The following is a 71,287-nucleotide window of genomic DNA, read 5'->3' on the forward strand; positions in this document are numbered from 1 at the left end:
GGACTGACTGGCTGAATTGCAAGCCTCCCCTGTGCAACAGCACCCCAGAGGGCATCGGCATCCAACGCTTCTGCCTGTACCCAGATGGTTCTTACTGAGTGGGCTTTTCCTTAGCTCCTCTTCCCCGGAGCTCTGCCCACATCGAGTAGTTCTGGCGATTCTGTCGCGTGCACAGCTTCCCGGTGCTGTCCTGCCGCCTCAGAAGCTACTTCAGGGACGCCGCCGGTCACGGGACGGCACGAAGGTTGCTGACTTACCCCCAGAACAGAGACCGCGAACCACGCCCCGCGCACTTCCCGGGCGGGACCTAAATAGAAGCCGTCCCAAGTTCCTACTTCCGCCCCTTCACAAAACGGGTTCACGGTCCACTTCCGGGATCGAGTTGCGTCAGAGGGCTGGACCTTCCTCCCCTCCCCCACCCCGTGTCCGCCAGCCGGCACGTGTACAGCCAAACGAGCGCGAAACTCCGCACGACGGCACCGCCCACCCGGCCGGAACTTCCGGAACTCCTCCCTTTCCCCCCCACCCCCGCCCTCCCGCTCCACCCACGCCGGACTTGCCCAAACCTAAGATGGCGGAGGGGCGGAGTGGGCGCGCCTACCTGTGGGCGTGGCCTCGGTAACGGGACGTGGCCGGAGGCGGCGCCGGGATGGGGGCGGCGCCGACGCCGGAGTCTCGCCCCTCCTCGCCCGGCCGCGGCCTGGGGGCCTTGGATGCCTCGCTCCTCTCGGAGGAGTCTCCGGCGCCGGCGCTCTCGGAAGGCGAGATGAGGCCCTCGGTGCGGCGTCCGGCGGTGGCTGAGGAGGATGAGGAGAGCTCCGATAGCACGCCTCTCCTGCAGGCCGTCGGCCACGCCGAAGCCGGTGAGCGGCGGGACGGCCGGGGGCTTCGGACCGGTCGAGCCTGTCGGGGCGGGCGGCGGGCGGTGGGAGCCGGGCAGGTGTGTCCCGGGAAACGGGCGCCGGCGCGGGCGGCCGGGGCTGTCAGGCGCGAGGGGCCCCGGGCGGGGAGGGGAGGGACGCCCACCCGGGCTCCGGCCCGACGCCCCCGGGTGGCTTGTGCGGAGCCCCGGCGGGTGCAGCCCTGCGGGGCCGAGCGGGCGGCCGCTGGTGGGGGCCGGCCTGCGGGCCGCGGGCGCGGGGGCTCCCTCGACCCCCGGAGCTCCGCACCTGCGACTGCTCCTCAGCGGGCGGAGACTCGCACAGGATCGAGAGCGTACAAAAGATTTTTTTAAATTTCTTTTGTCTTTAAGGAGTTGTACAAAGAGGTTGGCATCCAACAAATCCGTTTATAAGTCCAGAGCATCCTCATCGATGTCACTCCTTCCATCACCTTGTCGCCCCTTCCATCATTCTCCCCATCGCTCCGGGAATAGTTCTTGCGTAACCTTGACATTGTGCTGTGTGAGACTAAAATTATTGCAGACATTTCCTCCCCCTACCCTACCCTATCTAACAGACTACAATTTAAGTTAGGAAACAGTTGGGTTATCTTCAAGATAGATTGTAGAAGATAGACAGCTCGAAGGTTAATTTGCTTGAGGAAAGACCTTGAAGCTAATTTTAAAAGCTAAAAAAAAAAAAAATTACAATATGTTGCTGTGAGACCTTTATGTGATGGAGCTTCTTTAAAAAAAAATGAAAGCTAAAAATCAAATTTTACTGCCTGAGTTCACAGCTTCAAAGATATGTGTATGCAAAAAACTGGAAATGTGACTAAGGTCCACCTAAGTGTTGCTGAAGACCATTGTGTTTTTCTGTGGCTATCTTTTTTATTTGTTTTTAACACTACCAGATGGTGGCAGTAAAGGTGGCAACATCATTTGTTTACCTGACCTGTGAGAACTCAGGTTACTGAAGGTTAAATGTAAATGCTATACCAAACTGACATTTTACCCGGAAATTGGACATAATCCCATAAACCCACCTTTCTCTGTGACTTATAGTATTAGTATTATATAACTTCCCTATGGAAAATAACCCAAATGCCATAACGGAAATGGTCTCTAAAAGACTATTGTATTCTGTTGCAATTGAAATGAATTTGCATGTAAATAAATATAAGCAAATTTTGGCCCAAGTATCAAACGTAATAGTCAAAATCACAGATTGAGACCACAGTGGGCCATTATACATTTACTAGAATGGCCAAAATTCAAATAAAATGTTGACAAAGATATGAAATATTTAAATTCTTGCACAACATAATAACTGTGCAAATTAGTATAGCTATTGTGGAAAATTATTGGGGAATTTTTTTAGGGTTAACATATACTGTCAGAAACTACACAGTGTTTATAGTGGTGTGGTTTTTTTTTAAATAGCCAAAAACCAGAAGCAAAGCTAGGTACTGGTGGCTCAAACCTGTAATTCTAGCTACACAGGAAGCTAAAATCCATGCCAACTTAGTGAGAAATGTCCATGATCTTTTTTTAATTATATTTTATTATATATAAGTAGTGGTACAAAAGGTTACCATTCAAGAAATTAATTTATAAGTAATACAATGTGTCTTGATTGACATTACCCCTTTCATTGTTCTACTTCATCCACAAGACTCTTAACCACCAAAAAAATGACTGGAAGTAGAGCTGTAGCTTAAGTAGTAGTGTTCTAGCCCTGAACAAAACAGCTAAGGGATAATGCCCCAGCCCTGAGTTAAAGCCCCAGGAAGGCCAGGGGATAGAGGTGACCCAGAAACAATTTAGATCAATTGGCAAATGGATAAACAAATTGCATGTCCATTCAGTGGAATGTTGATAATAAAATGGGACAACCAGTGGTATCTATAAACATAGGTAAATCTCAAGTACATCCTGAGCAGAAGCAGCCACCAAACTCATGTGAGATCTCATCAAGATAAAGTGTAGGACACTAAAAACTAATATATAATAACAATACAGAGAGAAAGAGTGTGTGCACATAGGGATTTTAGAATTACCACCTGATCATAAGCAGTCTTATATTTATCATGTAGATATTGCCATGGAAAACAGTACATTTAGTTTCACTCAATAAAACATGAAGATGGACAGACCAAAAGCAATGTAAGGATCCAGAGGCATGACTCAGGTGATAGAGTGTCAGCCGAAAAGTGCAAGTATCAGATCAAGAGTTCAAATCCAATCTCGGACAAAGAAAGGAAAGGAAAGGGAAAAGGACTAGTGTAAAATAACAAATTGTCTTCCAGGCAATCCTTTTGATCTTGAATGTATTGGACAGATGTTTACAGTTTGGGTTTTTGGTTTTGTTTTGTTCTGTTTTGTCTTTTTTCTTTATACTGAGACTCATACTCTGTACCTGATGTTCTTGCTCAGTGACTAGTGCTCTCCCAACTGAGCCACAGCTCCAATCCCAGATGTTTACACTTGTCCTGTGAGTTTTACTTGGATAAAGATTATTGGGGGTGGAGGGGAGGAGCTGGGTGTGCTGGCACCTGTGGTTCACACCTATAATCCTAGCTACTAAGAAGGCTGAGACCTGAGGATTGCAGTTCTAAGCCAGCCCAGGCAGCAAAGTCCATGAGACTCCTATCTCCAAATAACCAACAGAAAACTGGAAGTCACACTGTGGCTCAAGTGGTAGAGCACTAGCCTTGAGTTGAAGAGCTCAGGGACAGTGCCCAGTCCCATAGTTCAAGCCCTATGGCTGATAGAAAAAAGAGAAAAAATGCTAGATGTGATAGATCTGCCTGTCATCTCTACCGGGGAAACTTAAGACTTTTGGGAGACTCAGACTCAAACTCTATGCCACCTTCCCTTTCCTTATTTTCAGATACATTTTACCTATTATTTTATTTTTGTCAGTCATGGACTCTGGGCCTGGCCACTGTCCCTGAGCTCTTCAACTCAAGGCTACTGCCCTACCCCTTGAGCCACAGCACCACTTCCAGTTTTCTAGTGGTTAATTGAAGATAAGAGTCTCACAGTCTTTAGTGCCCGGACTGGCTTTGAACCTTGATCCTCAGATCTCAGCCTCCTGAGGAGCCAGTTACCTTTTTTTTTTCATATATTTTTATTGTAATTAATAGGGTTACATTATATTCACCAGGTAGAAGGTGCATTACTTCACATTGATACCCTTCCTCATATTTTGGTCCCCATTTCCCTTCCCCTTACCTTTTACATTTATGTTTCTGTAATCTACCAGTAGATAGTATTTATCCCCCAAATAGATTTTTTTGTTTGTTTTTCATGGGGGAAAAAGACTGACAAAATGCCCTTATCATAAAATTTTACTGCTGTTAAAGGGCTTGAGACTACTATTAATAGAATAACTATATTTATGTGTATGCGTGTGTGTTGGACAGGAGGCCTGGGTTCTGTCCCTTAGCTTTTTTTGCTCTACTACTTGAGTCACAGTTCCACTTCCAGGTTTTTTCTGGTTAATTGGAGATAAGAGACTCTTGGAAGCCAGGCACTGGTAGCTTACTCCTGGAGTAAGCTACTCTGGAGGCTGAGATCTGCCAGCTCGGCAGAAAAGTCCCAAGACTCTTATCTCCAGTTAACTACTTGGGTCTTTTGCTTTCTGGGAGACCTGGGGAATTCAGAGAAGATATCAGAGTAATGGAGGAAGGGTGGCCTGACAGTGATAAATACCACTGAGTTTAGATAAGGAGAGGCGGAGCTTTGTACAAGGAATAATAGAGCCCAACAATCCTTCATTTATCAGTTTCCACCAACTGAAAGGATAAGATACATATTGTATTTCATTTGTGATTGATTAATTTTATTGATTCACAATATTGTTGTACCAAAGATATGCTTACTTGTGGTAGGAGAAAATCAACTTTAGCACTTCTTGAGTTTTTTGTCTGTCTGTTTTGTCAGTCATGGGGCTTGAACTCAGTGCCTAGATGTTGTCCCTGAGCTGCTTTTGCTCCAGGCTAGCACTCTACCTTTTGAACCACAGTTCCACTTTCTGGCTTTTTCTGTAGTTCAGTGTAGATAAGAGTCTCACTGACTTTTCTACCTAGACTGGCTTCGAACCACAAACCACAATTCTTAGAGAAGCTAGGATTACAGTCATGAGCCACTGACAATGGGATTAGGTTTTTTTTTTTTAAACGTGATACTGAGGCTAAAGGTTTTTGCTAGTCAGTTCCTGCTCTCCTGTAGAGAGTTGTCCCTTTTTGAGGGTCAGCCCCTCTGAGTATGTACTGTCGGCCTGTCCCTACAGAGGACTCCACATATCCTTGCCTTCTGTGTGTGTGCGTGCGTGCGTGCGTGCGTGCGTGCGTGCGTGCGTGCGTGCGTGCGTGCACGTGTGCCCTGATACTGGAGTTTACTATGTAGATAGGTCTAGGATGGTCTGAATGCCTTCTAACTTCCTTCTTATCATTACTTCCTATACAATACAGCAGAATAATTTTACTCATGTAATATTGATCATGTATTAGGTAGTTGAAGCAATACAGAGACAATTTAAAGCAAAGGGAGAGTGAGGCTCTGGCAGGACTTCTTCCGGCTGGCCCAGGCCCCTCCCAACCGCCACAGTGAATACATGCTAAAAAAATACTAAGGCTACTCAGGAGGCTGAGTTCAGAGGATTGGGGTTTGAGGCAGCCTAGTCATCAGACTCTTGAGACTCTTCCAGTGAACCAACAGAATGCTGGAATGGATGTGGCTTAAATAATGCAACACCCGAAATAAGCAGGAAACGCCAAGCAAGAGCTCACAGCTCTTAGTTCAAGCTCTGGTACAAGCCCTTAAAAAAACGCAAAGACATTTCAGATTTTCCCAGCTTCATTGTTTATCTCAGAATCCTGTGTTCAGTTGTGCCAATGATATGTGCCCAGGAGTTCCAGACCTGTGTGGTCCACAGAGTGAGAGCCTCCCACCGGCATGTCCATGCTACATGCTCTCTTTTCCTGCCATATTTCTTTTCTAGTAAACCTTCACATCTTTGTTTCTTTGAAATAGAGTGTCAAAGAGGGGGGGAAGAGACTTTGGGAGGGGATACCACCCCTATTTCCCACGATTCTCTCGAGAGATAATAAGGTTGCAAGGTGTAAATGCCTCACATTGCAAGGAGGAATGGCTCCTTCCAAACTGATACTTCCATAGACTTGTCCTCTGCCCTCAGAGTGTGTGAACTGAGCCACCTTTGTAATCATTGCTTCACCATCAGAGTCCTGACACTATCCAAACTGACTTCCCATCTAAAACCATACCCATCACTTCTCTGACACCTACATGTCTGATAACTCTTTTCCTCCTCTGGTCAGCCTTGTCCCATGCCATCTCTCTTAGTTGCTCTAACTGTTGTGCCAAGATTGTCCCATGTTCTGGGAATGACCCCCTCACCCCTTGCTTAGGGCCCATGTACTTGAACCCCAGGCGGTAACAGCTTGGTGCTCAGTGGTTAGACACCTGAGCTCTTATTCAACTAGTGGTTTGAGTTACCAAATAGCCAATCAGGTAATTGTAATTCCGCTATAAAAGCTGTGTAAAATCCTTGCTCAGGGCCTTTCAGTGTTGCTGGCTACAGGTACGCGGAGGCCCGAGTCTAGACTCATAAATAAATGACCCTTGGGGCCGGGAGTTTGGCCTAGTGGTTAAAGTGCTTGCCTAGCATGCATGAAGACCCGGGTTCAATTCCTCGGTACCACATACATAGAAAAAAGCCGGAAGTGGTTCTGAGGCTCAAGTGGTAGAGCTCTAGCCTTGAGAAAGTCCAAGGACAGTGCTCAGGCCCTGAGCTCAAGCCCAGGACTGGCCAAAAATAAATAAATAAATAAAATAAAATGATTATTTAAAAAAAAAATAAACGACCCTTGCTTTTTAGCTTTGACTGTGGCCTCTGGTGGTCTTTTCGGGGTTCTAGGAATTCGGGTACAACATAACCATAGTGAGGCCTCCTTCCTACATGCCTCTGTGACTGCCTTCTTTCACATTGATTTCATCTGGACCTTCAGTTTTTTTGTGTTTTGGTTTCCTATTAGCTTTTTTGGTTTCAGTACTGGAGATTGAACTTGGTCTGGGTGCTGTCCCTTAGCTCTTTCACTCAAGGCTAGTGCTGTACCATTTGAGTCCACCTTCACTTTCAGCTTTTTAGTGGTTAATTAGCAATAAGAATCTAATAGGACTTTCTTTCTCAGACTGGTTTTGAACTGATCGTAGGTATCAGCCTCCTGCATAGCATTATAGGAGTGAGCTGTTGCACTTGCCTTGGACCTTCAATTTTTATGGAAAAGTTTATTTTTTTAATGGAAAGAAGTGTAAAATGAGCCTCCAGCTAACCAGTACTCAACTTAAATAAGCTATGATTTCATGGCCAGCCAGTCTTGTCATAAGCATGATTACTGTGTAGCAAATCACAGATAGCATATAATTTCAGGAATAATATTTCTATGTGTATCTCTAAAAGATAGACATTTTTTGTTTTGTTTTGTTTTGTTTTTGTTAGTTATGGGACTTGAGCTTAGGACCTGAATACTGTCTGTGAGATTTTCTGCTTGAGGATAGCACTTTACCATTTTGAGCCACAGCTCCATTTCCCATTTTCTGAAGGTTAATCAGAGATAAGACTCTCACAGACTTTCCTGCCCCAACCAGCTCTGAATAGTGATCCTCAGTTCTCAGCCTCAAATTGCTAGGATTATAGGCATGTACCACCAGTACCCAGCAAGGACATTTTTTAAATTCAATAATGGTACCATTCTCCCATATATGAATATAGTCCTTATCATATCCCTAGTCAGTGTTTATATTTCAGCCATTGTGTCATAATTTTTTGTAATTTGTTCATATAAGAAATGTCCATTCCTTTTATTGTTTTTGTTTTTTGCCAGTCCTGGGGCTTGATCTCAGGGCCTGGGCACTGTCCTTGGACACTTTTTGCTCAAGGCTAGCACTCTACCACTTGAGCCCCAGTGCCACTTCCAACTTTTTCTGTGTATGTGGTACCAAGGAATTGAACCCAGGGCTTTGTGCATGCTAGGCAAGCACTCTACCACTAGGCTATGCCCTCAGCCCTGTCCATTCCTTTTAATCCTTTGAAATTATTCCTACATATCTTTTTTGGGAGGGAGAGTAGTATTGGATTTTTTTATTTTTTATTTTATTTATTTATTTTTTTGCCAGTTATGGGCTTGACCTCAGGGCCTGAGCACTGTCCTTGGACTTTCTCAAGGCTAGAGCTCTACCACTTGAGTCTTAGCACCACTTCTGGCTTTATTCTATATGTGGTACCGAGGAATCGAACCAACGTCTTCGTGCATGCTAGGCAAGCACTCAACCACTAGGCCAAACACCTAGTCCCTACTGGGATTTTTTTTTTTTTTATAGCTTAGTGCTCCATGATTGCTAGACAAGAACTGGAATCATGGTACAAGTCTTTTTTGCTTTTAGTTTTTATCATACATAGTATCTCATACTTTTGCCTAGAGCCAGTTTCAAACAGCAGTCTTCTTACCTCTACCTCCCTTTTTTTCTTTCTCTTTTTAAACCAGCCCTGGATCTTGAACTCCATCCCTGGGTGCTGGCCTTTGGTACTCAAGGCTAGCAAGCACTATAGCACTTGAGCCACAGCTGTATTTCCATTTGGCTTTGAACCATGACCCTCCACTCAAGCTCCTGAGTACCTAGGATTACACATGTGAGCCACCATTGGGTTGTGCCTTCTTTTTTTTTTTTTTTATGCCAGTGCTGGGGCTTGAACTCATGGCCTGGGCACTATCCTTGAGCTTTCTCAAGGTTTATTTTCTACCACTTGAGCCACAGCACCACTTTTGATTTTTCCGTGTATGTGGTACCAAGGAATCGAACCCAGGGCTTTGTGCATGCTAGGCAAGCATTCTACCACTAGGCCACACCCTTCCTCCCTTGTTTAACTGGGATTACAGGTAAAAACTACCAAGCTCAGCCCTTAAATAACTCCTGATCCCTTAAGAAACGATTAAAGCATTGATGGTTCATTCCTATAATTCTAGCTACTTAGTAAGCTAAGAAGCCAACCTGAGCAGAAGAGTCTACTAGGCTCTATTTCCAAAATGACAAAAAGCTGGACTTTGAAGCATGACTGGAATTGTAGAGAAAGGACCAAGCTGACAAGCCAATAAGCTTGAGGACCTGAATTCAAACTGCCATAACAGAGTACTGCGCAGGTGCCAGTGGCTCACACCTGTAATCCTAGCTAACTTAGGAGGGTGAGACCTGAGGATCACAGTTCAAAGCCAGTCCAAGCAAAAAGAGTCCATGACGGCTCTAATCTCCAATAAACTACTTAAAAAGGCAGAAGTAGTACTGTGGCTCAAGTGGTAGAGCACTAGCCTTGAGCACAAAGAGGCTCAGAGACAGAGCTCAGGCCCTTGAGTTCAAGCCCCAGGATTGGGGGGGCGGGGGGGGGAGAGGGTGGATGGAGGCAGAGGGGAAAAGGTGTGTGTGTGAAAATCCTGAGAATTAAAGTAACTTCTGCAAAGACCAACAGCTGGTGTCAACCAGAGCTGACCTTCATTCCCAGGACTACTTCACTCCAGTATCAGCCTGGGTTCTCTCAGTTTTACCCACTTCACATATCCGAACTTTAAAGGACATTCTAGAAGCTGATTGTTTTGATTGATGCTCTGTTCATTATGCAAGTGTGACTTTGCTTTGAACTTGATTTTCGTGTGGTAGGTGTTCTCTCTCTTGGTCATGCAAGCTTGCTCTTGTTGGATTAATTTCAAAGGCTGTCCAAATTCACAGGCACATTTTACTCTCCCATTTTCTGCAAATAAAATCTTTCTTTCCCGGAGTGCTGGCTCACACCCGTAATCCTAGCTACTCTGGAGGCTGTTATCTGAGGATCAGGCTCAGAGGTTCAAAGCCAGCCCGGGTACAAAAGGAATTGAGACTCTTATCTCCAGTTAACCTCTAGAAAACGTAAAGTGGGACTTGGCTCAAGGGTAGGACGGTAGCCTTGAGCTGAAGAGCTCAGGGACAGCATCCAGGCCGAGTTCAAGCCTCATGACCCACAAAAAAAAAATCTTTCTGGCTAAATTTGTAATTATAAAGCCAGTAACTACTTTTTACTATTTCTTAAAACTTTGTCATCATATATCTGTGACATTTTTGTAGACTTTGTTTTCTGATTGTTGACTGCCTCTAGACATAAAGTTACTCATCTGTAACTTCTTTTCTTTTTTCTTTTTTTTTTTTTTTTGTAGAGGGGCTTGAACTCTGGGCCTGGGCGCTATCCCTGAGCTCTTAAGCACAAGGCTACTGCACTACCCCTAGCCTGAGCGTTGTCCCTGAGCTCTTCAGCTCAAGGCAGTAGTCCTACCCTGGAGCCACTTCCCATTTTCTAGAGGTTAATTGGAGATAAGAGTTTCAAGTCCTTTTGTGCCCAGGCTGGCTTTGAATCTTGACCCTCAAATAACAGCCTCCTGAGTAGCTAGGATTACAGGTGTGAGCCACCACACCCAGCTTAAAATAATATTTTGACAAAGCAAATGTAGGGCAAGAATCTGGAATTTTCTTGTCCCTGATTATTTTAAATAGTATAATTTAATTTCCCAAATGTGGTAAGTGTATAATACCAGCCCCCTACATATCCATGTCCTGTCTGATGTAGCTATAATAAAGAAAATGTGCTGCCAGTGGCAAATAGCTGTAATCCCAGCTACTCAGAAGGCTGAGGTCTGAGGATTATAGTTTGAAGCCACCCCATACAGAAAAGCCCCTGTGAAACTCATCTTCAATTAACCACCTGGGGGGGGGGGGAACAGAAGTGGGGCTGTGGCTCAAAGTGGTCAAGCACTAGCCTTGAGCAAAAGAGCTTGAGGAGGCTGGCACAGTGGCTACTCCTAGCTACTCAGGAAGCTGAGATCTGAGGATCGAGTTCAAAGCCAGCCCAGACACTAAAGAACAAGAGACTGGTATCTCCAATTAATCGCTAGAAAAGGGGAAGTGGTGCTGTGGCTGAAGGGGTAGGGCAGTATCCTAGAGCTGAAGAGCTCAGGGACAAAGGCCCAGGTCCAGTAAGCACCAAAACACACACATACACACACAGAGCTTGGAGATAGCACACCAGCGACGGACAATAAAAGGAAGAGAGGGAGAGAGGGAAGGAGGATGAGAGTTGGGGGGTGGGGGGAAACTATACTATATAACAAGCCTTTCAGTATCTAAGCTGTCCTTAACTAGACAGCTGCCCATTTGATTAGAGCAGAGAGCAAATTTATGTAAATAGAAATCCAGTTCTTACCTATCTGGACCTAACTGTAGTAACATAATTTTAGTAACTATACCCCTAAGAAAAGGAGTCACATTGGCTGGGAGTTTGACCTAGTGGTAGAGTACTTGCCTAGCATGCATGAAGACCCAGGTTTGATTCCTCAGTACCACATACATAGAAAAAGGCTGGAAGTGGTGCTGTGGCTCAAGTGGTACAGCAATAGCCTTGAGGAAAACCCAAGGACAGTGCTAGGCCCTGAGTTCAGTCAACAGGACTGGTGGCAAAAAAAAAAAAAAAAGTTTTCTGTTAACTTGCACAGATAGCGTAGTTGTTAAGTATATGAAGGCTTTTAGAAAACTGAGTAGGAAGTAAGGTGCCAGTAGCTCATGCTCTGTAATACCAGATCTGCAGAGATCTAAAGATTGAAGTTTGAAACCTGCCTGGGCAGAGTGTAGTTAACCATCAAAAGAGCCCAAACTGGAGATGTGGCTCAAGTGGTAGAGCACCAATCTTGAGCTAAAAAGCCAAGCAAGAACTTGAAGCTCTGACTTCAAGTCCCAGGACTGCCCCCCCTCCAAAAAAGTGAGTGGGATCATAGTATATTAATGCTAAAGTATAGTATTCTTTAATGTTTCCCATTTGAATCACTGCAATTGGAATTAGGACTGAGACCACTTTTATACTTTTTAAAAATATTATTTGAAATCATTAAAAGCAGTTTATTGAGTCAAGGAAAAACATTCATGATAATATTAGAAGTCCTGCATATGAAATAGATACCCTCCCTTTTTACCCCCCCTTTTTTTTGACCACCGATTGAGCCTTGTGAATAGTAGGAAAGCACTCTACGGCTGAATCCTCAAGCCCAAGTATATGTATCTTTTAACTGACTATTTACCACTCAGTACTGACCACATTTAAAATTTTATACACCCTGGATTAAGCAATTTTTCCTCATCACTAAGACTGATTGCCCTCAGTGTCCTGAAATACACATACTTCTCCAATTCTGCAACTCAATAAAGAAGAAAAAAATCCTTGCATGTATCTACAATTAGAGTGAAGATTGAGTCAACCCCTCTTCTCACGTGCTCACTTTCTCTTGATTTCTGTTTCCCTTTTTACTGTGGGCCCTTTAAGCATGATAGCTACTGAGCAACTGCCATTCATGCTGCAACTGTCATAGATTCTGCAGGTTTTCTTCTGGATTCTTAAATGCATTTCATTTAGGACAGCCTTAAATATTAATCATGACTTCTGATTTAAACCAAGCCACTGGGGATGATGAAGGTAAGAAATTTATCAAGAGGAGTTTTGTTGGGACATTCTAAGTTCAAACTTCATTACGTCCAGAAAAAGAGAGGCATGTGCCTTATTCTTCTGTAATTGTTTTCTGGGAAGTTTGTTTTGTGCTGCTACTGGGGCTTGGACTCAGGGCCTGGGTGACTTTTTGCTTAAAGCTAATGCTCTACCTCTTGAGCCATGGTGCTGCTTTGGGTTTTTTCATATATGTGTCTGTACTGCTACTGCGCTTGCAACTCAGGGCCTACGTGCTGCCCCTAAGCTTTGTTACTCAAGTGCCCCACAGCTCCACTTCTGGCTTTTTGATGGTTAATTGTAGATAAGAGTCTCACGAACTTTCCTGCTAGGTCAGATTTTTGAACCACAAACCTTGTATCTCAGCCTCCCGAGTATAGCTAGGATACTGCATAGCTTCATTTTGTTTTTGGTTGGTTGGTTGGTTGGTTGCTTGTTGTTTTGCTGTACTACCTTTACAATGACATAGGTACTAATCCATAACCAGCAGAGTACTTGCTATGCCATGACTGACCGTGTGTTATATAGATTTCTTAGAATGGTGATGCTAGTAAACCCCCTTCCTGTTTTTCTCGTGTATTACCTTGGCCAGCAGACTGGGATTAGGAGATGGATTTCAATGTGGCACAAAGATTTTTTTCTGAGCAAAGTCATTAATGCTGTTACTACCTGTATTCTTCGGAGCTTAAACTCAAGACCTCTGTCCCTGAGCCTCTTTGTGTTCAAGGCTAGTGTTCTATGACTTGAGCCACAGTACTGCTTCCAGTTTTTTTTGTTTTGGGGTTTTTTTCTTTTTGCCAGTCGTGGGCCTGAGCACTGTCTTTGGACTTTCTCAAGGCTAGAGCTCTACCACTTGAGCCTCAGCACCACTTCCGACTTTTTGCTATGTATGTGGTACCGAAGAATCAAACCCGGGTCTTCGTGCATGCTAGGCAAGCACTCTACCACTAGGCCAAACTCCCGGCCCTGCTTCCAGTTTTTGAGTGTTAATTGGAGATAAAAATTTCACAGGTACTTTTCTTCCCAGGCTGGCAATCCTCAGATCTCAGCCTCCTAAGTAGGTAGAATTACAGGTGTGAGCCACTGGCACCTGTCTCTGTTCCACCTGCCTTATTGAACTCTCATGTGTTACATTTGGATCAAAACTAGATACAGGGAACAAATTCTCCTTGACAAATCATTTCAAATATGCTTAATCAGAAGAAAATGTTCATGCCTTAATTTGCGTCCTTATTTTTTTAAATGACCTTTTTCACAGAATTGGAGGGACAAAAGGTAAACAGATGCAGCAGTGACACAAGATAATACGTTGAAAATAACTATACAACTTGTAGCTGGGGATGGGAGGGAAAAACTGAGAAAGAGCAAGGGAAGGGTGACATACTCAAAAATGAAATGCACTTATTACCTGACTTATGTAAAACTATAACCCCACTGTATATGACCTTAATGATGATGATAATAATAATAATTGTACTAAAATGAAAGAGAAGTTTACTTTTCATGTAATCTCAAAAAAAAAACAAATGTACTCTTTACCTGACGTGTAACTTTTGTACATCACCTATTAATAACAATTTTAAATTTTTAATGACCATTTTATGATCTAGACATCATATAACTTACTTTTTGAATAGAATTTTTCTTCTGGGTCTTTATTTCAGCCCCAGTATGCTGTTCTGCTCGTTACAACTTAGCCGTTTTGTCCTTTTTTGGTTTCTTCGTTCTCTATGCATTACGTGTGAATCTGAGTGTTGCGTTGGTGGATATGGTAGATTCAAATACAACCACAGAAAATAATCGAAGTTCCCAGGAGTGCGCTGAGCACAATGCAATGATAAAAGTTCTTCACAACCAAACGGTACGTGCTACCTTGTAAACAAACCAACTTTATTAATCATAAAATATTTCCAAGTAAAAAATATTTCCTTATCTGACAGAGAAGGAAACATTTATTTCTACGTGTACTGTACATTTTGGTGTTTTCCTCAGGAACTGGTTGAATAGTCATTTACAACTGAATCTGCTGCTGCTCTTAGCAGATCTGAAGGGATCTGGAAGAGAACTTGTTTGGGAGCTGGGAGAATAGGTCTAGTGGTAGAGTGCTTGCCTCGCAGGCATGAAGCCCTGGATTCAGTTCTTTAGTACCATATATATAGAAAAAGGCAGACATGCTGTGGCTCAAATGGTAGAGTGCTAGCCTTGAGAAAGCCCACGGTCAGTGTCCAGTCCCTGAGTTCAAGCCCCAGAACTGGCAAAAAAAGAAAAGAAAAACTTGTTTGGCCTGTCATATGATTTGATTGTTTTAAATATTGCAATAAGTACTTTTTAACAGGACTGTTATTTACTAATATGTTTCAACTATACAATTACAGTTGCAGGACAATTTAGATAATCTTAGCTGCAGGATGGGAAATGAAAATTGGTAAATTTCTTAGGACATTCTTTCCAACATTATATATATACCTAACATGAGCTTCTTAAAGTATTTGATCTGCTTCGTGTTCTAGTGGAATTGATAAATGTGTGTTCGTGTTTGTAAAATTGAATGTTACAGGAATTGGTGATGTGGCTCAGGTGGTACCAGCCAATGAGTGAAAACATCAGATACCAAGTTCAAGTCTCAGACTCAGACAAAAAGTAAAGAAATCGAATTGAATGTTACACAGTAAATGTTTTACTTTGCTGCATTTAATAGTAATAATGTTACCAAATGACATACAGTACCTAATTTCTCCACTCAAACCTATCACCTTCAAGAGTGGTTCTACTGGCTAGTTCAGTAGATCTAAAATTTGACAAATGTGATTTGCTTTTCTTCTTTCCTTTCATTGATTTAGCCCCTACACTTCCTCTACCTTGTAGGCAATAAAAAGAAATCTAGGAATGGCTCTCAACATAGTGGCATAGTTACACAGCTCCATGCATTGAAGATCTCCAGCTGTTCAGATTAGTCACTTACTCCTCATTGCCTTACACTCTGTGCTGCCACTAGTTAAAAGACAAGTCCTGCCAGGAGCCTTTGGCTCATGCCTGTAATCCCAACTACTTGGGATGCTGACGTCTCAGGATTGCGGTTCAAAGCCAGCCCAGGCACTAAAGAACTTGAGACTCTTTATCTCCAGAAAACTGGACAGTGCCCAGGTCCAGAGTTCAAGCCCCATGACCAAAAAAAAAAGACAAGTCCTGCCAGGCACCGATGGCTCACATCTGTCATCCTGCCCACCCAGAAGGCTGAGATCTGAGGATCATGGTTTAAAGCTAGCCCCAACAGGAAAGTCAATGAAAGTCTCACCTCCAATTGACCACCAAAAAGCTGAAAGTAGAGTTGTGGCTCAAGTGGTAGAGTGTTAGCCTTGAGCAAAAGAGCTCAGGGTCAGTGGCCCAGGACACAAGCACCTACCAAAGGAAAAAAAAAAAGGAAAGAAGGAAGGGAGATGGAAAGGAGGGAAGAAAAGAAAAGAGAGAGGGCAAGAGATAACCATTTTATTCATGTTCACAGACAAAAGACCTTGTATCAAACCTTAGTCTTTCTAGATTATCTATCCAGTAAATAATAAAGGGAAGTTTAAATCTAGATTTGGTTCCAAAGCTTGCCTTAGTACAATATCTTGTTTTATAGCTCTTCCAGATCAAACCTATGTTTCTTTTTTAAGTCTCCTTGGTGAGGGTTTCTATAAAGCCTGATAGGTCATCCTCTAGTCTAGTTATATAAAATAACAAGGTTTTGTGAAGCGTAACTTTCCGTTCTTTCCACTCACTTCTAGAAACTGTGTGTCTGTGTTACAGAGATTTACCCACCTACTAGAATTCAAAACAGCAGTTGTCAATTTCCCTTCTTTGTACTACATGCCAGGAGAGGAGGGGGCTGCATGGGCAGGTCTCAGGCTTGACTTCTTGACTTGTTGATTTCACAGGGTAAAAGGTATCACTGGGATGCAGAAACTCAAGGCTGGATTCTGGGCTCCTTTTTTTATGGCTACATCATCACACAGATTCCTGGAGGATACGCTGCCAGCAGAGTAGGCGGGAAACTGCTGCTGGGATTTGGGATCCTGGGCACTGCCATATTCACCCTGTTCACTCCCCTGGCTGCAGACCTAGGAGTTATAGCCCTGGTTGTACTGCGAGCACTAGAAGGCCTGGGAGAGGTAACTATTTTGTCTCTTTAGATCTTATCCTGCATCTCATTCTCCTCTTGTTTTAAGGATACCATTCTTTGGTGTGAATATAAACCAAAAAGTAACTGGATAATAACAGATGAGAATGAATGTTAGCTAAAAATAGTAAATGCGGCCATAAAGGAAGAATACACAGAAATGAGAAGCTTTCTCAAAGACTGGAGAAAATGTTTTTCAGATTCTATGTAACTTATATCATAGGAAATAAGAAAATAAACTACTATTAAAACAGTAAAGGAGGCCAGGAGTTTGGCCTAGTGGTAGAGTGCTTGCCTAGCATGCATGAAGACCAGGGGTCAATTCCTCGGTACCACATACACAGAAAAAAGCCAGAAGTGGTGCTGAGGCTCAAGTGGTAGAGTTCTAGCCTTGAGAAAATTCAAGGACAGTGCTTAGTCCCTGAGCTCAAGCCCAGGACTGGCCAAGTAAAACAAAAAACAGTGAAGGACCAGGTATTTGTGGCTCACATCTGTCATCCTAACTATTCAGGAGGCTGAGATCTGAGGGTTGTGGTTTGAAGCCAGCCTGGCACTAAAGTCCATGAGACTTACCTCCAATTAAACACCAGAAAACTGAAAGTGGTGCTGTGGCTTAAGTGGCAGAGCACTAAACACCAAAAAGCCAGAAGGGGAGGTATGGGTCAAGTGCTAGAGCACTAGCCTTGAAAACAAAATCTCTGAGACAGTGCCCAGGCCCTGACTTTAACCCCCAGGACTGGCTTGCGCACGCGCACACACATACCCACACACCCACACCCAGGCCCTGACTTTAACCCCCAGGACTGGCTTGCACACACACACACCCCAACCAGTGAAAAATGAAGGCTATACCTCTTCAATTTTCACATTTTACCCAATATGCTATTGAGTTTCTTTTCTTCTTTTCTTTTTCTTTCTTTCTTTCTTTCTTTTCTTTCTTTTTTTTTTTTCTTTTGATGAGTCATGGGGCTTGAACTCTGCCTGGACACTGTCCCTGGGCTCTTTAGCTCAAGGCTACCACCCTACCCTTGAGCCAAGCCCCACGTCCTGTTTTCTAGAGGTTAATTGGAGATACAAGTTTCACATTCTTTAATGAGACTGGCTGGCTTTGAACTGCGATCCTTAAATCTCAGCCTCCTGAGTAGCTAGGATTCCAGGCGTGAGCTACCTTGCCTGGCTTTTAATACATTTTTAATAGATGTTTTTGTTTCATTGTAGGTGCTGGGGATCAAACCCAGTGCCTTGTACATACTAAGTAAGCACTCTACCAATGAACTTATACCCCAACCCTATTTTGAAGTTGTTTAATTCCCGTATTTTCCCCCCTACTTTTATGTACCTACATCTTTAAATAAGGATCTCTTTTTTTATTTGTAACTTTAAATGGCTCCCTATGAAAACTGGACATTAGTTCATTTTGCTGTCTTCATTTCCTCACCTCAAGCATGATGACTTCTATCTCTGGCATGTAGCATGAAGTTCACTCTGGGTGGTATTGTATTATGTTATGTGGAACAGAACATGAGCTACAGACAGAAAATCAGAATTTGAGTAATAATCCTACTGTATCTTAACAACAAGATTTAGTATAAATCCTAACCACTAAGCTGGAATTTTAAAAATTGGACTTAGGAGCCTGGAACATAGCCTAGTGGTAGAGTGCTCACCTAGCATGCACAAAGCCCTAGGTTCAATTCCTCAGTACCACATAGTCAGAAAAAGGCAGAAGTGATGCTGTGATCAAGTAACGGGGAGCCTTGAGCAAAAAGTGTCCAAGGATATTGCCCAGGCCCTGAGTTCAAGCCCCAAGACTGACAAAAAAAAAAAATGGAGCTGAAGCTAGGCGTGGTGATAGAAAACTGTACTCCTAGGTAGTTGGGTGCTTGAAGATCTCGAGATAGAACACTGCCTGGGCTACATAATGAGGCAGCTCAAGAGACTTTTACTCAGAATAGAAATTAAAAGGGGCAGCTGAGAATGTGCCTTAGTGGTAGAGTGCTTACATGCATGAAGCCTTGGGTTGGATTCCTCAGTACCGCATAAACAGAAAAAGCCAGAAATTAGCTGAGTGGTGGCTCACGCCTGTAATCCTAGCTACTTAGGAGGCTAAGATCTGAGGATCAGGGTTCAAAGCCACCCCTAGCACAAAAGGACCAGAGACTCTTTATCTCCAGTTAACCTCTAGAAAGTAGGGCTTGGCTCAAGGGTAGGACCGTAGCCTTGAGTTGAAGAGCCTTGAGTTGACAATGCCCAGGCCCAGAGGTAGGTTGCTAGCCCTGAGCTGAAGAGCTTAGGGACAGCTCTCAAACCCAGAGTTCAAGCCCCATGACCCACAAAAAAAAAAAAAAAAAAAAAAAGCTAGAAGTGGCACTGTGGTTCAAGTGGTAGAATGGGAGCCTTGAGCAAAAGAAGTTCAGGGACAGTTCCCAGACCCTGAGTTCAAGCCTCAGGACTGGTAAAAAAGAAAGAAAATTATATAGTAAGCTAGATCTAAGGTACACTGGAACATGATAAATTGTACAGAACTGTAGGCTTTCACACACAGTGAGACCAAAGAAGAATACTCCCAGAAGAAGAATACAGAAGCACAATATCTATGTATCTGATCTTATAAAAGAACATATCAAAATGAATTCCAGGAAATGGAAACAAGAGGGTTTTTCTCTGTGTTGTTTTTGTGTCTTGTTTGTTCATTTATCTGTCTTTGGGAGGGCAAGGGGTGATACAGAAATGGAGGAAAATGGGTGAACAAGTGCAGCAGTGGTACTAGACAAGACAATATGTTGAAAATGAACTATACAATTTGTGGGTGAAAATGAGAGGGAAATCCTGGGAGAGGTCAAGGGAAGGGGGTGACACTGTCCAAAAAGAAATGTACTCATTACCTATGTACTCACTACCATTTGTACCTCACCTTTAAAGTATCAATTAAAAAATGCAAATTAAAAAAACTTAGGGGCTGGGAGTGTCGCCTAGTGGTAGAGTGCTTGCCCAGCATGCACAAAGACTCCGGTTTAAGTCTTTAGTACCACATACATAGAAAAAGCCAGAAGTGGCGCTGTGTGGCCTAAGTGGCAGAGCACTAACCTTTAGCAAAAAAAGTGTTCAAGGACAGTGCCCAGGTCCTGAGTTCAAGCCCCAGGATTGGCCCCCCAAAAAAATTGGAAACAAAATACTTGCCCATCCTTGGTCATAGGATGGATATAGATCTTCCGTGTTTTAACAGTTACTAGCATACATTGAAAATTGCCAAATACTTTCAAGTTTTATCATTTATTCGAGAGGTCTTGTTTTGTTTTGATGTGTATAGGCACATCTAACTAGGGCTTGAACTAAACTCAGTGCATGAATGCTATTCCTTAGCCTTTTCATTCAAGACTATTACTCTACCACTTATGCCACTTCCTGTTTTTTTTGCTGGTTGATTAGCGATAAGAGCCTCACAGACTTTTCCTGGCCAGGCTGGCTTTAAACCATGTTCCTAGGATATCAACCTCTTGAATAGTCAGGATTGCAGGCATGAACCACGGGCACCCAGTTTCACCCAAATGTTCTTATTCTGTCCTTATCAATAAAAGTCTATAATTAAACCATTCCCAATTACAAAATAAAACTATCCCTCTAGTACCAGGTTGTTCTTGTCCTTGAGGGAATAAAATGTATTTGTTTGTACTCTATTTTCCTTTGATCCAAGTCCTGGGTCATATTGTAATTTTCTGTTTATGAAACTAATTTAACATTATAGCTTACTGTTTATATCACTACTGTTGATCACAGGTGACTTTTTTTCTAACTTGAAGTTGTGTTTACACAGAGGTTCTCTCAGCTTTCATCATTTTTCCACTATGTATCACATGCTTCATCCACAAACGGAGGTCAGCATGGTCCATCTTTATTATCTGATTTATTGTAAATATACCTCTATTCCCCCAGGATTTAGAATAGCAGTTTCCACAGCATAATTTCTTGACTCTGTAATGATTCATCAGTTACCAATATAGCCTAAATTGATGGTCTTTGCCTCTCACTGGTATTTCTTTTTATTTTTTTGTATGTGTGTGTATGTATGTATGTATGTATGTATGTATGTATGTATGTATTTTGTCCTTTGTGGGCTTGAACTCTGTGCGCCTGGACACCGTCCCTGAACTCTTCAGCTCAAGGCTAGCGCTCTACCACTTTGAGCCATGGATCCACTTCGGGTTTTCTGGTGGTTAATTGGAAATAAGAGGCTTTGAACCTAGATCCTCAGCTCTCAGTCTCCTGAGTAGCTAGGATTATAGGCATGAGCCACTGGCACCTGGCTATTTTATTTTCTCTTGTTTTTCATGCCAGTCCTGGAACTTGAACTTAAGGACTGGGTACTATCCCTAAGCTTTTTTTTTTTTGCTCAAAACTGGTGCTCTATGACTTGAGCCACAGCTTCAGGCTTTTTCAGTGGTTAATTGGAAATGAGAATTCCATGGACTTTCTGGCCAGTCTTACTTCCAACCATGATCCTCTGATCTTAGCTTCCTGAATAGCTAAAACTATAGGTGTGAGCCACGGTGACACCCAACTTCCTTTTTATTTTTTTTTCCAGCCCTGGGGCTTGAACTCAGGGGCTGAGCACTGTCCTTGGGCTTTCCTCAAGGCTAGCACTCTATCACTTGAGCCACAGCACCACTTCTGGCTTTTTCTATGTATGTCGTACTGAGGAATTGAACCTGGGTCTTCGAGCATGCTAAACAAGTACTCTACCACTAAGCCAAACTCCTGACCCTTCCTTTTTATTTTTTAAAGGATCAGTTGAAAGTACAAAGTATTATAAAGCATTTGCTTTTCACTCTGTTCACAATGAAAATGATAGGAAAGGAATATACTTTTAATAGATTGCAAACTGACCTTCTCTAGAGTGAAAATGGCCCTTTGATCTTTATAATAATTAGGCAAGATAGCATCTTACCTGATTTGTTGTTGTTGTTTTGTTGTTTTTGCTGATCGTGGGGCTTGAACTTGGCCTGGGTGCTGTCCCTGAGCTCTTCAGCTCAAGGCTACCACCCTACCCGTGGAGCTTCAGCTCTACTTCCTGTTTTCTAGAGATTAATTGGAGATAAGAGTCTCACAGTCTTTAGTGCCCAGGTTGGCTTTGAACTGCCCATCCTCATATCTCAGCCTGCCCAATAGCTAGGATTACATGTGTGAGCCACTATACCTGGCTTCAGATCCATTCTGTGTTCCTGTCCTGTGGGAGTCTCCTCATCTATCAAGTCTTTGTGGACCTCCTTTCTTCCATGTTCTGTTAACTCTTCAGATCAGTAATTGGCATCCACAAGACTATCAATAAGGCTATGCATAAACACTGACTGAATCCCCATCCATCCTTCCCCCCACCTATCTCCCATTCTCCCCACCTTCCCCCCCCCTCTCTCTTTCTCTCTGTTTTTCAGTAGTGTCAATGGTGAGGCTTGAAGCCAGAGTCTTGTATGTTTTCATTTGACTTTTTCACTCAAGGCTAGCACCACCACTTGAGCCACAGCTCCATTTTAAACCATGATCCACAAATCTTAGCCTCCTAAGTAGTTAGGATTACAGGCATGAGCCACCAGTACCCAGCTTCTGGTTTGATTTTTATCCAGAAAATTATTTTGTAACAAAATAGTCAATTTAAATCATTAGCAAAACTTGCTTGTATTTCATCAGCAGTATTCTTTCCCCTCTTTAGGGTGTTACATTTCCAGCTATGCATGCCATGTGGTCCTCTTGGGCTCCGCCTCTTGAAAGAAGCAAGCTTCTTAGCATTTCATATGCCGGTAAGGTAACTATTCTTATAAGATTTTGCTATAATATATTATATATAAACCAACATTGGAAGAAAAATCAGTGTCTTCCTGCCAGAATCATGGAATATTGGTGACTCCTTTGGAAGAAAATAAATTTTACAAGGTATAACTTCATTATTCATCTTTCTTCCTTTCTTTTTCCGTTTTTTGTGCTTGGTACTTGAAGTTGGCCTGGATGCTGTCCTACACTGACAACCTTTTTCACTCAAGGTTGTCAGTACCACTTGACTCATGCCTTCTACTTAACTACCAATTAACTCACTTCTAGCTTTTTGGTGGTTAATTGGAGATATAAGAGTTTCACAGCTGAGGGCCGGGAGTTTGGCCTAGTGGTTAAAGTGCTTGCCTAGCATGCATGAAGACCCAGGTTCGATACCTCAGTACCACATACATAGAAAAAAGCCGGAAGTGGTGCTGAGGTGAGGCTCAAGTGGTAGAGCTCTAGCCTTGAGAAAGTCCAAGGACAGTGCTCAGGCCCTGAGCTCAAGCCCAGGACTGGCAAAAAAAAAAAAAAAAAAGAGTTTCACAGCTGGGTGCTGGCATGGTGGCTCAGAATTGTAATTCTAGCTACTCAGGAGGCTGAGGTCTGATGATCAAGTTTCAAAGCGAGCCCTGGCATAAAAGGACCTGAGACTCTTATCTCCAGTTAACCTCTAGAAAACAGGGAAGTGTGGCTTGGGAGTGTGGGTAGGGAGATAGCCTACCCTGGGATAGTGCCCAGGCCCAATTCAAGCCCCATGACCTTAAAAAAAAAAAAAAAAAAAAAAAAAAAATCTCACAGACTTTCCTATCTAGTGCTGGCTTTGAATTGTTATCCTCAGATCTCAGCCTCCTGAGAAGCTAGGCTTACAAATGAAGCCACCACATTGTTGTCTTTTCCTGACTCAGCAACATACAGTAATGTGTATTTTAATTGCCTAGTATCATTTTCCCAATTTTATTTCCAACTATATTATTTATTCAAATAGTGGTTATAAAGACTGATGGGTTTGGCTTTGTTTTTCTTTTTTTTATGTATTTTTTGGGGGGGGTTGGTTTTTTTTTGTGCTTGGAATGATCCTAGGTCATTACACTTACTAGGCTAGTGCTTTGCCTCTTGAGCTATATCACAGCCTGAGAATGCTATTGTTGTTGTTGTTGTTTTTAATAAAAGAAAGGAAGGAGGAATTGCATTTTTTTTCCTTAAATTGTGGCTTCTAATGTGGTTACGGAATGAATATATCCTTTAGCCCTCTCCTCTCCTCTTCATTCACCTTTTTTCTGCTCATTTATTTGTTATCATTTTGAGCTACAGGTAAGAAAACATGAGCTTTCTTTTCTTTCTTTTTTTATTTTTTTGCTAGTCCTGTGACTTGAACTCAGGGCCTGGCACTGTCCTTGGGCTTTCCCAAGGCTAATGCTCTACCACTTGGGCCACAGAACCACTTCCAGCTTTTTTCTGTGTATATGGTAAGGAGGAATGGAACCCAGGGCTTCATGTATTCTAGGTAAGCACTTTACCATTAAGCCATGCTCTCAGCCCAACATGAGTTTTCTGTATGTGAATTATAAATTTGCCAGGTTACATAAAAATTTTATAGCCTTCTGGTTAGTAAATGGAAGCATTTCTACTTGACTAATTTTTTGTTTTTTATTTATTTTTACTGGATAGAAGAGAGGGTAGTTGTTTTTTGTTTTTGTTTTATTTTTTGCCAGTTCTGGGGCTTGAACTCAGGGCCTGAGCACTGTCCTTGGACTTTTTCCTCAAGGCTAGCACTCTGCCACTTGAGCCACAGGACAATTTCTGGCTTTTTCTGTGTATGTGATACCGAGGAATCGAACCCGGGTCTTTGTGCATACTAGGCAAGCACTCTACCACTAGTCCAAACCCACGGCCCTTGTTTTGGGGTTTTGTTTTTTTTTCCACCAGTTCTAGGGCTTGAACTCGGGGCCTGGGCCTGGGTACTGTCCTTGAGCTTTCTCAAGGCTCATGCTCTACCACTTGAGTCACAGCATCACTTCTGGTTTTTTTCTGTGTATGTGGTGGTACCAAGTAATCAAATCCAGGGTTTCATGCATGCTAGGCATGAAACTAGGCCTACTTTCCCAGCCCTGTTTGTTTCGTATTGAGAGAGATCGAGTGTAAATACATAACCTAGGTTAAGATTCACTACGTAGCCAGTCTGGCCTTCAGCTCAAACCTCTGTTCCTCATCCTCCCAAATGCTAGTATTTCTGACATATACCACCATGCCTGGCTCCATCTGACTAAAGGGGTGAGAAAAGAGGAAGGTAGTATAGGGGTTAAACTCTGGACCATACATTTGCTAAGCTGGCTCTCTAGGTTGAACCACACCTCCAGTCCTGTTTTATGTCTATCTTGTTTTCTTGTTTGTTTACTGGATTATGAGTTCGGACCTTGTACTTGCTATGTGAGTACTTGAGCCATACATCCAGTCTAGCACTGCTTATTTTTGAGACAAGGCCTTGCTTCAGCCCAGGCACATGCCTGAACTATAGGTCTCCAGTTTTGTGCTTCACTAAAGCTGGAATGTCAGACACAGTCCACTGTGCTCTAGCTTCTATTGAGATGTGATCTGAAAGAGTGTTATGCCTGGACTGGCCTGGGGCCATGAGCCTCCCAATACACCAGCCTTCTGCATAGCCTGGATGACATGCATGGAACACCACACTCAGCTCTGGATTGAGAAGAGGGTGCTACAAACTTTTTCTGCTCAAGCTGGCCTCAAGCCTTCTTCCTCTCTCAGCTTCCCAAGTAGCTAGGATTACTGGGACAGGCCAGCCTCAGGTCCCTGTTCCACCTGACTAATTTTAATTGCAGTGGTTGGGAAAGGCCTCTCAGTGGTAACTTTTAGGTTATAATCTGAAGAATAAGAACAAATCAGTCATGCAAAGAACAGAGAGAAGAGCATTCCAGCCAGTCAGAATAGCACATACAAGGACTCTCATGTACAAGGACTCTTAAAATCTAAGCATTCAAAGAAATTTGAGCTCTTAAAATAACAAAAGAGTTCAAAATTTTTCAAAGAAAAATCATTGTGGTTGGCTAGAAGAAGATAATGAATAAAGGAGATAATGGCAGAAGATAAAAGCTATTGAAATGAACACAAGCCATATCCTATCAGACCTTAATGTCTGTAGTGAAGATTCCACACCTCCTCCCAATATACGGGTAAAAATTAGGAAAAGTGTTGATGATGATGATGATGTTGTTGTGGCTTTGGGCTTTTTAAGACTGTGTCTCACATTATAACTGGATTTTCTTCAAGGCTTGTTCTTTGTCACTTGAACCACTGTTCTTTTTTTTTTTTTTTTTTTTTTTTTTGCCAGTCCTGGGCCTGAGCTCAGGGCCTGAGCACTGTCCTTGGACTTTCTCAAGGTTAGAGCTCTACCACTTGAGCCTCAGCACCACTTCCGGCTTTTTTCTATGTATGTGGTACCGAGGAATCGAACCCGGGTCTTCGTGCATGCTAGGCAAGCACTTTAACCACTAGGCCAAACTCCCGGTCCTTGAACCACTGTTCTACTTCCAGTTTTTTTGTTTTTTTTGGGTTTTTTTTGTTTTTTTTTGCCAGTCCTGGGTTTAAGCTCAGGGCCTGAGCACTGTCCTTGGATTTTTCTCAAGGCTAGAGCTCTACCACTTGAGCCTCAGCACCACTTCCGGCTTTTTCTAAGTCTGAGGTACCAAGGAATTGAACACGGGTCTTCATGCATGCTAGGCAAGCACTCTACCACTAGGCCAAACTCCCAGCCCCCACTTCCAGCTTTTTGATGATTAATTGAAGATATAAGTCAAACTGACATTGCAGCCTTGGCTGGCTCTGAACCGGATCCTAAAACCTCAGTCTCCTGAGTAGCTAGGATTACAGGCATTAGCCACCAGCATCTGGCTCAATTTCATTGTAAAAACATTCTTGCTCATGTGAGGTTGATGTGAGACATTGATGATAAATTCACAAACGGACCTTCCCCTTTACCTGTTGAATAAAATCTGAACCCAGAGCGGTCAAGATTGCTTAGTCTTCGCTACCTCCTTGCAGCTAGCCTAGAGCTTGTGCACAGTGCCTGGTATGAAGTTACTTACTCAAAAGCCACTCAGCCTATTTTCTAGCTGTATCTTCTATCTTTTTCCTTCCCCCAGAGTGAAGTGCTTAGACCCACTCTGCTTTCCTATTGCCATTCCATTATTCATTCTGTCAGACTGCACTCCCTTTTTCTCTCTTTGTTTCTATGAACCATACCTGTTTCAAAGTCTAGTTGCTCCTGTGTATCATTTCCTCACCTCTGAAGGTAAGAGATGATGTCTCCTGTATTAATTCTATGATATTCTGTGACTTCTTCTTTTTTTTGGTACTGGAGTTTAAACTCAGAGCCTCATAATTGCTAGGCAGGCACTCTACCATTGAACCATGCCTTCAGCGTTTTTTCTTGGTACCAGTATAAGGGCATCGAAGATTCACGGACTGTCCTGCCCTGGCTGGCTCAGGTCTCAGTCTCCAGAATAGATGGGATTATAGGCATGAGCCATGGCTGTCCTTCTGTGATTCTTCACACTTCCTAACTTGTTATGATTGCTTGTTTATTGTTGTCTTTAATATGGACTAAAACTTGAAATTGGAAATCATGACTCGTCAGTTTAGCTCCCATTGCATTTACTAAGATATCTCTGTTTGATAGTTAAAATGTATTTTTTTCTTTTGTTTCTGTGGCAATTGTTTATAATCTGGAGGAAGATTACCAAAAGCTTCCTTCTTATTTCAACCAATTTGCAATGTCAGGCTTTGTCTATCAAGCTTACAGACCATCCTTGAACTTTTCCCCAAACTCCCGGATTTCTATAACCGAGTACCTCAGAACAGCAAGCATTTACAGACTGCTCACATCCTGTTTCATATTATACCTCATCAACAGAACTAATGTAACTATACTAATGTATATGTTTCATATATTTAATGCTTGTGACTTGTTGCATCTCCTTCATATTTTAGTATGTCTTCCTGTTCTTCATCAGCTGTTCCAGTCCTCTGGGGCAATAGGGATGTGCCTCCTCTGCTCATCTTCCTCCTAAAATTTATGGTCTTCTATGTTTTTCTAGGAGCACAGCTGGGAACAGTAGTTTCACTTCCTCTTTCTGGACTAATTTGCTACTATATGAATTGGACTTATGTATTCTACTTTTTTGGTAAGTTTAAAATTTATATTTTATAAAATACCAAAAAATAATTGTTGATCAATATACATATAGTATGTATAATATATCACTGACCCACTGAAGTAATCTCCTAAACCACAAAGTTGTAAATCTCTGGTAACTTGTTTTTCAGGTTGTTACAGTTAAAAAGATCTAGCTGAGAGGTGGCATAATGTTAGTTTTGGTATATTTCTCAGTAGAAACAGTTCTTAAATCCTGGACTTAAATGTCACACTATCTGAAGTTGCAGTCTTGGGTATTATAAAAATATGTATCTTAGGGCTAGAAATGTGGCTTCTTAGTGGTAGAGTGCTTGCCTGGCATGCATGAAGCCCTGGGTTCCATTACTCATTACCTCATACACAGAAAAGGCCAGAAGTGTTGCTATGCTCAAGTGGTAGAGGGCTAGCCTTGAGTGAAAGAAGCTCAGAAACAGTGCCCAGGCCTTGAGTTGCCACAGGACTAGCAAAAATTAAAATTAAAATATGCATTTTAGCCCATTGTTGGTGACTCATGCCTTCCATCCTAGCTTACCAGGAGGCTAAAATCTGAGGATCACAGTTCGAGGCTAGCTTGGCAGGAAAATCTGTGAGGCTCTTTATTTCTAGTTATTCAGGGAGATACTATAGTTAGAGTTGTAACTCAAATGGTAGAGCACTAGCCTGGAGTAAAAAAGCTTAAGGACAGTACTGGCCCAGGCCCCAAATTCAAACCCTAAGACCTGCACAATTTAAAAAAAAAGAAGGGGGGGTGTGGAGGCTTGGAGTTTGGCCTAGTGGTTGAGTGCTTGCCTAGCATGTACAAAGACCTAGGTTCAATTCCTCAGTACCACATACACAGGAAAAAAAAAGCCCAAAGTGGTGCTGAGGTTCAAGTGGTAGAACTCTAGCCTTGAGAAAGTCCAAGGACAGGGCTCAGGCCCTGAGCTCAAGCCCAGGACTGGCAAAAAAAAAAGAAATATTTAGATAGTAGATTCAGTTAGATTCAGTAGATACAGTTAAAAGTTGTTTACTGGAGCCAGTTGTGGTGGCTCACGCCTGTTATCCTAGCTACTCAGGAGGCTGATATCTGAAGATTGTGGTTCAAAGCCAGCCCAAGCACTGAAGTCCAAAGTCCATGAGACTCTTATCTCCAAGTAACCACTAAAAAGTGAGAAGTGACACTGTGGCTCAAGAGGTGGGGCAGAAGCCTTGAGCTGAAGAGCTCAGGGACAATGTCCAGGCCCAGAATTGAAGGGGTAGCGGTGGGGGGGGGGGGGGGGAGGTAGAGTTGTTTATGCCCTAGTGATAAAGTGCTTGCCTAACATGCACAAAGCCCTGGGTTTGATTCCTTGTTACTACATACAAAGAAAAAGTCATAAGTGGTGCTGTGGCTAAAGCTGTAGAGTGCTAGCCTTGAGAAAACCCAAGAACAGTGAGTAGGCCCTGAGCTCAAGCCCCAGGACTAGCAAAGGAAAAAAGCTAGGCGACAGTGGCTCATGCCTGTAATACTAGCTACTCAGGAGGCTGAGATCTGAGGATCACGGTTCAGAGCCAGCATAGGCACAAAAGTCCATGAGACTCATCTCCAGTTAACTACCAGAAAACTGAAAGTAATACTATGGCTCAAGTGGTAGAGCATTAGCCTTGAGCTGAAGAGCTCAGGAACAGCGCCCAGGCCGAGTTCAAGCCTCACAACCAACAACAAAAAAAAGTTGAGGGCCAGGATCATAGCCTGGGGGTAGAGTGCTTGCCTAGAATGCTTGAAGACCTAGGTTCAATTCCTTGGTACCACGTATACAGAAAAAAGCAGAAGCAGCGCTGTGTGACCTAAGTGGCACAGTACTGGCCGTCCCAGGACTGGAAAAAAAAAAGTTGTTTACTTCAAAATGTATGGAGATACATTATAGCAATTACTCTGTTAAAATAATTGATTTTATTTCAAGACATACAAAAATGGCTGTTGGGACATTCTTATTTTGCTTTACTATTGTTTTTCTATTTCAAGGTTTGGTTGGAATAGTTTGGTTTATTTTATGGATCTGGCTAGTTAGTGATACACCAGAAACTCACAAGACAATCTCCTCTTCTGAAAAAGAATATATTCTTTCATCATTAAAAACTCAGGTATGGATTTTATTTATTTTAAAAGTTGATACATTTTAAGTGTTTGGTACAGTTTGTTTGGGGTTTTTTTGGGGGGAGGTAATTTGTTTTTTTCTTGGGTGGGTCAAGGGGCTTGAACTCTGGGCCTGGGCACTGTTCCTGAGCTCTTCAGCTCAAGGCTACTGCCCTTCCTCTCAAACCACAGCCCCACTTCCCATTTCCCAGAGGTTAATTGGAGATAAGAATCTCAGGGTCTTTTGTACCTGGGCTGGCTTTGAACCTTGATCCTCAGATCTCAGCCTCTTGAGTAGCTAGGATTACAGGTGTGAGCCACCTGCCAGTTTGGTACAGTTATTTAAGTGTTACCAGTTGTTTGGTTTTCTTTCCTCTGAATTTCAGATTGTTCAAGGAAGATACAGTTTAGCATAACCATCAAACAAAGGGGATACAACTTACCGTGACCAGCTTAAGTATCCAGTCACTCTTTCCATCATTCTCCTCCGTCCTTTCTACTCTCCCTTCACACTCATTTCCCTTTTCCTTTATCACATTGTGTATTGTGTTTGTCTCTGATCCCTTTTTCTTTTTTTCTTTTTTTTTTTTTTGGTTCTTATTGTTGGTCTTAGGGCTTGAACTCTGGGCCTAGGCGCTGTCTCTGAACTCATCAGCTCAAGGCTACCATCCTACCCCTTGAGCCACCACAGCACCTCTGGTTTTCTGGTGATTGATTGGAGATAAGAGTCACATGAACTTTAGTGCCTGAATGGCTTTGAACCACTATCCTGAGATCCCAGCCTCCTGAGTAGCTAGGGCATGAGCCACCACCCCACCACCCCCGGCCTTGCTCCCTTTTTCATTCATCCATTCCCCCTTATACAAGCTTCCTGGTACTTTTTTTTTTTTTTTTTTTTTTGTAGAATTTATTTGGAAGATACAAGACATAGCTTGCCTATTCAGGGTGTCTTGATACATAGGGTAGCTATACCATATATACACACATATATACTTCTATTGCAAATATGGGTAATGCTTTCAAAAACCCAATTTAATAAAAAAAAGTTACTGAACATTTTCTATGCACCGAGCTATCATCTAATGTATGAAGATGGATCAAAAGGAACAAGAATAGACCTTTACACTGGGCACGGGCATGGTGGCTCACAGGGCCTCATGCCTATAATCTTAGCTACTCAGGAGGCTGAGATCTGAGCATTGCAGTTCAAAGCCAGCCTGGGCACTAAAGTCTGTGAGGTGGCACTGTAGCTCAAGGGGCAGAGCAATAGCCTTGAGCTGAAGAGCTCAAGGACAATGCCCAAATCAAGTTAAAGTCCCACGACTGACAAAAAAAAGCCACCTAAGTAGGTACATACTGTAAACTGCAGAGTCGGCCTTAAAACACTGAGAACACACAGACCAGTATACCATTATTAGCCCCTCTGAATTGGAAAATATGCCACAAGGGCCAGCCTATATGTTAAATATCAATAGTTTCATTTCTCTTTTTTTAACAATTTTTTATTTCAATGTATAAAGGGGGTACAGTTATACTCGCCAGATAGAAGGTGCATTACTTCACACATTGATATCCCTTCTTATGTTTTTGTCCCCATTTCCCTCCCTTATTTCACTTTTTTTTTTCTTTTTTTTTGCCAGTCCTGGGCTTGAGCTCAGGGCCTGAGCACTGTCCTTGGACTTTCTCAAGGCTAGAGCTCTACCACTTGAGCCTCAGCACCACTTCTGGCTTTTTTCTATATGTGGTACCGAGGAATCGAACCCAGGTCTTCATGCATGCTAGGCAAGCACTTTAACCACTAGGCCAAACTCCTGCCCCCTTATTTCACTTTTATATTAGAAATGGCATAGATAGAAATTGTAATAGGTCTTTCCCTTTCCCCAGCCCAGTGAGGCATCTTGAATACCTCTGAGATACTTCTACCCTACTTTGAAACATTTACCCTTTATGGCTGCAGATAGCCACTCTGTTTCTCTTTCACATGCAGGTGTACACACAAACACACATATATATACAAAATAAGTTTAAGCAAGGATTAATTTTGGTATAACAAGGCTAAAATTAAGAGCAGTAGAAAAAGAAATATTTCCTGTTCCCCATACAGAAAATGGGAGTTTAAAATTGCACAGAGAGCCAGGCAGGGTCGCTTACTCCTATAATCCTAGCTACTCAGGAGACTTAAGATCTGAGGATTGTGGTTCAGAGCCAGACAGGGCACTGAAGACATGAGACTCTTATCTCCAATTAATCACTAGAAAACAGAAAGTAGAGCTGTGGCTCAAAGAGTAGGGCTGTAGCCCTGAGCTGAAGAACTCAGGGGAATTGCCTATGCCCAGGATAGGGTGGTAGCCTTGAGTTAAAGAGCTCAGGGACAGCACCCAGGCCCAGAGTTTAAGCCCCATGACCCACCAAAAAAAAAAAACTGCCCAGAGGGAATTTGGCCTAGTGGTAGAGTGCTTGCCTAGCATGCACAAAGACCAGGGTTCGATTCCTTGGTACCATATATATAGAAGAAGTCAGGGGGTGGGGAGTTTGGCCTAGTGCTTGCCTAGTATGCATGAAGACCTGGGTTCGATTCCTTGGTACCACATACATAGAAAAAAAGCCAGAAGTGGCGCTGAGGCTCAAGTGGTAGAGTTCTAGCCTTGACAAAGTCAAGGACAGTGCATAGGCCCAGGACTGGCAAAAAAAAAAAAGTCAGAAGTTGTGCTATGGCTCAAGTGGTAGAGCTCTAGCCTGAGAAAGACTGGCAAAAAAAGAAAAAAAGTGTCATATCTTTCAATTTTTAATCTTTTCTTTTGAGATTAGTTCTCACTGTGTTGCCCAGACTGGGCTCGAACTACATGTGTGTGCTATGACACCCAGCTTACACAAGTCATACAAGTCATATGAAGTTTGGATAGTAAAAGTTTTTCCTTATTTCTCTCAGTCTCTGAGTATGACTGTGAAAGTCTTCTTGATTCTTACAGAGAAATAGATGCTGAAAGTGGTCTCTGGTGTGATGACAAGTTTTAGGGTTGACATTGTAATCCTAACTTTACTTTCTGTCTGGGAAGGTAGCTAAATGGTTGTGTTTGCCTAGGTTGCATGAAGTGCCCTGGGTTTAACTCCTCAGCACCAGTAAAAGCCAGAAGTGGCACTGTGACTCAATGGTACAATGCTAGCCTTGATCAAAATAGCTCAGGATAAGTTCCCAGACCCTACTTTAAGCCCCAGGACTGGGAAAAAAAAATCCACTTTTCTCTGTAAATCATGAAGTCTCTAGTTGCATATGTGTGTGAGTGTGCATGTGCACCAGTACTAGGGCCTTGTACTCTCACTTGGCTTTGACATTTTGCTCAAGGCTGCCACTTTGCTTGAGCCACACAGCCACTTCCAGCCTTTTTGTTGTTGTTTTGTTTTATTTATTTTGTTTGCTAGTTAATTGAAGATAAGAGATTTTCCTGCCTAGGCTGATGTCAAACTGGGATTATTAGATCTCAGAATAGGTAGGATTATGCATGTGAGCCACAGACATCTGACTTCTACTTTTTTTTTTTGTTTTGCCAGTACTGGACTTTGCTCAGGGCCTGCACACTGTCCTTGGGCTTTCCTCAAGGCTAGAGCTCTACCTCTTGAGCCATAGCACCACTTCTGCCTTTTCTTTGTGTGTGGTACCAAGGAATCAAACCTGGGTCTTCCTGCATACTAGGCAAGCACTCTACCACTAGGCCAAACTCCCGGTACTTTTTTTTTTTTTTTTTCCAGTCCTGGGCTTGAGCTCAGGGCCTGAGCACTGTCCTTGGACTTTCTCAAGGCTAGAGCTCTACCACTTGAGCCTCAGCACCACTTCCAGATTTTTTCTATATATGTAGTACTGAGGAATCAAACCCCAGTCTTCATTTGTGCTAGGCAAGCACTCTACCACTAGGTCAAACTCCCGGCCCTATTTTTCTTTTTTTTATTTTGCCAGTCCTGGGGCTTGAACTACACTGTCCTCGGACACTTTTTGCTTGAGGCTCGTGCTCCTTCCAGCTTTTTCTGTTTTCGTGGTACTAGGAATCTAACCCAGGGCTTCATGCATGCAAGGCGAGCCATTCCACCACTAGGCCAAACTCTCAGCCCCTACTTAATATTTAAATAGAACAAATAAGCATCATACATTATGCCTTTAACTCCATGTACTACCTCTGAGGTGTTAACTTTAAATTTTGGAATGTATTAATCAAGTCTGATACTCTACATTCTAGTTTGTTTTAGCTAATAATCAATTGTCTTATTTTCTCTGTTTTCTTCAGCTTTCTTCCCAGAAATCAGTACCATGGATGTCTATTTTAAAATCACTGCCACTATGGGCCATTGTTGTTGCACACTTTTCTTACAACTGGACTTTCTATACTTTACTGACATTATTGCCTACTTACATGAAGGATATCCTCAGATTTAATGTTCAAGAGGTAAGAATAATCATCTGCTTTTTTTTTTTTTTAATGGGGCTTGAACTGAGGGCCTGGGCACTCTCCCTGAGCCTCTTTGTGCTCAAGGCTAGCACTCTACCACCTTGAGCCACAGTACCACTTCTGGGTTTTTGGTGATAAGAGTCTCACAAGGACTTTTCTGCTTGGACTGGCATTGAACCTTGATCTTCAGATCTCAATCTTCTGAGTAGCTAGGATTATAGGTGTGAACCATCAGCACCCACCTTATTATGTGGTTTTTGTGTAGAGTATATAGTCAAAATTATACACAAAATTTGTTTTCATCTCTATGAAATTCAGTTATTTTATATCTTCCATTTTAGTCTTCTATATTAATTTTTTTTTCTTTTTGTCAGTCCTGGGGCTTGAACACAGGGCCTGGGCATTGCCCCTGAGCTTCTTTTGCTCAAGGCTAGTATTCTACCACTTGAGCCACAGTACCAGTGCCAGCTTTGTCTTTGTATGTGGTACTGGGGCTTCCTGCATGCTAGGCAAACACTCTACCAATAGGCCACCTTCCCAGCTCCATGCCATATTAAATTTTGTAGACTTCTTTTTTTTTTTTCTTTTTTCTTTTTTTTTTTTTTATTTGTCAGTCATGGGACTTGAACTCTGGGTCTGGCACTGTCTCTGAGCTCTTCAACTCAAGGCCTTACCCCTTGAGCAACAGTGCCACTTCTAAAGCCTGTGTTTTCTTATCCCCTACAGAATGGTGTTTTATCTGCATTGCCTTATTTTGGCTGTTGGTTATGTATGATCCTGTCTGGTCAAGCTGCTGACACCTTAAGGGTAAAATGGAATTTTTCAGCTTTAAGTGTTCGAAGAATTTTTACCTTTATAGGTAAGTAAAGCAAATCAAGTTTTAGGTTTTTGTCTTAGTGGTTGTATGTTTGGGATTTTTACACACGGTCTTGAACTTGCTAGGCAGGCTCTTCTGAGATTGGGATTACAGGTTTAAGCTGCCACACACACGAGTAAATGAGTTTTTGTTTTGTTTACAATTATCAGACATAAAAAAAAAAAAGGCGGGGGGGCTTGGCCAGGAGTTTGGCCTAGCGATAGAAACAAAGATAATTTTATCTAAGGATTTCAGTGCCAAGAACCAGGAGCAGAGACCAAATATGCACTTCTCCTTATATCTCAATATCACAATAGTGGGAGGAAAATTTAAATGATACTAAAAAGTGAGGCAAAAATAGTTCTAAGCCAGGTGCCCGGTGTCTCACATCTATAATCCTAGCTATTTGGGAGGTTGAGATCTGCGGACTGAAGTTCAAAGCCAGCCCAGCAGGAAAGTCCATGAGACTCTTATCTCCAATTAAACACCAGAAAACCAGAAGTGGTTCTGTGGCCCAAATGGTAAAGTGCTAGTCATGAGCTGAAGAGCTCAGGCACAGCCCCAGGCCCAGATTTCAATCCCTGTAACTGACAAAAAAAAAAAAAAAAAAAAAAAAAACACGTCTGCCTGGCACTGGTGGCTCACGCCTATAATCCTAGCTACTTAGGAGGCTGATCTGAGTATTGTGGTTCAAAGCCACCCTAGACACCAAAGTCCATAAGACTTTTCTTTTTCTTCTTTTTTTTTTTTTTTTCCAGTCCTGTGGCCTGAACTCAGGGCCTGGGCACTCTCCTTGAACACTTTTTGCTCAAGACTAGCACTCTGCCACTTGAGTGCAATTTCTGGCTTTTTCTGTGTATGTGTATGTGGTACTGAGGAATTGAACCTAGGGCTTCATGCATGCTAGGTGAGCACTTACTCATTAGGCTACATTCCTGACCAGTATGTATGTATGTATGTATGTATTTATTTCCAGTACTGGTACTTGAACTCTGGGCTTGGGTGCTGCTCCTGAGCTCCTTTTTGCTCAAGGATATAGTGCTCTACCACCTAAGCCACAGCACCACCTCCAGCTTTTTCTGTAATTAGAGATAAGAGTCTCACAGATTTTCCCTCCTGGGCTGCCTTTAAACTGCAATCCTCAGATCTCAGCCTCCTGAGTAGGTAGGATTACAGGCGTGAGCCACCAGTGCTCAACAGGACTACAATTCTTTTTTTAACCACCTTCCCTCAAGATGTACAGCTCATTTTCTGTTTAGTGTCTAGTGAGGAGCACTTGTATTTGTTTACACTTGGTTCTACCTTTTCTGTGCTCCCCTTACCCTCCCAAATACAAATGAACAAGACGAAAAGAAAACAAAACAGCAGCAATGGCAGTCTCTCTTTTTCAATAGAATTATTTTATTGAATCATTGAAGTATCACAAGCTGATTATCAGGATTCTGGATGGTATTTCTGAAGATGAGTTAACTTAGATCTTATTTTTCAACCTGTTGAATTGTTCCTTTTCCAGAAACATATCAAAAATTTTTTTAAAAAAAATTTTTTTTGCCAGTCCTGGGAACTGAACATAGGGCCTGAGCATTGTCCTTGGACTTTCCCCAGTCTGTGCTCTACCACTTGAGCCACAGCACCACTTTTGGCTTTTCTATGTATGTAGTACTGAGGAATCAAATCTGGGTCTTTGTGCAAGCACTCTACCACTAAGCTCACTCCAGGCCAACCACCGTGAGACTCTTATCTCCAGTTAACCACCAGAAAACCAGATGTGGCTATGGCTCCAGTAGTAGAGCATCAACCTTGAGCTGAAGAGCTCAGGGACAGTACGCAGGCCCAGAATTCAAGCCCCACAACCCACAATAATATAATAACAATAATAATAATAATTATTATTATTATTATTCAGGACTGGGAGTTTGGCCTAATGGTAGAGTGCCTATCATTCATGAAGACCCTGGTTTGATTCCTCAGTACCACATACATAGAAAAAGCCAGAAATGGTGCTGTGGCTCAAGTGATAGAATTCTAGCCTTGAGAAAACCTAAGGATAGCACCAGGCCCTGAGATCAAACCTAGGACTGGCAAATAATAATAATAATAATAATAATAATAATAATAACAAATTCTAAAGTAGTTCTAAGCTTCCCTGTTTTTTTTTTTTGTCAGTCCTGGGGCTTGAACTCAGGGCCTAAGCACTGTCCTTGGACTTTTCTCCAGGCTAGAGCTCTACTACTTGAGCCATAGCACTACTTCCTGCTCTTTTCTATGTATGTGTTACCGAGGAATCAAACCTGGGTCTTCATGCATGCTAGGCAAACACTCTACCACTAGGCCAAACTCCTGGCCCAAAGCTTGTCTTTTTTTATTAAAAAATTTTATTAACACTGATTTTTTTAACATATTTCAAATGTCAAGTTTAACAAGTATTCAAGAAGGGTGTCTCTATATGCAATCACTGGCTCATAAATCACTGTCTATAGAATATATATTCATCATAGATTTATATGTCTATGTAGTTATATTTATTTATATCTCCAAGTTCATGTCAGTGGCCTTGAGTACCTATTGAGTCATTGCTCTTGTACTATTTGGATCTAATATCCACATATCAAGGAGACCACGTACCTTTTGTTCCTTTGTTCTTGGCTTACCTCACTCAGTATGATTTGCTCTGGTTTCATCCACTTCCCAGCCATTGTTTTATCTTGTCTGTTGGCTATGTAGCATTCCATTGTATATATGTGTACCACATTTTTTGTATTCATTCATCTGCAGTAGGGCATCTAGATTGTTTCCATCGCCTGGCTATTGTGAATAGTGCAGAGATGAACATAGCTGAGCAGGTGTCCCTATCATATCCTGGGTTAAGATGTTCAGGGTAGATGCCCAGGAGTGGTATGGTGGGATCGTAGGGAAGGTCTATTTTCAGTTCTTTAAGAAACCTCCAAACTGCAGGGCTGGGAGTTTGGCCTAGTGGTTAAAGTGCTTGCCTAGCATGCATGAAGACCCGGGTTCGATTCCTCGGTACCATATACATAGAAAAAAGCCGGAAGTAGTGCTGAGGCTCAAGTAGTAGAGCTCTAGCCTTGAGAAAGTCCAAGGACAGTGCTCAGGCCCTGAGCTCAAGCCCAGGACTGGCAAAAAAAGAAAAAGAAAAGAGAAACCTCCAAACTGCCTTCCAGAGTGGCTGTACTAGTTTACATTCCCACCAGCAGTGCAGTAGGGTTCCTCTTTCTCTACATCCCCACTAGCATTTGTTGTTGTCTGAGGTCAGAATATTGGCCACTGTGATTGGAGAGGGGTAGTATCTTAGGTTTGTTTTTATTTGTATTTCCTTCTGTCATTGTGTGTGGGGGGGGGTGGGTTATGGGGCCTGAGTGCTGTCCCTGAGCTCTGTAGCTCAAGGCTACCACCCTACCCCTGGGCCTGGGCATTGTCCCTGAGCTCTTCAACTCAAGGCTACCACCCTATCCTTGAGCCAAGCCCCACTTCCCATTTTCTAGAGGTTAATTGGAGATAAGAGTCTCAGATCCTTTTGTGCCCAGGCTGGCTTTAAACCTCGATCCTAAGATCTCAGCCTCCTGAGTAGCTAAGATTACAGGTGTGAGCCACTGCACCCAGCTCTTCTGTCATTTTTTTAAAGTGAATATACACTGAATTTCAAAAAAAAATTGCCAGTCCTTGTTTGAACTCAAGTCCTGAGCACTGTCCTTGGGCTTTCTCAAGGATAGAGCTCTACCACTTGAGCCACAGCACCACTTCCAGCTTTTTCTATGTATACGGTACCAAGGGATCGAACCCAAGTCCCCAAAAAATAGTTTCTAAAGTAAGTTAATACAGCTCCAGTTATTAGATAGCACTGTTATAGTATACCCTAGGGTTGGCACAAGAGGTGCACATGTTGTGCCTAGAAGCAAGATGGATCAGGGCAGGGAGAATGGCTTAGTGGTAGAATGCTTGCCTAGCATGCATGAAGCCCTGTGTTCAATTCTCCAGGACTACATACACAGAAAAAGCTAGAAATGGTGCTGTGGCTCAAGTGGTAGGGCCTTGAGAAAGCCCAGGGACAGGGGACCAGGAGTTTGGCCTAGTGGTAGAGTGCTTGCCTAGCACGAATGAAGACCCAGGTTTGATTCCTTGGTACTGCATACATAGAAAAAGCCAGAAATGGTACTGTGGCTCAAGTGACAGAGCTGTAGATCAGTGTGTTCAAGCCCCAAGACTGGCAAAAAAAAAAAGGAGGGGGGCAAGATTTTTTGACATCACTCTATAGTATTTTGTTTGCCTATTTTTTTGTTTTCCCTTCCTTCTGTCCTTCCTTCCAAGGTTCCTTCCTTTCTTTCTTGTGCCAGACTTAGGGCTTAAAGGCTTCTTTAGGGCCTGGGCTTCTTTTTGCTCAAGGCTAGTGTACTACCACTTGAGCCATAGTGCCACTCCTGGCTTTTTCTAGTAAGTGCTGATGAAATCGAGCCCAGGGCTTCATGCATGCTAAGCAAGCACTCTACCACTGAGCCACATTCCCAGCCCTTTGCCTATTTTTCTTATACGCATTTAAACTGCAGTGAGTCAGCTACTGCTTCCCTCTATGGCCATAGTTTTCTGTCATTCTCTTTATCTCTTCTCTACCATTTTTGAATTTTGGCTGAGTCCTGGCCACATGAAAATAGTATAATAATATAGTATAGATAGTATGATATAAATAGTATAATAAAGCCTTCCACTATCATGTTAGCTGTGTTGTGTCTGCCCATGTTTTCGAGTAGTTGTTCTGGGGAATCTTATCAGTCTTCCAATCATTTCAATGTTTCTCCAGTAGGTGGCAGCAGTGTCAAACATCAGGTTTATACTAATTCATGATGGAAAAAAGTACTATTAACTGGGCTTCTTCTCTTTTATGCTCAGGCATGACTGGACCTGCTGTATTCCTGGTAGCCGCTGGGTTTATAGGCTGTGATTATTCCTTGGCTGTTGCATTCCTAACTGTATCAACTACATTGGGAGGCTTTTGTTCTTCAGGGTTCAGCATCAACCATCTGGATATTGCTCCTTCGTGAGTATAAATATAGATGATTATGATTGACTTTATATTGTATTATAATCATGATATCTATAAATGTTAGCGTTGTATATGTGTGCATGTATACATATATGTGTGTGTGTGCCAGCCCTAGGGCTTCCACTCAAAGCCTGGGCACTGTCACTGAGGTTTCTTGCTCAAGGCCAATACTTCACCAATTCGAGCTTTTTAGTGGTTAATTGGATATAAGAGTTTCATGACTTTCCTGCCTGGGCTGGCTCTGAACAGAGATCCTCAAATCTCTACCTCCTGAGTAGCTAGAATTACTGGTGTGAACCACCTGCACCTGGCTCCAATTTAGCCATTTTAAATTTACAATTCTGTTATATAACTATTGCCACTAATAGACTCTACTTTTTCCTCTTTTCCAACTGGAATTCTTTACCCAGTAAACACTACTCCCTCATCCTGCCCCTCCCATAGCCTAATAACTATCATTCTGCCTTCTGGTTCTGTGAGTTTTACCACTTTGTGAATGATTGAGTTCTTAGCAAGATTTCAATTTACCTAGTGAATTGTTTCTAAACTTTTAACCTAGTAAGGCCTTGCTCTCTGATGTCTAAAATAAAAGAAAATAGGATCATGAAATAAAAATTAGAGCTACTGAGTCGGGTGAGGTGGCTCATGCCTGTAATCCTAGCTACTCAGGAGGTTGAGATCTGGTGATCAAGGTTCAAAGCCAGCCCAGGCACAAACAAACCTGAGACTCTTATCTCCAATTAACTTCTAGAAAACGGAGAAGTGGGGCTTGGCTCAAGGGTAGGGTGGTAGCCTTGAGATGAAGAGCTCAGGGTTAGTGTTCATCCAGGCATCTAGGCCAAGTTCAAATCCCACCATGACCCACCAAAAAGAAAAAAAAGAATATGAGACTCTTCAATTACTAGAAAAGGAGAAGTGTGGCTGTGACTCAAGGGGTCGGGCAGTAGCCTTGAGCTGAAGAGCTCAGGGATAGCACCCAGCCCGAGTTCAAGCCCTATGACCTCCCCCCCACACACACACATACAAAATTAGAGCTACTGTCAAAAGAAGATGAAAATGAGTGCTACAAGAAAAATAAAATAGGGGCTGGGAATATGGCTTAGTGGTAGAGTGCTTGCCTGCATGGGTGAAACCTTAGATTTAATTACTCAGTACCACATAAACAGAAAAAGCCAAAAGTGGCACTATGGCTCCAATGGTAGAGTGCTAATAACCTTGAGCAAAAGAAGCTCAGGGAGATGAGAGGAGGGAAACGGGGACAAAAACATGAGAAAAGATATCAATGTGGGAGAAGTAATATACCTACTACCTCACGAATGTAACTGTAACCCCTCTACACATTATCCCGACAATAAAATTTAAAAAAAAAGAAGCAGCAGCAGCAGCTCAGGGACAATGCTTAGGCTGAGTTCAAGCTCCAGGACTGGCAGAAAGAAGGAGGGAAAAAAGGAAAAAAAATACACAGTGTAATGAACTGAACTATTTTAGGTTAGCTTTTGAGTCAAGTATTATGACCCGAATCACATATCAATCCAAATAAAGTACTAAATATTAGTAATTTGTTAGAAAAAGAAAATAATGTCCAGGCTCACACCTGGTTATGGTTGTAGCTACTCAGAAAACTGAGATCAGAGGATCTCACTTCAAAGCCAGCCCAGGCAGGACAGTCCATGAGACTCCTATTTCCAGTGAACTACCAGAAAACTGGAGGTGACTCTGTGGCTTAAAATAAAAGAGCACTAGCATTGAACAAAATAACTGGGGAACAGTGCCTAGGCCCTGAGTTCTGGCCCCTTTACCAAAAACAACAACAACAAAATCAAGGCCAGAAGTTTGACCTAGTGGTAGAGTGTTTGCCTAGCCTGCACGAAGATTTGGGTTTAATTCCTCATAACCACATGCATAGAAAAGCCAGAAGTGGTACTGTGGCTCAAGTGGTAGAGTACTAGCCTTGAGCACTAGCCCAAGGACAGGAACTCAGGCCCTGAGTTCAATCCAGGACTGGCAAAAATAAAATAAAAAACTGATCAGGCCCTGGTGGCTCATACCTGAAATCCTAGCTACTCAAGAGGCTGAGATCTGAAGATCAGGATTCAAAGCCAGCCAAAGCACAAAAGTCCTTGATACTCTTACCTCCAATTAACTACCAGAAAACCAGAAGTGGCCCCGTGGCTCAAGAAGTATAGAATGGTAGCCTTGAGCTGACGAGCTCAGGGTCAGCGCCCAAGCCCAGGGTTTAAGCCTCAGGATGGACAAGATTAAAAATAAAAAAATATGGAGCCTGGCTCCGATGGCTGACGCCTGTAATCCTAACTACTCAGGAGGCTGAGATACGAGGATCAAGGTTCAAAGCCAGCCTGGGCACAAAAGGACCTAAGACTCTTATCTCCAATTAACCTCTAGAAAGCCAAGTGGGTCTTGGCTCAAGGGTAGGGTGGTAGCCTTGAGCTGCAGAGCTCAAGGACAGTGCCCAGGCTGACTGAGTTCAAGCCCCATGACCCACCGGAGAAAAAAAAAAAAGCACAACATGGTGCAACCATCTATAATCTCAGCTACTCAGAAAGCAAAGGCAAGAATCACAAGTTTGAGTCCAACCTAGACAATTTAGCTAGACTCTCTCTCAAAATCTTCATTGATGAAAGTGAACTATGCAACTTATCGGTAAAGAAGAGAGGAAGGAAATGGGAAAGAATGATGGAACAGATACTATACTATACAAAAGGTAATGCACTTATTATCTGATATACGTAAAAGTTGTAAAGATAACCCTGCTGTATATCACCTCCAAAACAACAATAAAGTAAATCATTTTTTAAAAAAGGACGGGGGGTGGCTAGGAGTTTGGCCTAGTGGTAGAGAATAGAGTGCTTGCCTAGCATGCACAAAGACCTGGGTTCAATTCCTAGGTACCACATACATAGAAAAAAGCCAGAAATGGTGCTGAGCCTTGAGAATATCCAAGGATAGTGCTCAGGCCCTGAGCTCAAGGCCCAGGACTGGCAAAAAAAAAAAAAAAGGCAGGGTAGGGGTTGGCTGTCCTGGTCGTAAGACCCAGGTTTGATTGCACGGTACCACGTATGTAGAAAAAAGCTGGAAATGGTGCTGTGGCTCAAGTGATAGGGCTCTAGCCCTGAAAAAACACAAGGACAGTGCTCAGGACTAGAGTTCAAGGCCCAGGACTGGCAAAAAAAGAAAGGACAAGAACATAAAACAGGTTCTGGGGGTTGGACAACAGCAGTAAGTAGGAAGAAGAGGAACAGAGGTAGAGATGAAGGTAGTTTGTATGCAAGTATGAAAACACAATGATGAAATGTGTTGAAATGGTTTAAGAAAGGAGGGAGGGAGGGAAGAGAGTGAGGAGGGTAAGTTCAACTAGGGCACATTATATGCTTGTTTGGAAATGTCACAGTAAAACTCCCTGTACAATTACTATATGCTAATAAAAAATGCAAAAAATAAAGAAAATCTTAAGCCAGGCGCCATTCGTCACACATGATTAATTCTAACTACTCAGGAAGCTGAGTTCTGAGGATCAGGGTTCAAAGCCAGCCTGGGCACTAAAGACGGTGAGACTCTTATCTCTAGTTAACCACCCAAAAACCAGAAATGGCACTCTGCCCCAAGGGGTAGGGTATTAACCTTGAACTGAAGAGCTCAGGGACAGTGCCCCGGCCCAGAGTTCAAGTCACACCGACTGACAAAAATAAATGCAAAAAATAAAATGCTTCAGCAAGGCGCCACTGGTCACACCTGTGATCCTAATTACTCCAGGCTGAGATATGAAGATCCTGACACAAACCAACCAGGGCAGACAAATTCGGAAACTAACTACCAAAAAGCCAGCAGTAGATTTATGACTCAAGTAGTAGAACATCAGTTAGAACATCAGTCTTGAGTACAAAAGCTAAGGAATAACACCCAGCCCCCTGACTTCAAGCTCCAGTAACAACACCAAACATAAAAAAAGTCAGTATTTTTACTAACAGATGGCTTTTCCCATGGCTTTTCCTTCTTAGACTGAAATAGACTCTCTGAGTAACTTTGAAGGGAATTGGATAGACGTGCAGTGGTTTCCACCACACAATTCTAGTTCTTGAACAGCGGAGAATCCAAACTGAGACCATACAGCATGTCTTCCCCCGTGGCTATCCCTCACAGCCTTTCCTGGCCAAGTGTAATATAAATACTTGAATGAGCTTCTTGGTGCTGACGTGTAGAATTTCACAGCATTCATTTGCACTTAATATCTGTCACTGAAAAGGCCTGGCAGCGTTGCACTTGGCCCCTCCTGCTGCCACAGTGTTAATGGTTTAAAAAAGAGACACAAGTCCTGCCAAGGTTGAGTAATTTAAGATACACTTCTCCATCCAGGGGATAAGGCAAAACGATCTGTGTGCATGCTCTGTGTGCGTGCGTGTGCTATGGGGCATGTAAGCATGGATTTACAACATCGAAGTTTAAGAAGTTAAGCTGGGCACCAATGGCTCACACCTATAATCCTCTTTGTTCAAAGCCAACCTGGGCAGGAAAGATGTGAAACTCTTATCTCCAATTAACCACTAAAACCTGAAGTAGAACTGTGGCTCAAATAGTAGAGCACTACCCTTGAGCACAAAAGCTCAGGGACAGCACCTAGGCCCTGGGTTCAAACCCCAGGACTAGCACACCAAAAAAAAGTTGCTTTATATAAGGTTCGGTAGGGAGGTGGAGAAAGGTACTGAGGCTTGACTGGGCCATTTCTCAGCTTTCATGCTCAAGGTTAGTGCTTTACAACTTGAGTCATAGCCCCAATTCTGGTTCTTTCAGTGGTTAGTTGGAGTCTCACAGACTTTCCTGCCTATGCTGGCCTCAAACCTCAGTCTTCAGATTTCAGTCTTTTGAGTAGGGAGGATTACAGGCATGAGCCACCCACCTTGTTTATTGAAGTTTCAACATCACTTTTGTTTGTTTTCATTTCAATGTTTGTTTGTTTGTTTGTTCCACACTGGTGAATATGTGTCAGACTCCTGGCCCCAGCTTCAGTATTGAGGATCTTAGCTCTGATAGAAATGGGTTATCCCATCTAACAAAACATCAAGCTGCTTTCATTCTGGCCAGAATTTATTTTATACACTGATTATGTCTCCCAAAATTAAAAGCTATAATTGGACAGCTAACTACAATATATGTGTGTATAATTAAGACAACAATTAAACCGGTGCTGATGGCTCATATCCAACGTTAAAAGCCAGCCCCAACAGGAAGGTCTATGAGACTCTTACTCCATTTAAACACTGAAAAGCCAGAAGAGGAGCGATGGCTCAAATGATAGAGCACTAGCCTTGAGTCAAAAAGAAAACGGACAGTGCCAAGGCCCTGAGTTCAAGTTCCAGGACCAGAAAGGGGGGAAGGAAAGATAACAATTAAAAGAAAGGCACTGAGGGCTGTGAAGGCACCGGTGGCTCACGCCTGCAATCCTAGCTCCTCAGGAGACTGAGTGAAAAAAAGGCATAAAACTGAAAGGAGGAACACTGAGCAGATGTGTATTCAGTATACACTACATGGGAAATAAACTGAGCAACTTGTGGACAGGGAAGGAAGGAAGAGGGAAAGAGAAATGAGGAGTGACATTGTCCAAAAACAAATGTACTCGTGACTTGACACTTACAAAATGGTAACTCCTCTGTACAGTACCTGAGTACTAACAAAATTATATTTACTAAAAAAAGTTGGAAGCCAGGCCTGGTGGCTCACGCCTGTGATCCTCGCTACTCAGGAGGCTGAGATCTGAGGATCAAGGTTCAAAAGCCAGTCCAAGCACAAAAGGACCTGAGACTCTTTATCTCCAATGAACCTCTAGAAAAATGAGAAGTGGGGCTTGACTCAAGGGTTGGGTGATAGCCTTGAGCTGTAGAGCTCAGGGACAATGCCCAGGCTAGCTTTGGACTGTGATCCTTAGAATCGGCCTCCTAAGTAACCAGGATGATGGGCATGAACTACCAGTCCCCATCTGGGGCAGAAATTTTTGAAGATTTGTGTTTAAACATAAAATAAGAACATCTCGCTTTCCTAAGATTTACTCCTTAGAGGAAATCATTGCACTTGAGAAACTTTTTCCAAACTTACTAAGAATGCCTTTTGTTTCAGTCATACAATGTAGAACATACTTGTCTCCTAAGGCAATGTACAACGGTTTAGCTGTAAGCAAATATTCTTTGGTGAAACCAGTATATTACAAAATTTACATATTTCACATGTTTTTTGTTGTTATTTTTTTTGTCAGTCCTGGGGCTTGAACTCTGGGCCTGGGTGCTGTCCCTGAGCTCTTCAGCTCAAGGCTACTGTCCTACCCTTGGGCCTGGGTATTGTCTCTGAGCTCTTCAGTTCAAAGCTACCACCCTACCCCTTGAGCCACAGTGCTACTTCCGGTTTTCTAGTAGTTAATTGGAGATAAGAGTTCCAGGGACTTTAGTGCCCACTGACTTTGAACCCCAATCCTCAGATCTCAGCCTCCTGAGTAGCTAGGATTACAGGCATGAGTCAACATGCCCAGCTCACATGGTCTTTTACAGTAATATACTAGAAATATAAATATAGTAAAATTAAGTAGAATACCAAAATGTCCATGCTGATTATCTCTATTTGAAAGAATTACATGTAATTGCATTTTCTAAATGCTATTCCTTGGGCAGGGGATGTAGCTCTTGGCAAAGTGCTTGCCTAGCAAGTGCAATGTCCTGAGTTCGATCCCCAGTACCAAAAAAAAAGAAGACTCCCCCCCCAAAGAAAGAAACTATTCCTTTTTTTATTTTGATTTTTCATAAGTGCTAGGGTTTAAATTCAGGACCTAGTGTTCCCCTGCAAGCATTTTACCACTTCAGCTACTCCCTTCAGACCTTTTGGCTTGTTTTGTTTAGCTAGTCCTAGCTTTTGAACCAGGACCCCATACTATCTTTGAGCTTCTTTTGCTGGAGGCTAGCACTCTACCACTTGAGCCACAACTCCATTTCCAGCTTTTTTATTAGCTATAATTAGAGATTAAGAGTCTCACAGGCTTTTCTGCATGGGCTATCTTTGAACCTTGGTCCTCAGATCTCAGCCTCCTGAGTAGCTAGGATAGCGGGCGTGACTCACCATGGCCCTGCTTGGCTTCCTGTTTTACACACACACACACACACACACTTTTCCTGGAGAGGTTTGAGACCTTGAACCTCCTACCTGCGCTGCTTGAACAAGTGAACCCCACCCCCCCATCCACTTTCAGGAGATGGAATCTCAGTAATTCCTCTGTGCGGCTGGCTGGCCTCAGACCCTAATACTCCCAGGCACTGCAGCTAGCTTTAAAAAGTGTAAAAGCTAGGGACTAGTGGCTCACAACCGTAAATCTAGCTACTCAGAAGGCTGAAATCTGGCCCGGGAGTTTGGCTTAGTGGTAGAATGCTTGCCTACCATGCACGAAGACCGGGTTCAATTCCTCGGTACCACATATACATAGAAAAGGCCAGAAACGGTACTGAGGCTCAAGTAGTAGAGCTCTAGCCTTGAGAAAGTCCAAGGACAGTGCTCAGGCCCTGACTTCAAGGCCCAGGACTGGCAGAAAGAAAGAAAGAAAGAAAGAAAGAAAGAAAGAAAGAAAGAAAGAAAGAAAGGAAGGAAGGAAGGAAGGAAGGAAGGAAGGAAGGAAGGAAGGAAGGAAGGAAGGAAGGAAGGAAGGAAGGAAGGAAGGGAAGAAAGGAAAGGAAGGAAGAAAGAAAGGAAGGAAGGAAGGAAGGAAGGAAGGAAGGAAGGAAGGAAGGAAGGAAGGAAGGAAGGAAAGAAAGGAAGAAAGGAAAGGAAGGAAGAAAGAAAGGAAGGAAGGAAGGAAGAAAAGAAAGAAAGAAAGAAAGGAAGGGAAGAAAGAAAGAAAAGAAAAGAAAGGCTGAGCTCTGAGGATCCTGGGTTAAAGCCAGCCTGAGCAAGAAAGTCTGTGGAACTCTATCTCTAATTAGCCCCCAAAAGACAAGTAGATCTGGGTCTCAAGTGGTAGAGTAGGAGCCTTGAGTAAAATAGCTCAAGGACAGTTGACCATCCCCTGAATTCAAGCCCCAATACTGGCACACAATTTTTTTTTTTTTAACTAAGCTAGATACTGTGGCTCATACCTGTAATCTCTAGCTAAAAGACAAGAGGATCACATGGTTCAAAGCTAGACAGAGAACTCAGGAGGCTGAGCCAGCCCAGGCACTAAAGAATGTGAGACTCTTACCACCAATTAATCTCTAGAAAGCAAGAAATGGGGCTCTGGCTCCAGGGGCAGGGCAGTAGCCTTGATCTGAAGAGCACAGGGACACTGCCCAGTCCTAGAGGTAGGGTGGTAGCCTTGAATTATAGAGCTCAGGGACAGTACCCAGGCCCAGAGTTCAAGTCCCATGAGCCACCATTAAAAAGGGGGGGGGGGGGGATAGGAGTTTGGCCTAGTGGTAGAGTGCTTGCCTAGCATACACAAACACCTGGGATCGATTCCTCAGTACCACATACATAGAAAAAAGCTGGAAGTGGTTCTAATACTCAAGTAGTAGAGCTCTAGCCTTGAGAAAGTCCAAGGACAGTGCTCAGGCCCTGAGCTCAAGCCCAGGACTGGAAAAAAAAAAAAAACCTACACAGAACAGGAAATTCACTAGACTCCATCTCCAGAATAACCAGCAAACAAGCAAGTCTGGGGTTATGGTTAACATGCTAGAGCATCAGCCTAGCAAGTACCACACACAAAATAATAAAATAATTATACACACTAAGCTTTTTCTTTGAGCCGCAGCACCCCTTCCCACATTAAGCTTTTTCTCCAGAGGTAGTGAGTATGAAAGTTCATGTCAATACTCTTCTATGTCATCTCCCTGGCTCTGTTCCTTTAAATAACATCACAACACTAAGGAACAATTGGAATTAAGGGTCTGTTTCTGTTGAGTTTTTTTGTTTTGATTTTTACAGTCCTGGGGTGTGGGGACTTGAACTCAGGGCCTGGGCACTGTTCCTGAGCTTCTTTTTGCTCAAGGCTAGCACTCTACCACTTGAGCCACAGCCCCACTTCAGGTGTTTTTCTGTTTATGTGGGATTGTGGAATCAAACCCAGGGCTTTGTGCATGTTAGGTAAGCACTCTACCGCTAAGCCACCTTGCCAGCCTGGGAATGTAAGTCTCTTCACGAGATAATATGGAATCCAGTTCAGTGAGTCATTTCATTGAGGCCACACAAGGCAGGAGGGGAAGGCAGGTTCCTTCCGCAAGTGACCTGTGCATGCTTTCCACAGGTACGCCGGTGTGCTGCTGGGCATCACAAACACCTTCGCCACCATCCCCGGCATGATTGGGCCTCTCATCGCTACGAGTCTCACCACACACGTAAGTCAGTCCTTCACCTGTCCACACCTGCCTCAGAATTAAAGAACTTTTTTTTTTGTCAATCTTGGGGCTTAAACTCAGGGCCTGGGCACTGTCTCTGAGCTCTTTCTCTCAAGACTAGCACTTGGTGGCCAGGAGTGTGGCCTAGTGGTAGAGTACTCGCCTAGTATGCATGAAGCCCTGGGTTCAATTCATTGGCATCACATACACAGAAAAAGCTGGAAGTGGCACTGTGGTTCAAGTGGCAAAGTGCTAGTCTTGAGCAGAAAGTGTCCAAGGACAGTTCTCAGACCAAGTTCAAGCCCCAGAACTAGCAACAAAAAAAAAAAAGTTTAGTACTCTACCACTTTGTGATATTGCTCCACTTCTGGTTTTCTGGTGGTTAATTGGAGATAAAAGTCTCAGGGACTTGAGTGCCTGGTCTGGTCTGGCTTTGAACCACAATCCTCAGATCTTAACCTCCTGTGTAGCTACAATCACAGGCATAAGCCACCAGTGCATATATTTTTATTTGTATTTATTTATTTATTTATTTATTTTTGCCAATCCCTAGGCTTGTACTCAGGGCCTGAGTACTTTCCTTGGGCTTTGTCAAGGCTAGAGCTCTACCACTTGAGCCTCAGCACCACTTTGTCTATGTATGTGGTACTGAGGAATCAAAGCCTAGTCCTTGTGCATGCTAGGCAAACACTCTACCACTAGGCCAAACTCCCAGCCCCAAGTAAAAGATATTTTAATGGTAATTTCTGCTGAAATTCTTCATGACACAAAGTGTGCCTGTATCACTATGGTAATGGCTGAGAAAGTTTATTTCCAAAGACTACTCTTAAAAGCCTGTACTCCTAGGGCCAGGAGTTTAACCTCGTGGTACAGTCTGACTTTCAGCAGCATATAAATGGAATCACTCATTGTACTGTTTCTCTAACCGCCTTTTTTTATTCCGTTTCCTGAAGTTTATTTTGATAATGTTATTTTATATGATCAGATGTACAGAGAGAGGCCTTGCATCTTTGTGTTCCTCCTCTACAAGCTTCCTCCTTTGGTCTCACTGTGAGTGAATGCCTGGAGTCCTGTATAATTGCTTTGCTTTGCTTTTTTCTAATTTTTTTTTTTTATTGTCAGGGTGATATATAGAGGGATTGCTGTTATATCTGAAAGGTAGAAAGCACATTACTTCTTGAACACTGTTACTCCTTCCCATGTTTTTCCTGTATAATTTCTTTGTCCCAGTGTATTTTAGCTCTAGCTTCCACATGTGAGAGAAAGCATGTGCTGTTTGGCTTTGTGAGCTAACTTAACATGATTTGTTGTGGGTCCATCTATTCCCTGTCTCTACCTTTTTTGTTTTTGGCCCATTCTGGGCTTGAACTCTGGGCTTGGGACTCTGACCCTGAGTTTCTTGATTCAAGGCTAGCGCTCTTGAGCAACACAGTACCACTTGAGCCATGGTACCACTTCCAGCTTTTCTGAGTCTGTGAGTCTCACAGACTTTCCTGCCCAGGCTATCCTCGAACCGAGACCCTAAAATCTCAACCTACTGATTAGTGAGGATTACAGACCTGACCTACCGGCCCCCAGCTGCACGACACTTTTAAGCAGTGTGTCTGTGTGGCGGAGCTCATTTCATTGCTGTGTAATTCTGTCGATGAGTACACCACAGCCCTTGAGCTGAGGACACGGGCTCTGGGGAGTGATACCACCGTGACACACACTATGTGGATTTTCTTTCTCTCTTCGTAGAACACTGTTACCGAATGGCAAATGGTTTTCTATATCGCTGCTGCTATTAATGTATTTGGTGCCATTTTCTTTATGGTATTCGCCAAAGGTGAAGTGCAGAGCTGGGCTCTCAGTGATCAGCATGGACACAGAAACTGAAGAAGCCAATAAAGAATCCTGTCTCCAGGGATGTATTTTTGTTTATCATGTAACCTGAAAGTGCCTTTGATATGTTCATGTGTAAGCATTCTATATACCAAAAAAATGTACTTATGATAGTTTTTTAAGGTTTGTAATCAGGAAATGTCACTAGTTGCCAGATGAGTAAAATGAGCAAGTTTTAATTAATAATAATAATATATAAGCTGAAGCTCATACTTTAAGTTCACAAATGTGGCTGCAAGTCAGGAAGCAGGAGGGGCAACACTGCAGGGAATGAGCTGAAAAGGACCCGAGTTCTTTGGTTTACAGGAGCTGGCTTAGAGCAAACCCAGTCTTGTTTGCTTTTCTCCTAAGAATGACCTGTCAGCTCTTCCTGACAAACGTGTGCTGCCAGCCACTGCATCGGGAGGCCTGACAGGAGACAGGGACGCCTGCCCAGCACCACACTCATACATAACATGTATGTAAAGCTCAGAGCACACAGAAGCCAGCAAGCCCCAGCTGTGGACTGCAGGCGTCCCTCAGCATCCCCTCCCAAGGACAGGAAGACGTCATGTCACCCTTACAGCTACTTTCCTGTGGATCAGAATACAAACTTCCAAATTCCAGTATTTTGTGTGTGTGTGTGAAACAATCATAATGAAGAAGAAAACAAAATAACTCATTTTCTTTTCTTCAGCCTGCCTTCATTTAAGATTCAGTGACTTTTAGGGCTAGGGGTGTAGTCCAGAGGCAGAGTGCTGTTCCCATGGCCCTAGGCTCAGGCCCCAGCTGCAATAGAATTAAAATGGCCTCCATACCTAAGGTGAGTGTACCCACCTTTACTTTTGGGTCCTCAAGTTGTCCTCATCAAACTCCTGGTAGTTGTTAAAGGGCAATGGGGTATAGTTCTGGTATAGCTCTTGTCTATCATGCACAAGGCCCTGGGTTCAATCCCCAGCACTCCAAAATAAAAAGACAGAAAGAATGAAAGTAGATGGAACTTGGTTTATGTTTTGTTTTATTTGTTCAACACTACCTGTAATGTCTCAACTAAAATCTATTTAATGTAACATGATGTGAATAGATTTACGTAAATTTATTTTTAAATTTGTAAATATAAATTGCATTGCTATGGTGATATTTCTTTTATAAATCATCGAAATAAACCTTTTGGGTTGATCTTTGGTTCTGTAGTTTGTTTGTTTTTGTTTCTGGTGTCCTCGGTGAAATTTTTATATCTTCCCTCCATGCTGTGTAACCATCTACCTCCTCCTGCCTCTCCCACACCAGCTGAGGCCTCCCACAGCGGGACCCTCTGCCTGCCCTCTGCACTTACAGACACGTCTAAAAGTTCATGAAAACATGGCCAGCGCGAGTCTCTCTGGCCTGCCTTGCTTCAGCGGAATGCTAGCTACTCAGGAAGCTCAGATTGAAGGATCGAAGTTCAAAGCTGACTTGAACAGAAAAGTCCATGAGATCCTTATCTCAAATGAACCAGCAAAAACCCCAAAATGGAAGTGTTGTTCAAATAGTAGAGAGCCTTGCACTAAAAAGGCTACGGGACAATACCCAGGCACTGAGTTTCAGCCTCAGTACAGGCGCATGTACATGCGTACATACACACACACACGTGCATACACACAAGTTTTAGGTGGCAATTAGTAGTAAATGGTTTATTTGGGGGGGAGATGGAAAGGAGGTGCCAGTCCTAGGGTTTGAATTCAGGTACTAGGTTCTGTCCCTGAGCCTCCTGTGATCAAGGCTTGTGCTCTATCATTTGAGCCACAGCACCACTTCTGGCTTTTTGTGAGTAGTTTATGGAAGATAAGAATCTTACAGCCAGGGGGGCCAGGAGTTTGGTCTAGTGGTTAAAGTGCTTGCCTAGCATGCATGAAGACCCGGGTTCGATTCCTCAGTACCCCACATACATAGCAAAAAGCCAGAAGTGGTGGTGAGGCTCAAGTGGTAGAGCTCTAGCCTTGAGAAAGTCCAAGAACAGTGCTCAAGCCCTGAGCTCAAGCCCAGGACTGGCAAAAAAAAAAAAAAAGAATCTTACAGCCAGGTGGCCAGCCTGGTGGCTTACGCCTGTAATCCTAACTACTCAGGAGGCTGAGATCTGAGGATCAGAGTTCAAAGCCAGCTTGGGCACAAAAGGACCTGAGTTAGTGAGACTCTTATCTCCAATTAACCTGTAGAAAACAGGAAGGGGGGCTTGGCTCAAGGGTAATACAGTAGCCTTGAGCTGAAGAGCTCAGGGACAGCACCCAGGCCAAGCTCAAGCCCCATGACCCACCAAAAAAAAAAAAAAGGAATCTTACGGGTTTTACTGCTGCCTGGGCTGGCTCAGATCTCAACCTCTTGAGAAACTAGGATTACAGGTGTGATGCTGGCTGATAGTTTTGATAGTATTTGGGAATCACTTTGTTCTGCTAGCCAAAATACTCCCAGTTATTTATCAAATACATATCAAACATTTGCTATGTGTCAGGCATTATTCTTTGTACAGAGGCATAAGAGGAAAAAAAACGGGGAGGAGGAAGTAGCGAGGGCTGGTTAATTATTCTCATGGAGTTTACAATCTTTTCTCTCAACCTCTGCTTCCTAAATTCTAGCTTTTTCAAAATTACTGTACATAACATAATTACCCTTTAAAAATCAAATTCTGGGCTGGGAGTTTTGCCTAGTGGTTAAAGTGCTTGCCTAGCATGCATGAAGACCCGGGTTTGATTCCTTGGTACCACATACATAGAAAAAAGCCGGAAGTGGTGCTGAGGCTCAAGTGGTAGAGCTCTAGCCTTGAGAAAGTCCAAGGACAGTGCTTACGCCCTGACTTTAGGCCCCAGGACTGGCAAAAAAAAAAAAAAATCAAATTCTGTGGGAATCATGTACCTGACTGACTTGAGAATCAGGTTTATGAGACAAATGGAGATCCAACACTGAAGTTTGAAATGTGTTCTGGCCATGATCCTCAGCCTTTTAGTTCCAGAAATCAGAAAGAAGATGTAGTTTACTTCCTGTTACAATCTCTTTTCTGGTTTTCATTGTTGCTGTTTTTTGTGTCAGTATTGGGGCTTGAACTCAGAATTCTGCTTGGTTCTTTTTACTCAAGGCTAGCACTCTACCATGTGAGCCATGCCTCCACTTGGGGTTTTTTGCTAGTTAATTAGAGATAAGAGTCTCACTAACTTTACTGCTGAGGCTGTCTTTGAACCACGGTCCTCAGATCTCAACCCCCTGAGTAGCTAAGATTGGAGCTGCAGTTGGAGTGGCACATCACTAGAAAAGAAAACTCCAAGGGAAGCATTTCAAAGTAGTTAAAGGCAGAACACTAGGAAATGACCCAGTTCTCAGCCAAAGCAAGCTACCGCCTCTGATAAACAGGGTGAATGAAAGTTTCATTTCTGCAGGAGCTCACAGGGCCTTTTCAGAGGCCTCTGCCGCAAGCAGAAACTCCAGCTCCAGAAGTTCTTGCTGTAAGAAGACGATATAGAAAGGCATTGTAGGAGTGAGGTGACCGACAGCTGTGAGCCCAACTCACCCAGAAAAGGAAGGTGATGGGCTGCCTGCCCCCTGCCGGGCCCTGTGGAGGAAGTCTGTAATTTTCCAGGCGCCTGCTCACTTTCCCGAGCCCCGGGTCACAGGGCTCCACGTCACTGCCAGCCCGGCTGCCGACTGACAGCCACGACTGCTATGCAGCTGGCCTGAGAAGTGTTGAAACCCTCCAGCTCTCTGCTCACTTAGGCTTGGCGCCTGTGAGTGGCCCTGACTACTCGGGTGGCTGGGCGCCGAGGGTCGCGGTGGTGAGACAGCCCGGCAGGGACCTCCGAGGGGCTCTTGTCCCCAGTGAATCACAGGAAACGCTGGACGCAGGGCTGGGTCTCCGGTGGTAGGGAAAAAAAAAATGCGCAAAAAAGAGTTCAAAACCCAGGGCTAGCAGAGAGAAAGGAAAAGAAAGGGTGGTGGGGGGCCGGGAGTTTGGCCTAGTGATAGGGCGCTTGCCTAGCATGCACAAAGACCCGGGTTCGATTCCTCGGTACCACATACATAGAAAAAAGCCGGAAGTGGTGCTGAGGCTCAAGTGGTAGAGCTCTAGCCTTGAGAAAGTCCAAGGACAGTGCTCAGGCCCTGAGCTCAAGCCCAGGACTGGCAAAAAAAAAAAAAAAGAAAGAAGGAAGGAAGGCGTTCTGTTGAGTCAGCTTTCTGCCCTTCATTCTCTGCCCTCAAGGCTGGGTTTCCTACCCCCTTCGCTGACCTCGTCTCTTCCCACCCACCCCCCCTCTTTCCTTGTGCACCTGTGCACCTCGAGTAACATGACACATCTTCCCAAAGCCAACCTCCGAGTGTGAGCTGAATCTCACACCTGGCTTGGATTTTTTTTTTCCTCGTCTGGCTGGTGCTCTACCACTTGAACCGCAGCTCCGCCTCAGGTTTTGGGTGGATAGTTGGGGTAGACGTGTCCCCACAGCCTTTGCTGCCCGGGCTGGCTTTGAACCGCGATGCTCAGATCTCAGCCTCCCCCCCTCCCCGGTAGCTGGGATGGCGGGCGCGAGCCACCGGCGTGGACTCGGCCGCGTGGAGAGGCAGCTCCTCCCCCGGCGGCGGGGCCCGCGCTGCGGTCTCCGCGTCCCGACACCCAGCCGGGACGCCGGGCGGCCTCGGAGGCCTCGGCCTCGGGGCCCCTGGGCGGCGGGGCTGGGGCGGAAGCCGAGCTCGGCCCCCTCGGCGGGCTGGGGCTGCCCGGGGAGTCAGAGCTCGCCGAGCCGGGCTTTCCTTTGTCTCCGGAAACCCGCCCGCGGCGCCGCGGGGCCCGCGCAAAGGAATTCCGAGACTGGGCGCGGGCGCGCGCGCGGGCGGGGAGCCGAGCGGGCCCGCGCCGCCCCCGGGGCCCCCGGGCCGCACTGGTGGGGGGGCGTCGGAGGGCGGGGTCGGGACGGGGCGGTGATCGCGAGGCCCAGGATTCGGGGAGCCTGGGTTGGCGGATGTCGCCGGTAACCCCAGAACCCTGGAGGCTCAGGAACGAGGATCCGCAATGGCCGGTGAGCCTGGGGAGCTCAGGGAGACTTGCCAGCCAGGCGTCCCCGCAGCCCCGGGACTGAGATCTGGGGGTGTGGGAGGGTGCCACGAGGGTGGGAAGCTGCATGAGACTCATCCCCAATTAACCAGAGAACAAAAATAAAAAGGAAGTGGAGGTGTGTGGCGGTGTGGCTCAAGTGGTAGAACTCCAGCCTGAGTGGAAAAAGCCAAGTGAGTTCCGGCCCCAGGACCTGCACATAAAAGGGCAAATTATAAAATCGAAGAACTTGATATCGCAAGCCAGGAGTGAGGGTTTGGCTCCAGTGGCAGGAAGCCACAGTGGAATCTCCTGGCCTATAAATTCAGCTTTTCTGGCAGAGAAGGCAGGACTCCAGGAAGAAGCTGGCCCCAAGCCTGGTGGTTAGAAGTTTTCTGGAAAATACAATAGAGTCTGTTAGCTTGGGGTTCCTTTTGCAGAACTGTAGGGAAACAGGTGTCTGCCTCACACCTGCCATCCTACTGGTTCAGGAAGCTGAGACTTGAGGAGCGATGTTTGAGGCCTGCCCAGGCAGGAGAGTTTGTGAGGCTCCGATTTCCAGGAACCACCAAAAGCTGGATGTGTACGTGTGGCTGAAGTGGTAAAGCTTCAAGCTTGAATAAAAAAGCACAGGGACAAAGCCCAGGCCCGGGTTCAAGCCTCAGTATCGGCACACAAGTTAATCGGATGTGTCCAACAGCCTGCATTTAATCCTGATGCCCTTGGTAATGTGCGGGATCTTAGCTCTAAATATCTCCAGAACATTCCCCAGGGTGCTGCCGTCCAGGCCAGAACAGTGGGGACCCACCACGTGTGCCCAGGCCACACAGGCCATCTTGGTACACAGCCCTGGTGAGGAGTCTTGGACTTAGAGCCCCTGCCATCCCATTCCTTTCCCATGATCCTCCTACCAGCACCAAGGCCAGGACACCATACCAGTTCTAAAGCTGCATTCCGGGTGCTAGTGGCATACACCTAGAACTCTTGTTCCTCAGGGGACTGAGATCTGAAAATCAAGGTTTGAAGCCAAAATGGGCAGAAAAGGCCATGAGAATCTTTTGTTCACAGCCAGAAAACCAAAGTGGTGCTGTGGTTAAAAGTGGAAAAGCTAGCACTAGTCTTGAGCAAAAGGACTCGGAAACTGCGCTCAGATGATGAGTTCAAGCCCTATAACAAACCAAAAAAGAAAGAGTTGCCCTCTGTGTGTTTATCTGATATGCCAGCAGTGCTCAACCAAAACCAAACGTTTAAACAAGAAGGGGTTGGGCACCAGTAGCTCACACCAACAATCCTAGCTACTAAGGAAATTGAAATTAATGGATCATGGTTCAAAGCCTGTGAGACTCCAATTAACCCTCCAAAAACCGGAAGTGGTATTGTGGCTCAAAGTGGTAGAGAGCTAGACTCTAGCCAAGAGCTCAGGGACAGTGCCCAGGCCCTGAGTGCAAGCCCCAAGACCTGAGAGGAAAGCCAAGAGAGAGCTCCAGGCAAAGTTCAGGCTTCCATACCAGCACAGAAACAAACCAGTACACTTTCCTCCAGAAAGCCAATTATCTCCTGTGTGGAAGAGGACAGTTGTTGGGTTTGTTTGTTTCTCCTACAGTGTTGAAGATCATTCTCACCACCTGGGGTTCAGTATTGGCTAGCAGCTGGTGGCTCACGCCTGTAATCCTAACTACTTAGGAGGCTGAGATCTGAGAACTGCAGTTCAAAGCCAGGAAAAATCTGTGAAACACTTATCTCCAATTAACCACCAGAGAACCAGCCTTGAGCTGAAGAGTTCTGGACAAGTGCCCAGCGTTCAAGCCACACAACTTACAAAAATAAATAAAATAAAATACAATTGGGTCTGGGAATTTGGCCTAGTGGTAGAGTGCTTGCCTACCATGCATGAAGACCTGGGTTAAATTCCTCTGTAACCATACACATAGAAAAGCTGGAAGTAGTGCTGTGGCTCAAGTGGTAAAGTTCTAGGTTTGAGAAAGCCCAAGGACAGTGCCTAGGCCCTGAGTTCAAGTGCCAAGACTAGCAAATAAATAAATAAATAAAAGGTAGATATACGCTAACTAATAAAACACTGCAATAGTAAGAAGTCCTTATCTGTATGGGAACTCACTGCATCTCCTTCTTGCACTAAACATGCAGAAAGAAATCCCAGGACTGGGGACAGGAATGTGTAGCTGGCTTTGAGTGTAAATCCTAAGCAAGCATTCTTTCCATGTCTACAGACATTTTACCTTTTGCTTCTGGCTCCTATGTTTATTTATTTGTTTTAGTTTTCTTTGTTTTTGCGTATATACCAGTCCCTTAGCTTTTTTACTCAAAGCTGGCACTCTACCACTTGAACCACAGCTTTTGGGGATTTTGCAGGTTAACTGGAGATAAGAGTCTCTGGATTTTCAGGGCTGGGAGTGTGGCCAGTAGTAGAGTACTCACCTAGCATGAACAAAACCCTGGGTTCAATTCCTACGTACCACATACTCAGAATAAGCCGGAAGTAGTTCAAGTGGTAGAGCATTAGCCAGAAGAAAGCTCTGAGTTCAAGCCCCAGGACTGGCAAAAGAAGAAAGAGAAGGAAAAGGAGGAAGAGGAAGGAGAAGGAGAAGAAGAGTTGGAGGAGGAAGAGTCTCAGCAGTCTCAGCTAGGTGAAGCAGCTCATACGTGTAATTCTAGCTACTTAGGAGGCTAAGATCGGAGGATCTGGATTCAAAGCAATCCAGAGGCACTGAAGTCCATGAGACTCTTATCTCCAATTAACCACTAGAAAACTGGAAGGGGTGCTGTGACTTAAGGGATAGAGCAGTAGCCTGGAGGAGGAGGAGGGGGAGGAGGAGGAGGAGAAGAGGGAGAAGAAGGAGGAGGAGAAGAAGAAGGAGGAGGAGGAGGAGAAGGAGAAGAAGAAGAAGGAGGAGGAGGAGGAGGAAGAGGAGGAGGAGGAGGAGAAGAGGGGGAAGAAGGAGGAGGAGAAGAAGAAGGAGGAGGAGGAGGAGAAGAAGAAGAAGAAGAAGGAGGAGGAGGAAGAGGAGGAGGAGGAGGAGAAGAGGGAGAAGAAGGAGGAGGAGAAGAAGAAGGAGGAGGAGGAGGAGAAGGAGAAGAAGAAGAAGAAGAAGAAGAAGAAGAAGAAGAAGAAGAAGAAGAAGGAGGAGGAGGAGGAGGAGGAGGAGGAGGAGGAGGAGGAGGAGGAGGAGGAGGAGGAGGAGGAGGAGAAGTAGTCATCTCATTGTAAGCTCCAACCCAGAAAACCCACGCAGGCACATGGTCACATAGAACAAAGCAAAGTTTATTGTCAGCAAAGACACTGACAAAGCCATTTCTTATAGGGAGAAAAGGCTCCTGTCTGAGGTGACTACTTATAATCCCTGGGGGACAGGGGTCTGTACTACGAGGCAGAGATAAAGTCTAGGACTTTATCATGGCGGCTAGGATTTACAACAGCTGCCCAACTGGTAGATAAGGTGTCTTGGTGCTGTCCAGGCCTGATGGTCACTCTAAGGGGAACTTGCGCCTTCTAAGGCTGCCCCGAAGGTGGGTCATCTCCAGGTAAAAGTGGGGGCAGCTGATTGTTTACTGCCTCAGTAAATGGGCCTAGAGTTGCCTAGGAGGAGAGCATGCTAAAAGCTTTGGCAAGGAGCCTGTTGGACTAACATTCATGACTTTCCTGCCCAGGCTCGCTTCAGGTGATGATTCTCCGAGCTCAGCCTCCTGAGTAGCTGGTGATACAGGCATGAGCCACAGAGCCCAGGTTGTGCCATCTAGTCTTGTGTGTGTGTGTGTGTGTGTGTGTGTGCTACTCCTGGGTGTTGAACTCGTGGTCTGGGTGCTGTCCTTGAGCTTTTGTGCTCAAGGCTAGTGCTCTACCACTTGAACAACAGCTCAATTCTGACTTTTGTGGTGGTTTGTTGGACATAAGAGTCTTGGCGCTGGACGTCAGTAGCTCAAGCCTGTAAATCTAGCTACTCAGGAGGCTGAGATCTGAGGGTGGTGGTTCAAAGCCAGCCCAGGCAGGAATGTCCAAGAGACACTTTTCAATTGGAAACTATCTAAATCGCCTCTGATGAGCCTTTCTAATCCATTTCCAGAGAACGGCCTTTGTCCTTGGGGCTCACACCACCCTGAAGAGCAAATGGCTTTGGGCAGGTGTCAGCGGACCTTTTCCTGAAAATGGCTACATAGTAATCATTCAGACATTGAGAGTCAAAATGTCCAATTGCAAGGGCTGGGAGTGTGGCCTAGTGGTAGAGTGCTTGCCTAGCATTCATAAAGACCTGGGTTCGATTCCTTGGTACCACATACATAGAAAAAGCTGGAAATGGGGCTGTGGCTCAAGTGGTAGAGCACTGGCCTTGAGAAAGCTGAAGGACAGTGCTCAAGCCCTGTGTTCAAGCCCCAGGACTGGCAAAAAAAAAAAAAATAGGTGTAAGGCTGGGACGAGTGCACAGGCCTACTCCTGCCTCAGTGCCTGAAAAATAAACAGCAAACACACAAACAGACAACATGTGAGTAAATCTGGATGTGATACAACTTTACTGATGGGATTCAGCAGGAAACTTTATTGATGGAATTCACAAGAAGTATGGATTTCAAGTTGAAAATTTTATTTACTTTTTAAACTCTTCTACAAGCTGAGTGCCAATGCATCAGATCTGTAATCCTAGCTTTTCAAGAGATCTAAGGGTCATGGTTCGAAGCCAGCCTGTGTAGGAAAGTGTGAAAAGCTCATCTTTAACCACTGAAAAAGCTGAAGTAGAGCTGTGGATGGAACAATAGGTCTTTATTCCATCTTGACACAAGGACAGCTCCCAGACTCTGAGTTCAAGTTCTAGGACTAGCATGTGTGTACTTACACACACACACACACACACACACACACACACACACACACACACACACCACATCTCTTCTACTTTTTTCCCCAGTCCTGAGTCTTGAACTCAGGCTTTGAGCACCTACCCTGAGCTTTTTTTTTTTCCTCAAGGCTAGCATTCTACCACTTGAGCCACAGCCCTATTTTTGGCTTTTTCTGTTTATGTGATACTGAGGAATGGAACCCAGGGCATGCTAGGCAAGCAGTCTACCACTAAGCCACATTCCAGTCCCTCTTCTAATTCTTTTTTTTTTTTTTTTTGCCAGTACTGGGCTTGAGCTCAGGGCCTGAGCACTGTCCTTGGACTTTCCCAAGGCTAGAGCTCTACCACTTGAGCCTCAGCACCACTTCTGGCTTTTTTCTACGTATGTGGTACCGAGGAATCGAACCTGGGTCTTCATGCATGCGAGGCAAGCACTTTAACCACTAGGCCAAACTCCCGGCCCCTCTTCTAATTTTTGAAGAGACAAATCTCTTAGCTGAAAGACTAAGATCTGAAAATTGAGGCTCAAAATTGGGCAGAAAACTCCCTGAAACTCCTTTTTTAATTTGGTCATAAGTTTTGGGGCTTGAACTCAAGCCCTGGGCACTGTTTTTGAGCTCGTTTGTTCAAAGTTAGCACTCTACTACTTGAGCCACAGCCCCACTTCCAGTTTCTGAGTGGTTAATTGGAGATAAATGTTTCAAGGGACTTTCCTCCCTCAGCTGGCTTCAAACTGAAGTCCCCAGATCTCAGCTTCCTGATTAGGATTCTCAGCATGAACCACTGGTACCCAACTCCCTGAGACTCTTATCTCCAATTAACTGTCAAAAAGCCAGAAGTGGAGCTGTGGCACAAGTGGTAAAGCATCAACCTTGAGTGAAAAGGGGCCCGGAAGAGTGGCCTAGTGGTAGAGTGCTTTCCTAGCATGCATGAAACCCTGGGTTTGATTCCTTGGTACCACATACACAGAAAAAGCCGGAAGTAGTGCTGTGGCGCAAGTGGTAGAGTGTGCTAGCCTTGAGTGAAAAAACTAAGGGACAAGGGACCAGAAGTTTGGCCTAGTGGTCAATTGCTTGCCTAGCATTCACAAAGACCAAGGATCGATTCCTTGGTATCACGTTCACAGAAAAAGCCAGACATGGTTCTGTGACTAAGTAGCAGAGCACTAGCCTTGAGAAAGCCCGAGGACAGCTCAGGGCCTGAGTTCAAGCCCCAGGACTGGCAAAAAAAAAAAAAAAAAAAAAAAACCCTAAGGGCCAACACCCAGACCCTGAGTTTACCATGTATTACTAAAACACACACACACACACACACACACACACACACACACACACACACACTACAAGCCTATTCCTGTTTCGTGCTTTGCATAAAAACAAGCAGCAATTGGATTTCACCAGTACACCACAGCAGTGGTTAATTGAAAGGAGGATACTTTATGCTGAACCCAGGCTGGCCCTATCATGAGAAATAAGGAAACAGAAAATAAAAAGGACTGGAAGCATAGCTCAAATAATACAGTGTCTGCCTAGCAAAGTATAAGGTTCAGACTTCAAATCCCACCAACCATTCCAAACACATTAAAATGAAAAAAAAATGTTCAAAGTCAAGCACACTTCGGAAGTCTGAACAGAAATGTCTTGTTCTGCAAGTCACTGACTTCCAGTCTTTTACCAAGAGCAGTAACTGTTACTATGGAGGGCTTTCTGCCTCTTGCTGGGCTCAGAGTGGGCCTTGAGCAAAGGGAATACATTGTTTCCTCTTGTTAGTTGCCTCAGGAAAACTCCAGGTACTACTCAACCCCTGGAGTTCCAGCCACTCAGGAGGCTGAGCTCCTAGGATCAAAGTTCCAAAACAGCCCAGATGACAAATCTAAGAAACTCTTGTCCAGAATTAGCCCTCTTTTCTGCTGTTTGCAGGAAGTGACCAACACTGTAATCCTAGCTACTCAAGAGGCCGAAATCTGAGGTTCAAAGCCAGCATGAGCAGGAAAGTCCATGTGGCTTAGTGGTACAGTGGTTGCTTAGCACACATAAAGCCCTAAGTTCCATTCCTCATTACCACATGAACAGAAAAAGCCAGAAGTGGGGCTGTGGCTCAAGTGGTACAGTGCTAGCCTTGAGCAAGAAAGCTCAGGGACAGAGCCTAGTGACCGAGGTCAAGCCCGATGACAAGCATACATTAAGGGAAAAAAAGGGCGGGGGGGCGGCGGGGGCAGGAGTTTGACATAGTGGTAGAGTGCTCTCTTCACATGCACAAAGACCTGGGTTTGATTCCTTGCTACCACATACACAGAAAAAGCAAGAAGTGGTGCTGTGGTTCAAGTGGCAAAGGGCTAACTTGGAGCAAAGGACAGTACCCAAGCAGTGAGTTCAAGTCCCAGAATTGGCAAAAAGGAAAAAAAAAAAGAAGGAAGAAAAGGGAGCTGAGAGTTTGGCCTAGTGGGTTCTTGCCTAGCATGTATGAAGACCCAGGTTCAATTCTTTAGTACCACATTCATAGAAAGGCAGGAAGTGGTGCTGTGGCTCGCATGGTAGAATGCTAACCTTGAAGAAAGTCCAAGGACAGTGAGTAGGCCCTGAGTTCAAGCCCCAGGACTGGCAAAAAAAAAAAAAAAAAAAAAAAGGCAGAAAATATTTTTAAAGTAAGCAGGTATCTGAAGCCATAGGCTTCTGCTTATATTGTATAATTGGGAGGCTGAGATCTGAGATTCTAAGCCCCAAAGTGGTGCTGTGGCTCAAGTGGTAAAGGTGGTAGAGTACTAGCCTTGAGCAAAAGACACTCAGGGACAGTTCCCAGACCCTGAGTTCAAGTCTCAGGAGTGGCCAACAAAATTGTGCATGCTCATCCAAGGTTTTGAGAATAAAAACCATAATAATCTTAATATTTTTGTTTTTATCGGCTATATTATTGTAATCTCCAGAGTTTACTTGCTTTTACCAATGCTTTGCTCTAGCTTCTTTATTTTGATTTTGTAGCTTTGTGACAACTAGTTCTTGCTATGTGGCCTACACTGGCTTCTAACTCCCAATTGGGCTTTAACTTCTTGAGTACTGGAATTACTGGTCTGTTCCAGAATGTCTGGATGATTCTCTCAGTTTCCATGTGCTTGCAAAATACACTCTTATTCAGAATGGCCTCTGAGTTATCTTCTGAAAGCCAAGCGACTTTCCAAAAGTTTTTTGCCTTCCTGTGCTGATAGAGAGAAATTTGAGTTCAAAGATCAAAGAAGATAAATATTTCTTCTTCTTTGAAGACAAGGCAACATGAAAAGAAAAACATACAAAGAAAACTGGATGAGGGCTGGGAATGTGGCTTAGTGGCAGAGTGTTTGCCTAGCAAGCATGGAACCCTGAGTTCAGTTCCTCAGTACCACATAAACAGAAAAAGCTGGAAGTGGCAGATGTGGCTCAAGTGGTAGAGCACAGTCTTGAGCATAGAGAGGCTCGGGGACAGTGCCCAGGCTCTGAGTTCAAACTGCAGGACTGGCCAAAAAAAAAAAAAAACATAGGCCATTAAACTGGATGCCAATGACTCACTGAGGGGGCTGAGGGCTAAGGACTGTGGTTTGAATTCAGCCCAGGTAGAAAAGTCCATGAGACTCCTACCTCCAAAAAGATTCTTTTGCTCGGCCTGTGAATAAACTAAAACCAGGATAAAAGCTGTACACTCAGCTCCCACTTTACAGCTGCACCCTTTGATCTGAGCCGTTTTCTTTCTTCTTTTTTGTATTGTTTTGTTTTGTCCATCATGGGGATTGAACTCTGGGCCTGGGTGCTGTCCCTGAGCTCTTCAACACAAGGCTACCACCCTACACTTGGAGCCACAGCGCCACTTCCTGTTTTCTACTGATTAATTGGAGATAAGAGTCTCACAGTCTTTAGTTTGAGGGCTGGCTTTGAACTGCAATCCTCAGATCTCAGCCTCTTGAGTGGCTAGGATTACAGGTGTGAGCCACTGTGCCCGGCTTCCTTTTCTTTCCTTTCTGTCATCTATACAGAGAATAGGATTTACCATAGAAAACCACCATGACAAAAATGAAAAAACAAAAAGGTGTGTGGGGGGTGGGGAGCAGCAGGAGTATGGCCTAGTGGTAGAGTACTTGTCTAGCATGCATGAAGGCCTGGGTTCGATTCCTAGGTACCACATCCATACAAAAGCCAGAAGTGGAGCTGTGACTCAAGTGGTAGAGCTCTACCCTTGAGAAAGCACAGTGCCCAGGCCCTGAGTTCAAGCCCCAGGACTAACAAAACAAACAAACAAAAAAAACTCTTTCCCTCCACCCCCCACACACAAAAAAAATAGCTCATGCTTGTAATCTTAGCTACTCATCCGCCTGAGATCTGAAGATCTTGGATTGAAGCCAGCCTGGACAGACAAATCTGAGAGACTCATAGCTCCAGTCAACCAGAAACCAACAAAAACAGAAGTGAAAGTACGGACTAAGGGGTGGAGAATCACAATCTCTCTGAGCAGAAAAAGCCAGGTGAGAGCAACAGGACTTGAGTTCAAGCTCCAATTGCATCCCTACCTGCCCCCAACAACTTCCCATCTCCACCCCTCCCCCCAAAAAATTAAAAGGCCGGGCCCTATGGCTCACTCCTGTAATCCCAGTTACTCAAGAGGCTGAGATCTGAGGATTGCAGTTCAAAGCCAGTCCAGCCACAGAAGGACCTGAGACTCTTATCTCCAGTTAACCTGCAGAAAACCGGAAGTGGACTTGGCTCACAGGTAGGGCAGTAAAGCTGAAGAGCTCAGGGACAGCAGCCAGGCCCAGAGTTTAAGCCCCACGACCACCAAAAGACAAACAAAAAGCTATAAATTCAGGACAGACCTGCCAATCAACTCTGATGGACAGGGGTTTTGTTCTGCCCCCCTCAAGGGACATCAGCAACCCGAGACCCCACTTGGAACTTGGGGCTGCATACCTTTGCCACTCCTTGACCTAACCTACTGCCCAGAGCTGCTACGGAACGCATCTCCATGCTCTGCCCTTCACCAGTCTCTACGTGCCATTTGGGGGTCGGTGGCCAGACCTAAAGTGGTAGCCCACTTTCTTCCCCTTGGCTAAACGTGAGAGCTTGCTCGTGAAGCTGAGTTCATTTCCTGCGTGCAAGAAGGACAAAGGGCAGAGCCAGGCCGTGGTCCTCAGCGGCTTGGACCCTGGCGTGGGCGGGGCTCGGGCTCGGCCACGCCCCTCCCCGGGCGCGCGGGGTGGGGGGGGCGATGGGGGCACCGTCTACTTCCAGTGCTCCCTGGAAAGTGTGCGCTCACCAAAGGATCTAAGCCTCCGGGCCAGGGTGGAGGGCGGGACCGCAGCTCCACCGAGACCCCGCCCCTGGAGATTCCGAGCGGCTCATTGCTGGGATTTTCTGCTGTTTGGTTTACGGGACAAAGGTCGAATTCCCTGCGTGGCTGATAAAAGATGAAGAGAAAGGCAGGCGCTGGTGGCTCAGGCCTGTCTTCCTAGCAACTCAGGAGGCTGAGATCTGCAGATCATGGTTCAAAGCCAGCCCAAGAAGGAAAGTCCCAGAGACTCTCATCTCCAATTAACTACCAGAAAAGCAAAGAGGACATGTGACTCGAGTTGATAGGGTGCTAGACTTCCTGAGTGAACTTGCGCAGGAAGTGTCCAGTCCTTGACAAATCTGAGGACCTGCCAAAAAAAATGAAGTTATCCAGTTGTTCCTTTCACAGATTCTTCCTTTTCCTTATACAGTGGGGGGGGAGGGAAGGGGGAGACAGACAGACAGACAGACAGACAGACAGACAGACAGACAGACATTGAGAGATTTTTGTCAGTCTTAGAGCTTCAACTCTGGGCCTGGGTGCTGTCCCTGAGCTCTTCAACTCAAGGCTAGTGCTCTACCACTTGAGCCACAGCACCACTTCCTTTCCTGGTAGTTAATTGGAGATAAGAGTCTCATGGACTTTCCTGCCCTGGTTGGCTTTGAACTCAGATCACAGCCTCCTGAGTAGCTAGGATGACAGGCATGAGCCATGGGTGCTGATTCACAGTGTTTTTTGTTTCATTTTGTTTTTTAGTTGATCATTGAACTTGAACTCTGGTCCAGAAAGCTGTCCCGGAGCTCTTTAGCATAAGGCTATTGCCCTATCCCTTGACCCACAGCACCATTTCCAGTTTTCTGGTGATTAATTGGGGATAATAGTCTCACGGACTTTTTAGTGCCCAGGTTGGCTTTGAACCATGATCCTCAGCTCTCAGCCTCCTGAGTAGCTAGGAGAGAGCCACAACACCCAGCTCACAAGTGTTTTTAAGTGGTTTCTTCATTTTTCCACTCAAGCCTCTTTTTCATTGTACCACTTGAGACTCACCTCCTCTTCCGATTTTTTGGTGGTTAGTGGAAGGTAAGAGTCCTATAATCTTTTCTGCCTAGGCTGGCTTTGAACCTTGATCCTCATATCTAAGCCTCCAGAGCAGCTAAGATTACAGGTTTGAGCCAGTGCCTGACTGTTAATATTTTAGGTTATCACTCTCCACCGTTTTCGTACTAGAGATGAGAAAGAATGGGTGCAGGGGAATAAAGAGAAGTAGCTCCAGGTACTGATGGCACACAATGGTGATTCAAAGCCAGCCTGTGCAGAATACTTGGTGAAACTCAATCTCCAAAATTATCAGCTAAAAGCAAGGCTTGAGATGTGGCTTCCAAGGCCTTGAGCTCAAACTTCAGTACCACAGAAAGAAGGAAAGGGGGCCGGGAGTTTGGCCTAGTTAGAGTGCTTGCCTAGCATGCACAAAAACTGGGTTCGAGTCCTCGGTACCACACACACAGAAAAAGCCAGAAATGGCACTGTGGCTCAAGTGGTAGGGCACTAGCCTTGAGAAAGTCCAAGGACAGCACTCAGGCCCTGTGTTCAAGCCCCAGAACTGGCAAAGAAAACAAGAAAAAGTAAGAAAGGGGCTGGGAGTTTGGCCTAGTGGTAGAGTGCTTGCCTAGCATGCAAGAAGACTCAGGTTCATTTCCTCAGTTACCACATACGTAGGAAAAGCCGAAAGTGGTGCTGTGTGGCTCAAGTGGTAGAGTTCTAGCCTTGAGAAAGCCCAAGGACAGTGTTCAGGCCCTGAGTTCAAGCCAAGACTGGCAAAAAAATAAAAAGAGGGAGGGAAGGGGAAGGAAGGAAGGAAGGAACGAAGGAAGGAAGGATGGACAACTGATACAAAGAGCCAGTTGCTAGGTGTGTCATCCCTTGGGGAGGCCGAATCAGAAGATTTGAGGCCTACATAGCCTCAAGGGGCTGGGAGTGTGGCTTAGTCGTAGAATGGTTGCCTAACATGCATAAAGTCCTTGGCACAGTTCCTCAGTACCACATAAGCAAAAAAGGCTGGAAGGTGGCACTGTGACTCAAGTGGTAGAGTACTAGCATTGAGCAAAAGAAGCTCAGGTACAGTACCCCTGAGTTCAAGCCCCAGGACTAGAAAAAAAATTACATTAAAGAGCATTAAATGCTCAAAGCTTATGTCTATCTCTACAGGAAATCAAGTGTGTTCTTTCAGAGAAGCTTGACCGTTGGCAGGTGAAAACCTAGGAGTTGTGTTTATTTGTTTTTAAGCTGTGGTTTGTAATTCTAACTCCTGTGACTGGTTTGCATTTCTGATGTTACTTCCTCTTCTAACAGGTACTGAGTCCATAATAATAAATTTTATAATAATAAAATGTTGGTAAGATTTCTATATTTTTCCTTCCTTCCTTCCTTCCTTCCGTCCTTTCTTCTTTTTTCAAACATTCAGTCCTGGAACTTGAACACAAGTCCTAGATGCTATCCCTGAGTTTTTGTGCTCAAGGATAAGATTCTACCATTAGAGCCAAAGCTCTACTTCCGGCTTTATGGTAGTTATGAGTTTGGAATTAAGAGTCACATAGACTTTCTTGCCCAGACTTGAATCAAACCACAGTCCTCAGATGTTAGCCAATTGAGTAGCTATGATTATAGGAGATAGCCACCTGTGCCCAGCTATTATTATCTTTAAGTACTTCTACAAAGGAGTTTCAGTTCCACATATCAGTCTACAAATATGATAAATCTTGATTTTTTTTTTTTGGTTGTCGCTGGTCATGGGGTTTGAACTCTGGGCCTAGGCACTGTCCCTGAGCTCTTCAGCTCAAGGCTACCACCCTACCCTTGGAGCCTCAGCCCCACTTCCCCTTTCTTGTGGTGAATTGGAGATAATTAGTGGCTAGGCTGGCTTTGAACCTTGCTCCTCAGATCTCAGCCTGCTGAGTAGCTAGAATTAGAGGCATGAGCCACCGCATCCGGCACATCTTGATTTTTTTTTAATCTATTATTACTTCCTAACCTCAGCTCTGTACCTCTGAGTACAGATCTTCAGGCAATGATAATATTTCAATCCTTCTGTCCAAATACTAGTGTCTTTAGCATACTGTCCTAGGCTGGCTGGTTGAAGACTCACCAGCAGAAACATCAACTAAAGAAGCTACCATACAAAAAAATCTAAGTAGGGCTGGGAAGGCACCTACTGGAAGCATGTATGAAGCCCTGGATTCAATTCTTGGGTACCACATCCACAGAAATATAACCAGAAGTGGGGCTGCGGCTCAAGTGCTGGAGCTCTAGCATTGAGAAAGCCCAAGGACAGTGCTCAGGCCCTGATTTCAAGCCCCAGGACTGCCTCCCCCCCAAAAAAAAGTAGGATGGAACTGAGAGGTAGGTCAGTGGCAAAGTGTTTGCCTAGTGCATGCAGTGCCTGGGCTCCTCCTCCAGTACAAAAAAAGAAAAGACCAAAAAAAATTTTTTTAATCCAAGTAGAAGTGGTGCTGTGGCTCAAGTGATAGAGTGTTAGCCTTGAGCAAAAGAAGCTCAGGGACATTGCCCAGTCCCAGGGGTAGGGCTGTAGCCTTGAGCTGAAGAGCTCAGGGACATCGTCCAGGTCCAGAGTTCAAGCCCTACAACCAACAACAACAACAACAAAAATCTTCCTTGACTGGAACAGTTTAACACAGAGGAAAGATAAAGATGAAAGTGATTAAGCAGATTAAACTCAATGAACTGGTATGGGATGTAGGAGTAAAACTGTGCTTAGCATTGTACATGACTTCAAAAGGAGCTATTGGAAAGAATAATTAGCAAGGGTATTAATTAAAGCATAGTTTATAGACCTACTTAAAAAGTTAATTGTTGGGCTGGGAATGTGGCTTAGTGATAGAATGCTTGCTTAGCATGCATTAAGCACTGGGTTCAATTCCTCAGTATCATAGAAACAGAAAAAGCCAGAAGTGGTACTGTTGCTCAAGTGGTAGAGTGCTACCTTTGAACAAAATTAGCTCAGGGACAGTCCCCAGGCTCTGAATTCAAGCTCCAGGACTAACCAAAAAGAGTGTGAGTGAGTAAGCGAACAAGCGAGCAAGAGAGAGTTGTTAGTTTAAGTAAGATCTTAGTTTTCCTCTCTCTGACACCAGGACTTGAACTTGGTATGGGACAGTTTTGCTCACTGACTGACAGTATGCTACCTGAGCCACACCTCCAACCAAATCTTAGGGTTTTTTGTTTTTGTTTTTTGTGGGTCCTGGGGCTTGAACTCTGGGCCTGGGTACTGTCACTGAGCTCTTCAGCTCAAGGCTACCACCCTACCCCTGGAGACAGTGCCCCACTTTGCATTTTCTAGTGATTAATTGGAGATAAGGATCTCGCATTCTTTAGTGTCAGAGCTGGCTTTGAATCTCAATCCCGAGATCTCAGGCTCCATTGTAGCTAGGATTACAGGCATGAGCCACCTCGCCTGGCCAAATCTTAGTTTTTTGATCAATACTTTTCACTGTTCAGTTCACACTGGGACCTCACATTAAAGAAACATTAAAACCTTGTGCCTGTAATCCCTGCCCTCCAGAGCCTGAACAGCACGATTGGGAGTTCAAGGCCAACTTGAGCTGCAGTGAGATCCTGTCCTGTTTTAATAAAAGGAATGGAAGCCAGGCCCTGGTGGCTCATGCCTGTAATCCTAGCTACTCAATGTAAGTACATCCCAGAAAACCACACGGACAAAAGTCACATAGAAGAAAGCAAGATTTATTGTCCAACGTGAACAGGCTGATCTCCCGCAG

At 44.2% G+C, this 71,287-nt stretch overlaps 1 protein-coding gene across 3 annotated transcripts; it reads left to right on the forward strand.

Annotated features, from left to right (window-relative positions):
* The first annotated feature begins 594 nt into the window (after window positions 1-594).
* Window positions 595-51,601, forward strand: Slc17a5 (solute carrier family 17 member 5). 3 transcript variants are annotated; one of them, XM_090338546.1, is made up of 12 exons: window positions 783-863; window positions 1,253-1,849; window positions 14,138-14,334; window positions 16,391-16,624; window positions 22,337-22,424; window positions 27,549-27,635; window positions 29,631-29,749; window positions 34,019-34,177; window positions 34,907-35,039; window positions 39,939-40,086; window positions 49,358-49,448; window positions 51,189-51,601. In XM_090338546.1, exons 2-12 carry the CDS (start codon window positions 1,795-1,797, stop codon window positions 51,324-51,326), a joined length of 1,449 nt encoding a protein of 482 aa, XP_090194672.1. In that variant the 5' UTR covers window positions 783-863; window positions 1,253-1,794; the 3' UTR covers window positions 51,327-51,601. The 3 variants fall into 3 exon arrangements, with proteins under 3 accessions (XP_090194671.1, XP_090194672.1, XP_090194673.1); XM_090338545.1 differs by lacking the exon at window positions 1,253-1,849 and having other exon boundaries at window positions 595-863; XM_090338547.1 differs by lacking the exons at window positions 783-863; window positions 1,253-1,849 and adding an exon at window positions 12,360-12,446.
* The last annotated feature ends 19,686 nt before the right edge of the window (window positions 51,602-71,287 follow it).

The sequence above is a fragment of the Megascapheus bottae genome, chromosome 8, assembly GCF_031878675.1.
Source record: "Megascapheus bottae isolate mThoBot1 chromosome 8, mThoBot2.hap1, whole genome shotgun sequence".
Classification (NCBI taxonomy): Eukaryota; Metazoa; Chordata; class Mammalia; order Rodentia; family Geomyidae; genus Megascapheus; species Megascapheus bottae.

Coding starts and splice junctions, on each gene's coding strand:
- Slc17a5 (XM_090338545.1), top strand. CDS start 650: ATGGGGGCGGCGCCGACGCCGGAGTCTCGCCCCTCCTCGCCCGGCCGC. Junction 29,750..34,018: donor TTTCATCATTAAAAACTCAG/GTATGGATTTTA, acceptor TGTTTTCTTCAG/CTTTCTTCCCAGAAATCAGT. Junction 34,178..34,906: donor TCAGATTTAATGTTCAAGAG/GTAAGAATAATC, acceptor TATCCCCTACAG/AATGGTGTTTTATCTGCATT.